General features: G+C 24.8%; 1 protein-coding gene across 1 annotated transcript; it reads left to right on the top strand.

Annotated features, from left to right (window-relative positions):
* Nucleotides 1–43,010: 43,010 nt before the first annotated feature.
* LOC145841126 (serine/threonine/tyrosine-interacting-like protein 1) lies at nt 43,011–49,515 on the top strand. The gene is made up of 7 exons (XM_082948497.1): nt 43,011–43,113; nt 45,441–45,605; nt 46,700–46,836; nt 47,443–47,591; nt 48,378–48,481; nt 48,916–49,028; nt 49,411–49,515. The coding sequence occupies exons 1-7, from the start codon at nt 43,011–43,013 to the stop codon at nt 49,513–49,515; spliced, it is 876 nt and encodes a 291-aa protein (XP_082804623.1).
* Nucleotides 49,516–72,089: the final 22,574 nt, after the last annotated feature.

The following is a 72,089-nucleotide window of genomic DNA, read 5'->3' as shown; positions in this document are numbered from 1 at the left end:
TGCAATAAACATATACAACTACAACTATACTAGTTAACAAATAATCCAGTTATTTTTTTTAATTCAAAGTTCTTTATTCTGTTGATTCTCTTTACAACTGTACATAAAGTTCTTACAACCATCTTTATATAGATTTGTTACGCATGATTGCACATTAAATTTAAAGAGAAGCTCTTCGTTCTGGATGATTGACTCTGTTTTCTTACGTGTCCAAACAAACAAAATGGCAAGTAAAGCAGATAACCTATCACACTGCTAATTTTTTGAAAAAAGTTTTATAAAATTATTTTTATAATAGTTTTACCTGTTTTTTAATAAAGATCTATATGTATCAAAAAACTGTTGTCTGATTAATGTAGACGTATGCGTATTTTTTTCAATATTTATTTTTAGTTTTTTTAGTTAGTAGACATACATAAAAAGTAGATTTTATAAAGATATTAATTTGTTCAAGTGAATTGATATAAATTTACTAGTATTTAAAATAAAATAAAAGTAAACCTTACTTATGTTGATTTTTTGTCTTCGTCAAACTAAAAAACTTTTTTTGAGAAACATCATAAAATATTCAGACAATAAAAAAATTTCAAAACATTTTTAACTTCATATCTGTGTTGACAACCCTGATATTTAGTATTCAAAACCAATAAAAGTAAAAGCCATTTTTGTATATTTCATACACTCCAATGTAAAGTTTTTCCATTTGCGACCCTGATATAAAATGCAATTTTCTATTCACGATAACTTTGTCATTTTTTGTCTCAAGAAGCTGAAAAATATCTTAAAATGATTGCCAGAGTCTAAGCTTTCCGACGATGTCTTCAGATTGACCGAGCAAAGTCGCATTCTTGAGATATTGTTGCAAACACAAAGTCATCTCGTTAATTTATTTGTGTTTTAAGTTTTTGATTTTATTTTTCAACCTCAGCAAAACTTACAGGATACTCTAGCATTTTACCCGCGTCTGGTTGAATTTCTAAAGTTAAAACTTCAAAGCAAAGTTTAGTTCATGGTAGGCTGCAATTGCTTTAGCTTATTCTTTAAAAACAAATCGGCTAACAGCACCTTTAGATCAATATTACTAAAGTTACGTTTAAATTTAAGCAAAATTAAATTTTTTATTAAATAAAAATAAGTTTAAGTAAAAGTATTTAAAAAAAATGAACATAAAAATGTAAACATTTATGCTTTGAATCAAATATACTTAAAAAAAAATTGTTTAAACATTAATTTTACACTAACGGATAACTTGCAATAAACATATACAACTACAACTATACTAATTAACAAATAATCCAGTTATTTTTTTTAATTCAAAGTTCTTTATTCTGTTGATTCTCTTTACAACTGTACATAAAGTTCTTACAACCATCTTTATATAGATTTGTTACGCATGATTGCACATTAAATTTAAAGAGAAGCTCTTCGTTCTGGATGATTGACTCTGTTTTCTTACGTGTCCAAACAAACAAAATGGCAAGTAAAGCAGATAACCTATCACACTGCTAATTTTTTGAAAAAAGTTTTATAAAATTTTTTTATAATAGTTTTACCTGTTTTTAAATAAAGATCTATATGTATCAAAAAACTGTTGTCTGATTAATGTAGACGTATGCGTATTTTTTTCAATATTTATTTTTAGTTTTTTTAGTTAGTAGACATACATAAAAAGTAGATTTTATAAAGATATTAATTTGTTCAAAGTAAATTGATATAAATTTAATAGTGTTGAAAATAAAATTAAATTAAACTTTACTTATGTTGTTTTTTTGTCTTCGTCAAACTAAGAAACTTTTTTTGAGAAACATCATAAAATATTCAGACAATAAAAAAATTTCAAAACATTTTTAACTTCATATCTGTGTTGACAACCCTGATATATAGTATTCAAAACCAATAAAAGTAAAAGCCATTTTTGTATATTTCATACACTCCAATTTAAAGTTTTTCAATATGCGACCCTGATATAAAATGCAATTTTCTATTCACAATAACTTTGTTATTTTTTGTCTCAAGAAGCTGAAAAATATCTTAAAATGATCCTTAGAGTTTAAGCTTTCCGACGATGTCTTCAGATTGACCGAGCAAAGTCGCTTTATTCTTATATTGGTGCAAACATAAAGTAAACTCGTTAAACAGCTATCCTTTTTTTAGTTTTTGATTTTATTTTTCACCCTCAGCAGAACTTAAAGGATACTTCCGCAGTTTACACTCGTCTGGTTGAGTTTCTAAAGTAAAATTTTTAATGCAGTGTTTGGTTCATATTAGGCTGCAATTGCTTTGGCTTGTTGTTAGAAAACAAATCGGCTAACAGCACGCTGAAGTCGATGGACAGTAATGAAATAATAATAATGGAATTACTTTCTTGTATATGATACCAACCTTTCTTTAATTGAGAATGTTAATATTAAAAGTTCATTTTAATATGTACTTTATTTTGTTCGCATTATTTCATGGTATTTATTTGTGACGTCAACATTTGAGTATCACTAGTTGGCATCTTACATAAACGAGAGTACAGACAGCTTTTAACTTTTATTATCATATAAATATATATTTTTAGTTAGTAGATTTACAGAAAAAAAAACTTTTTTAAGATATTAATCTATTCAAAGTAAATTGATATAAGTTTTATTGTGTTTAAATTAAAATTAAATCTAACCGTACTTATGTTGTCTTTTTTCTCTGTGCAACTAATCAACTTTTCTTGATGTACATCATAAAAGGTTTTGACCATAACAACCTTTAAAAAGATTTTTAACTTTATATTAGTGTTGACAACCCTTATATTTATTATTAGAAACCTGTAAAAGAAAAGGCTGTTTTTTTCATCTTACATACTCGATTGACAAGTTACCCCATTGGCAACCCTTATATAAAGTAAAATTTTCTAAATGCCATAACTTCGTCATTTCGTGTCTCAAGAAGCTAAAAACTATCTTAAAATGTTTCTGAAAGTCTTAGCTTTTTGACAGTGTGTTCAGATTGACCGAGCAAAGTCGCTTTCTCGAGATATTGGTGCAAACATAAAGTCAACTCGTTAAACAGCTATCCTTTTTTTAGTTTTTGATTTTATTTTTTACCCTCAGCAGAACTTAAAGCATACTCCCGCAGTTTACACGCGTCTGGTTGAGTTTCTAAAGTAAAATTTTTAATGCAGTGTTTGGTTCATATTAGGCTGCAATTGCTTTGGCTTGTTGTTAGAAATTAAATCGGCTAACAGCACGCTGAAGTCGACGGACAGTAATGAAAAAATAATAAAGGAATTACTTCCTCGTATATGATACTAACCTTTCTTTAATTGAGAATGTTAATATTAAAAATTCATTTTAATATGTACTTTATTTTGTTCGCAATATTTCATAGTATTTATTTGTGATGTCAACATTTGAGTATCACTAGTTGGCATCTTGCATAACAAGATAACAGACAGCTTTTAACTTTTATTATCATATAAATATATATTTTTAATAATAGATTTACATTAAAAAAAAACTTTTTAAAGATATTAATCTATTCAAAGTAAATTGATATAAGTTTTATTGTGTTTAAATTAAAATTAAATCTAACCTTACTTATGTTGTCGTTTGTCTTTGTGCAACTAATCAACTTTTCTTGATGTACATCATAAAAGGTTGTGACCATAACAACCTTTAAAAAGATTTTTAACTTTATATTAGTGTTGACATCCTTGATATTTATTATTAGAAACCTGTAATAGAAAAGGCTGTTTTTGTTCATCTTACATACTCGATTGTCAAGTTACCCCGTTGGCCACCCTTATATATAGTAAAATTTTCTAAATGCCATAACTTCGTTATTTCTTGTATCAAGAAGCTAAAAACTGTCTTAAAATGTTTCTGAAAGTCTCAGCTTTCCGACAGTGTCTTCAGATTGACCGAGCAAAGTCGCTTTCTCGAGATATTGGTGCAAACATAAAGTCAACTCGTTAAACAGCTATCCTTTTTTAGTTTTTGATTTTATTTTTTACCCTCAGCAGAACTTAAAGGATACTTCCGCAGTTTACACTCGTCTGGTTGAGTTTCTAAAGTTAAATTTTTAATGCAGTGTTTGGTTCAAAATAGGCTGCAATTGCTTTGGCTTGTTGTTAGAAAACAAATCGGCTAACAGCACGCTGAAGTCGACGGACAGTAATGAAATAATAATAATAAAGGAATTACTTCCTTGTATATGATACCAACCTTTCTTTAATTAAGAATGTTAATATTAAAAGTTCATTTTAATATGTACTTTATTTTGTTCGCATTATTTCATGGTATTTATTTGTGACGTCAACATTTGAGTATCACTAGTTGGCATCTTGCATAAACGAGAGTACAGACAGCTTTTAACTTTTATTATCATATAAATATATATTTTTAGTTAGTAGATTTACATAAAAAAAAACTTTTTAAAGATATTAATCTATTCAAAGTATATTGATATAAGTTTTATTGTGTTTAAATTAAAATTAAATCTAACCGTACTTATGTTGTCTTTTTTCTCTGTGCAACTAATCAACTTTTCTTGATGTACATCATAAAAGGTTTTGACCATAACAACCTTTAAAAAGATTTTTAACTTTATATTAGTGTTGACAACCCTTATATTTATTATTAGAAACCTGTAATAGAAAAGGCTGTTTTTGTTCATCTTACATACTCGATTGTCAAGTTACCCAATTGGCAACCCTTATATATAGTAAAGTTTAATAAATGCCACAACTTCGTCATTTCTTGTCTCAAGAAGCTAAAAACTATCTTAAAATGTTTCTGAAAGTCTTAGCTTTCCGACAGTGTCTTCAGATTGACCGAGCAAAGTCGCTTTCTTGAGATATTGGTGCAAACATAAAGTCAACTCGTTAAACAGCTATCCTTTTTTTAGTTTTTGATTTTATTTTTCACCCTCAGCAGAACTCAAAGGATACTTCCGCAGTTTACACGCGTCTGGTTGAGTTTCTAAAGTAAAATTTTTAATGCAGTGTTTGGTTCATATTAGGCTGCAATTGCTTTGGCTTGTTGTTAGAAAACAAATCGGCTAACAGCACGCTGAAGTCGATGGACAGTAATGAAATAATAATAATGGAATTACTTTCTTGTATATGATACCAACCTTTCTTTAATTGAGAATGTTAATATTAAAAGTTCATTTTAATATGTACTTTATTTTGTTCGCATTATTTCATGGTATTTATTTGTGACGTCAACATTTGAGTATCACTAGTTGGCATCTTACATAAACGAGAGTACAGACAGCTTTTAACTTTTATTATCATATAAATATATATTTTTAGTTAGTAGATTTACATAAAAAAAAACTTTTTTAAGATATTAATCTATTCAAAGTAAATTGATATAAGTTTTATTGTGTTTAAATTAAAATTAAATCTAACCGTACTTATGTTGTCTTTTGTCTTTGTGCAACTAATAAACTTTTCTTGATGTACATCATAAAAGGTTTTGATCATAACAACCTTTAAAAAGATTTTTAACTTTATATTAGTGTTGCCAACCCTTATATTTATTATTAGAAACCTGTAAAAGAAAAGGCTGTTTTTTTCATCTTACATACTCGATTGACAAGTTACCCCATTGGCAACCCTTATATAAAGTAAAATTTTCTAAATGCCATAACTTCGTCATTTCGTGTATCAAGAAGCTAAAAACTATCTTAAAATGTTTCTGAAAGTCTTAGCTTTTTGACAGTGTGTTCAGATTGACCGAGCAAAGTCGCTTTCTCGAGATATTGGTGCAAACATAAAGTCAACTCGTTAAACAGCTATCCTTTTTTAGTTTTTGATTTTATTTTTTACCCTCAGCAGAACTTAAAGGATACTTCCGCAGTTTACACTCGTCTGGTTGAGTTTCTAAAGTTAAATTTTTAATGCAGTAGTAGTTCAAAGTAGGCTGCAATTGCTTTGGCTTGTTGTTAGAAAACAAATCGGCTAACAGCACGCTGAAGTCGACGGACAGTAATGAAATAAAAATAATAAAGGAATTACTTCCTTGTATATGATACCAACCTTTCTTTAATTAAGAATGTTAATATTAAAAGTTCATTTTAATATGTACTTTATTTTGTTCGCATTATTTCATGGTATTTATTTGTGACGTCAACATTTGAGTATCACTAGTTGGCATCTTGCATAAACGAGAGTACAGACAGCTTTTAACTTTTATTATCATATAAATATATATTTTTAGTTAGTAGATTTACATAAAAAAAAACTTTTTAAAGATATTAATCTATTCAAAGTATATTGATATAAGTTTTATTGTGTTTAAATTAAAATTAAATCTAACCGTACTTATGTTGTCTTTTTTCTCTGTGCAACTAATCAACTTTTCTTGATGTACATCATAAAAGGTTTTGACCATAACAACCTTTAAAAAGATTTTTAACTTTATATTAGTGTTGACAACCCTTATATTTATTATTAGAAACCTGTAATAGAAAAGGCTGTTTTTGTTCATCTTACATACTCGATTGTCAAGTTACCCCGTTGGCCACCCTTATATATAGTAAAATTTTCTAAATGCCATAACTTCGTCATTTCTTGTCTCAAGAAGCTAAAAACTATCTTAAAATGTTTCTGAAAGTCTTAGCTTTCCGACAGTGTCTTCAGATTGACCGAGCAAAGTCGCTTTCTTGAGATATTGGTGCAAACATAAAGTCAACTCGTTAAACAGTTATCCTTTTTTTAGTTTTTGATTTTATTTTTCACCCTCAGCAGAACTCAAAGGATACTTCCGCAGTTTACACGCGTCTGGTTGAGTTTCTAAAGTAAAATTTTTAATGCAGTGTTTGGTTCATATTAGGCTGCAATTGCTTTGGCTTGTTGTTAGAAAACAAATCGGCTAACAGCACGCTGAAGTCGATGGACAGTAATGAAATAATAATAATGGAATTACTTTCTTGTATATGATACCAACCTTTCTTTAATTGAGAATGTTAATATTAAAAGTTCATTTTAATATGTACTTTATTTTGTTCGCATTATTTCATGGTATTTATTTGTGACGTCAACATTTGAGTATCACTAGTTGGCATCTTACATAAACGAGAGTACAGACAGCTTTTAACTTTTATTATCATATAAATATATATTTTTAGTTAGTAGATTTACATAAAAAAAAACTTTTTTAAGATATTAATCTATTCAAAGTAAATTGATATAAGTTTTATTGTGTTTAAATTAAAATTAAATCTAACCGTACTTATGTTGTCTTTTGTCTTTGTGCAACTAATCAACTTTTCTTGATGTACATCATAAAAGGTTTTGATCATAACAACCTTTAAAAAGATTTTTAACTTTATATTAGTGTTGCCAACCCTTATATTTATTATTAGAAACCTGTAAAAGAAAAGGCTGTTTTTTTCATCTTACATACTCGATTGACAAGTTACCCCATTGGCAACCCTTATATAAAGTAAAATTTTCTAAATGCCATAACTTCGTCATTTCGTGTCTCAAGAAGCTAAAAACTATCTTAAAATGTTTCTGAAAGTCTTAGCTTTTTGACAGTGTGTTCAGATTGACCGAGCAAAGTCGCTTTCTCGAGATATTGGTGCAAACATAAAGTCAACTCGTTAAACAGCTATCCTTTTTTTAGTTTTTGATTTTATTTTTTAACCTCAGCAGAACTTAAAGCATACTCCCGCAGTTTACACGCGTCTGGTTGAGTTTCTAAAGTAAAATTTTTAATGCAGTGTTTGGTTCATATTAGGCTGCAATTGCTTTGGCTTGTTGATAGAAATTAAATCGGCTAACAGCACGCTGAAGTCGACGGACAGTAATGAAAAAATAATAAAGGAATTACTTCCTCGTATATGATACTAACCTTTCTTTAATTGAGAATGTTAATATTAAAAATTCATTTTAATATGTACTTTATTTTGTTCGCAATATTTCATAGTATTTATTTGTGATGTCAACATTTAAGTATCACTAGTTGGCATCTTGCATAACAAGATAACAGACAGCTTTTAACTTTTATTATCATATAAATATATATTTTTAATTAGTAGATTTACATTAAAAAAAAACTTTTTAAAGATATTAATCTATTCAAAGTAAATTGATATAAGTTTTATTGTGTTGAAATTAAAATTAAATCTAACCTTACTTATGTTGTCTTTTGTCTTTGTGCAACTAATCAACTTTTCTTGATGTACATCATAAAAGGTTGTGACCATAACAACCTTTAAAAAGATTTTTAACTTTATATTAGTGTTGACAACCCTTATATTTATTATTAGAAACCTGTAATAGAAAAGGCTGTTTTTGTTCATCTTACATACTCGATTGTCAAGTTACCCCGTTGGCCACCCTTATATATAGTAAAATTTTCTAAATGCCATAACTTCGTTATTTCTTGTATCAAGAAGCTAAAAACTGTCTTAAAATGTTTCTGAAAGTCTCAGCTTTCCGACAGTGTCTTCAGATTGACCGAGCAAAGTCGCTTTATCGAGATATTGGTGCAAACATAAAGTCAACTCGTTAAACAGCTATCCTTTTTTAGTTTTTGATTTTATTTTTTACCCTCAGCAGAACTTAAAGGATACTCCCGCAGTTTACACGCGTCTGGTTGATTTTCTAAAGTTAAATTCTTAATGCAGTGTTTGGTTCAAAATAGGCTGCAATTGCTTTGGCTTGTTGTTAGAAAACAAATCGGCTAACAGCACGCTGAAGTCGACGGACAGTAATGAAATAATAATAAAAGAATTACTTCCTTGTATATGATACCAACCTTTCTTTAATTGAGAAGGTTAATATTAAAAATTCATTTTAATATGTACTTTATTTTGTTTGCATTATTTTATGGTATTTATTTGTGACGTCAACAATTGAGTATCACTAGTTGGCATCTTGCATAACAAGATAACAGACAGCTTTTAACTTTTCTTATCATATAAATATATATTTTTAGTTAGTAGATTTACATAAAAAAAACTTTTTAAAGATATTAATCTATTCAAAGTAAATTAATATAAGTTTTATTGTGTTTAAATTAAAATTAAATCTAACCGTACTTATGTTGTCTTTTGTCATTGTGCAACTAATAAATTTTTCTTGATGTACATCATAAAAGGTTGTGACCATAAAAACCTTTAAAAAGATTTTTAACTTTATATTAGTGTTGACAACCTTGATATTTATTATTAGAAACCTGTAATAGAAAAGGCTTTTTTGTTCATCTTACATACTCAATTGACAAGTTACCCATTGGTAACCCTTATATATAGTAAAATTTTCTAAATGCTATAACTTCGTTATTTCTTGTCTTAAGAAGCTAAAAAATATCTTAAAATGTTTCTGAAAGTCTCAGCTTTCCGACTTTGTCTCCAGATTGACCAAGCAAAGTCGCTTTATCGAGATATTGGTGCAAAAATAAAGTCAACTCGTTAAAGAGCTATCCTTTTTTTAGTTTTTGATTTTATTTTTCACCCTCATCAGAACTCGTTAAGTTTATAAGGTTAAAATTTTAATGCAGTGTTTGATTCAAAGTAGGCTGCAATTGCTTTGGCTTGTTGTTAGAAAACAAATCAGCTAACAGCATGCTGAAGTCGACGGACAGTAATGAAATAATAATAAAGGAATTACTTCCTTGTATATAATACCAACCTTTCTTTAATTGAGAATGTTAATTTTAAAAATTCATTTTAATATGTACTTTATTCTGTTCGCTTTATTTCATGGTATTTATTTGTGATGTCAACATTTGAGTATCACTAGTTGGCATCTTGTATAAACGAGAGTACAGACAGCTTTTAACTTTTATTATCATATAAATATATATTTTTAGTTAGTAGATTTACATAAAAAAAAACTTTTTAAAGATATTAATATATTCAAAGTAAATTGATATAAGTTTTATTGTATATAATATGTTTTGGTTTTAAGAAAACAAATAGAGAGATCTCAACTGCTGGAGGAGAAGTAATATATTTATTCTTTCAAAAATTTATTTTACAAACTAAGTTTCGGTCAAAGACCTCTTCAGTGCTTAAATAAATCTAAAAAAAGATATGTGACAGTCATGGAAAATAGCAATTGAACAATTAAATTAAGATAAAAACAAAATATTACTGAAAATTTTTACTTAAGAAACTAAACAAATCTAATTTTAATATTAAGACTGATTTTTAGTAGAAGTTTAAATTTTTAGCTAAGTTTTAAAATCAATATAACAATAATACTAACAATAATCAAAGCTGTATGTAGCTTTCTTTTTTCTTCTAGATAATTTACAGACTAAACATTGCTTAAGTAAAAGTGTAATTAATGAAATGAGCTTAAAATTTAATTGAAATTGGTGTAGCTTATTTTAATTGTGACGTAATTATTGAAAATTTGAACAATTTTGTGCTTTTAATCGTTATTAAAATTTAAATTTCCGCTCAAATGCTTTATATGAAAGCTTACAGTTAAAACAAATTTTTACCTTTAAATTTCCGCTAAAATAGCTGCATGAGCAATATTAAGAAACTAATCCAAAAACACAATCGAAAATATTTAAAAACAAGAAACGATGATCCAAACGAAACACTTTGCAACTGCCGAACAAAAAACAAATGTCCCCTTAAGAATAAATGCTTAGTTGAAAATGTGATATATAAAGCGACAATCAAATCGGAAAACGAAACAAAAAACTATTTAGGCTCAACGGGTGGAACTTTTAAAAAAAGATGGTACAACCATATTAATGACTTTAAAAACTATAAAGAGAACGGAACAGAGTTATCGAAGTATATATGGAAGCTTAAAAATAAGAACATCGAATACAAAATAGATTGGGAAATTATCCACCACATTGGCAAAGCAAAAAACCCACAAAGCATTTGCAGTACTTGCATATTAGAAAAGGTCGCGATCGCTAAAGCAGACAGAAGGGATAATCTAAACAAACGGTACGAACTCTTTTATTCCAGCCCGCAATTCCGAAAACTCCACTTCAAAACTTAAATTAATCGTAATACAGGTTTTATGCATGCTTTTTAATTTTTGTAACTATAATTTTCTTAAAGTTAATTTTCTTTTTTTTTCTAAATTATTCAAGCAAAATTTTAAAATTTTGGTAACTATTAAAAGCACAAAACTACTTAAATTTACAATATTCAAGTCACAATAAAATTCAGCTTGATTAAAATGCATCTTAACTTAAGCCTACTTATTATTATTAACATTATTCTTATTTATTTGTGTTGTTCTTTGATTTTTAAATTTAACTAGATTTTAAACTTTGCCAAAAATTCAAACTTAGTACCATAATTTAACTTGTTTTGTTTTAAGGTAAAAATTTGTTTTAACTGTAAGCTTTCATATAAAGCATTTGAGCGGAAATTTAAATTTTAATAACGATTAAAAGCACAAAATTGTTCAAATTTTCAATAATTACGTCGCAATTAAAATAAGCTACACCAATTTCAATTAAATTTTAAGCTCATTTCATTAATTACACTTTTACTAAGCAATGTTTAGTCTGTAAATTATCTAGAAGAAAAAAGAAAGCTACATACAGCTTTGATTATTGTTAGTATTATTGTTATATTGATTTTAAAACTTAGCTAAAAATTTAAACTTCTACTAAAACTCAGTCTTAATATTAAAATTTGAATTGTTTAGTTTCTTAAGTAAAAATTTTCAGTAATATTTTGTTTTTATCTTAATTTAATTGTTCAATTGCTATTTTCCATGACTGTCACATATCTTTTTTTAGATTTATTTAAGCACTGAAGAGGTCTTTGACCGAAACTTAGTTTGTAAAATAAATTTTTGAAAGAATAAATATAAGTTTTATTGTGTTTAAATTAAAATTAAATCTAACCGTACTTATGTTGTCTTTTGGCTTTGTGCAACTAATAAACTTTTCTTGATGTACATCATAAAAGGTTGTGACCATAACAACCTTTAAAAAGATTTTTAACTTTATTTTAGTGTTGACAACCCTGATATCTATTATAAAAAACCTGTAAAATGAAAGGCTGTTATGGTTCATCTTACATACTCGATTGTCAAGTTACCCCGTTGGCCACCCTTATAAATAGTAAAATTTTCTAAATGCCATAACTTCGTCATTTCTTGTCTCAAGAAACTAAAAACTACCTTAAAATGTTTCTGAAAGTCTCAGCTTTCCGACAGTGTCTTCAGAATGACCAAGCAAAGTCGCTTTATCGAGATATTGGTGCAAACATAAAGTCAACTCGTTAAACAGCTATCCTTTTTTTAGTTTTTGATTTTATTTTTCACCCTCAGCAGAACTTAAAGGATACTTCTGCAGTTTACACGCGTCTGGTTAAGTTTCTAAAGTTAAAATTTTAATGCAGTGTTTGGTTCAAAGTAGGCTGCAATTGCTTTGGCTTTTTGTTAGAAAACAAATCGGCTAACAGCACGCTGAAGTCGACGGACAGTAATGAAATAAAAATAATAAAGGAATTACTTCCTTGTATATGATACCAACCTTTCTTTAATTAAGAATGTTAATATTAAAAGTTCATTTTAATATGTACTTTATTTTGTTCGCATTATTTCATGGTATTTATTTGTGACGTCAACATTTGAGTATCACTAGTTGGCATCTTGCATAAACGAGAGTACAGACAGCTTTTAACTTTTATTATCATATAAATATATATTTTTAGTTAGTAGATTTACATAAAAAAAAACTTTTTAAAGATATTAATCTATTCAAAGTATATTGATATAAGTTTTATTGTGTTTAAATTAAAATTAAATCTAACCGTACTTATGTTGTCTTTTTTCTCTGTGCAACTAATCAACTTTTCTTGATGTACATCATAAAAGGTTTTGACCATAACAACCTTTAAAAAGATTTTTAACTTTATATTAGTGTTGACAACCCTTATATTTATTATTAGAAACCTGTAATAGAAAAGGCTGTTTTTGTTCATCTTACATACTCGATTGTCAAGTTACCCAATTGGCAACCCTTATATATAGTAAAGTTTAATAAATGCCACAACTTCGTCATTTCTTGTCTCAAGAAGCTAAAAACTATCTTAAAATGTTTCTGAAAGTCTTAGCTTTCCGACAGTGTCTTCAGATTGACCGAGCAAAGTCGCTTTCTTGAGATATTGGTGCAAACATAAAGTCAACTCGTTAAACAGTTATCCTTTTTTTAGTTTTTGATTTTATTTTTCACCCTCAGCAGAACTCAAAGGATACTTCCGCAGTTTACACGCGTCTGGTTGAGTTTCTAAAGTAAAATTTTTAATGCAGTGTTTGGTTCATATTAGGCTGCAATTGCTTTGGCTTGTTGTTAGAAAACAAATCGGCTAACAGCACGCTGAAGTCGATGGACAGTAATGAAATAATAATAATGGAATTACTTTCTTGTATATGATACCAACCTTTCTTTAATTGAGAATGTTAATATTAAAAGTTCATTTTAATATGTACTTTATTTTGTTCGCATTATTTCATGGTATTTATTTGTGACGTCAACATTTGAGTATCACTAGTTGGCATCTTACATAAACGAGAGTACAGACAGCTTTTAACTTTTATTATCATATAAACATATATTTTTAGTTAGTAGATTTACATGAAAATAAACTTTTTTAAGATATTAATCTATTCAAAGTAAATTAATATAAGTTTTATTGTGTTTAAATTAAAATTAAATCTAACCGTACTTATGTTGTCTTTTGTCTTTGTGCAACTAATAAACTTTTCTTGATGTACATCATAAAAAGTTATGACCATAACAACCTTTAAAAAGATTTTTAACTTTATATTAGTGTTGACAACCCTGATATTTATTATTAGAAACCTTTAATAGAAAAGGCTGTTATGGTTAATCTTACCTACTCGATTGTCAAGTTACCCTATTGGCAATCCTTATATACAGTAAAATTTTCTAAATTTCATAACTTCGTTATTTCTTGTATCAAGAAGCTAAAAACGGTCTTAAAATGTTTCTGAAAGTCTCAGCTTTCCGACAGTGTCTTCAGATTGACCGAGCAAAGTCGCTTTCTCGAGATATTGCTGCAAACATAAAGTCAACTCGTTAAACAGCTATCTTTTTTTTAGTTTTTGATTTTGATTTCAACCCTCAGCAGAACTTAAAGGATACTCCCGCAGTTTACACGCGTCTGGTTGAGTTTCTAAAGTTAAAATTTTAATGCAGTGTTTGGTTCAAAGTAGGCTGCAATTGCTTTGGCTAGTTGTTAGAAAACAAATCAACTAACAGCACGCTGAAGTCGACGGACAGTAATGAAATAATAATAAAGGAATTAATTCCTTGTATATGATACCAACCTTTCTTTAATTGAGAATGTTAATATTAAAAATTCATTTTAATATGTACTTTATTTTGTTCGCTTTATTTCATGGTATTTATTTTTGATGTCAACATTTGAGTATCACTAGTTGGCATCTTTTGTCTTTGTGCAACTAATAAAATTTTCTTGATGTACATCATAAAAGGTTGTTACCATAACAACCTTTAAAACGATTTTTAACTTTATATTAGTTATTAATCTTTTTAAATTAAATATTTACAGGAAAAAGTCCGAAAAGCAGGTTTTCGGAGTAAGCTTTGTTGATTTTATATGCAAAACATATATATCTTGTGTTTTATATGGTAAAAAATATTTGTCAGTTTAATGTAAATTAAGTAAAACGATATTAAAAAAGCTTTGTAGTAATATTCGCTAACAATAATTTAATTGAAAGAAGGTTGTTTAAGAAGTATTAGAATGACGTAACGTGCTGAAGAAAAAAAGTGAATATGAATCAAATTAATAAATAAAATATAAAAACAATATCAAAATAAAATAAAACGTTATCTAAAAAAGTTGTGTATTTGTTCATTAGTTAACTATAACTTTTTACATGAAAAGAAGTGCTAATTAAAAAATAATTAGATTAAATGTTTTTACTTAATTTTTAATATCAAACTATTTATTAAATATTTTTAAATTTAATTTTTTGTTAAACTCTTATTAAATATATATAATTAAGCATTATCCAGCAATCAGCTTGCATTTATATTAACGGATCAGATTTGTTATTAATAATCTTCTGCAAGTCGAGTTGTTGAAATTAAATTTTTGATGGACACCTTAGTTTCTAAAAGCAAAGAAATATACAAAAGTTTAAAAAAAACTTTCTAAAAGCAAAAGTATAATAAAATTACTACTTTTATGAGTTACTACTTACTTAGTATTAAACTCTTATTAATAAATAACTTAAACATGCTCGTCTTGTGAAATTTTTTAAAGCTTAACTAAACGGTGCCATATCGTAATTTTCATCTTGGAGATTCTGACCCGTGGACCGTAGTTTTCAGAAAATTTTATTAAATTTACTAAGAAAGCGGATCCACGTTTTCTGTTTTATTTAATGAATTCAAATTCATAAAACTTATTTGAATAACAAATTTAAAACAAAACCGTTTATAACAAAGTATAAATAGTTTTACAATGCTGTTTCACTTTGAAATAAATCAATTTTTTCAGTTGTAATAATAAAACTTCACTATCGCTAAAAAAATTCTGTAAACTTTCTGTTTCTGGTTTTGCAACCTTGTTTATTTCAATGAATCTTTTGCTTTTGATTATTAGTAACCATAATATTGTTCTTTATACTGTTTTTTTCGTCGTTGAAAACAATTAAAATTTGAACAAAACATTATTCAGCAACTCATAAAAACTATCCAGTAGATTGTTGAAAGCAGCTATTTTGACTGTTGACGCTTTGAAAATTTTTGTACTAAATTAACTTGTGACTTTTTAACTTTTATTAGTTTTATACGTTTATTTTATTTAGTTTTTAACAATTAAAACAAACAAAGTAAAGGAAGTTACTAGTAGTTTATACCTAAAATATTTGAGTATTAACCAGAAATAAAAACGCCAAACATTTTCTCAAAAGTCTACCATATCAGATAATTTTGATTCTATAATTCCTTTTTCTCCAGTAACAATATCCATACAATTTTTTAAAAAGTTTATTTCTTCATCTTGTTTATTTGTTTTTGAAAATTATTCTTCTAAACTATAATTGAGGATGCTAACTTGTGTCAGATACAATTTTTAAATTTATGTGAAATGTTTTGTATGTTCTTTAGTAAAGCGAAAAAATAAAAAGGAGTTCTATTAAGATTAAACATAATACTTTGTTTTAAAAACAGTATTTAAGTTTAAATTTAAGATTTTAGTGTTTTTTTTTAATTATTAAATGCTAATCCAAGCTTTATTTTTTGCTAAAAAGTTTTAGAATATGTATTGAGTATGTATTACAAAATCATTTTTAACTATAAGATAAAATTTGAACGCCAAATAATTTTTTTCTCTAGAACCTTACAACTAGAAATGTTTTTTTTTTGCTGCAAAACAATCATTTTATTTTGATCAATCTTATTATTATCAATTTATTTCAGGTTATTATGTCAACAACCAGTACATTTATATTTAAGCAGTCTACTTCATCTTAATAAAAAAATCCTAATATAAGTTTGATTAATGAGTCATAATAAGGACGAAAGCTTGTGGTCTGATATTTCGAAATGTTATGACAATCCTTTTGATAAACTTCATATTTGAAAAAAAAGAAAAGAAGAAAAACTATGGTAAGTTTTGTTTACTAGCAACCACAATACTGTTATTACGCTAGTCTACTTTATTTTGAGAGAAAATTTTATTCCTAAATTTCATTTTCATGTTATTTAAAATTTTTGTTATTACAAAAAGACTTGTAGAGGAATTTTAAAAAGTAGTTAATAACAAGAAAATAGAAAATTAATTTGTTACCTTTAAAATAAAAAACATTCAAGTATATGAAATTTAGGCTAAACTAATATATAAATACATAAAATATAAACTAGTTATAAATTGATATTATTTATATATGTATTAACTTAACTTGTGACGTCACAGTTTGTATATCTTCATCAAAATCCTTCAGATTTTAAAAATTATTCTCAAACACATAGTTAATCAGTTTTTTATTCTCAGTGGAAAATTTCTTTTTTGGATAGCTAAACATTTTTTCAGCCTTTTCTTAGTTTCACTTTAAATGTTTTTTTTTTGCCTTTAATACTTTAAACAACTGTTTTGGTGTTTACATTTATTCTTAAAGTTTTTATGGATAAGTATAATCTTTACTTTCAAAGAACTTTATAGTACTAATTTATTCAGTTTATGTATACCGTCAATGAATTTTAGTTTTTAGAATAGTTTAAAGTTGTTAAAGATCCTTTATATACTCTTTACGATTTATATGTATATTGAATGAAAATAACTAGTGCTCAAAAAGCATAGTCTAAGGATCTGATGCAGTCATGTTAAAATCAAGATGGCAATTAATTATAGCTGTTTATCTATCAGCTGTTTATATAGCTATCGCTATAGTAACAACATAGCTAAAGTAACAATTTGTAGCTAATTTTTTCTCATATTTTAGCTTATATTAAAATTTCATTACTTAATTTTTTATTACCTTTTTTTTAACAAATTTACTTAAATACTAAGTTTTAAAATTTTTAATTTACAGTGTACTTAATTATTTTACACCATGTTTGTAAAATTAAAACAGTACATCATATTAATTTAATAAATAAGCTTTTTTTTATAACAAAAATTAAGTTCTTTTAAAGTGATTCTTGGTTTATAAAAAGAAGAACAACTAATTAAGTATAATTTTTTTTTTGTGATTTAAAGTTTTATTTAACATTTTTGTTTATTGGTTATAATTTTTTGTATCATCTGATAAAAAAAATATATAATTTTTTTAAGGTACTACAAATTTAAATGTTTGACATCTTAAAATAATAAATAAATTATAAATAATAAAAAAATAATCAATTAAAAAAAAAATTATAAATTTAAAAAAGTTTAATAATATTTACAAAAATAAAGTAATAAATAAATTAATAAAAAATAGAAAAAAATATTATTTGAGATACATCTTAATGTTTTTTATATATAATATATATATGGTTTGTTTTGTATATCTATTGTCCCCAATTGAGAGTTTTAAATTAGTTGGATAAATTTTTCTTAAGAAATAACTACATAGTATAATCTTGTGGCTATAATATACATTAAAGATTTCAAAGATTAAATTAAGAAAAAAATCTATAAGAAGTATGATATTTTAAAAATTAAAAAAACCAATCTTAAGGTAAAAAACACAATCATATAATTATATTGCACAAGTTTATTTATCTTTCAGAAGAAATTTTAATTCTATTGCCGGGGATTTTATTTTTTTTTTCTACTGCGGGGATTTTGTGCTTTGCGATTTAACATCTCTGATCTGATGTACAAAAAACCTTTTGGTTATCGATTCATACACCACAGATACATATGTCTTATCCACGACATTTTATACTATATAATTCTCTTTACGTGTAATTCTTTTTCTTTGGTTTTAAGAAGTTATCTTTTAAAACACTATTTAGTTTTCTATTATGTCTCGTAGAATTTAAACTTTAATGTCATAATTTCTGAAAATAAAACTTATCATTAAGTATAATTAAATTTAATTTATTAAAGTATAAAAACTTAAGTCTGAAAACCAAGTGGTTGGCTGATAAAAAAATATTAATCGAAATTAAATTCTACTATTCATTTTTCAGCATTTTAGAGCAACATTTTGTGTAAATGTTTTTAAAATTTTATTTTAAGGACCTACGTTGTTCAAATATGTTTTAGTTTATTAAATTGATAATATAATACAGCAAGGCCCCTAATACAGCAAGGCCCCTAATAATAGTTGAGCCACCTTCAATTGACACAAAGTGACAATGGCAGCATATGAAAAGCTGAATTTTAATTATTCAACTAAGAACATTCCTTTATGCAATAAGATAGAATACAAAATAAAGTTAATGGAAAAAATTAGAAGTTTCTGTAGACGAATTAGAATCAAACTTTACTTCTGCACCAATGATGAAGATAGCACAGACATGATAGAAAATAAAGAGACATATGGTTTCAAATCAAAATTCACACCTAAGCAACCTGAAGAACTCAAGAATTTTGAAAATGAAATGTTCGATCTAATTAATCAAGTTAAATTTAGAAAATCTAAAGACAAATTCCAACAAGAGCTTCAAAAAGACTTAAGACAAATAGGCAAAACCAAAAGCCTAATAGTACCAGCCGACAAGACAAACAACTACTACAAGATTCCTAAATTAGAATACGACAGCCTATTACTAAAATCGATCCGAAAATCATATAAAAAAAGTGACAAAACAATTATAAATGAGATAAATAAAGAAGCCAAAGAAATAGTAACAAATCTAAAACTTGAAAAGAAATTAGTAAACCACTTACCTAAGCAACAATGCTATATAACGCTAAAAGACCACAAAAAGGATTTCGCCAGCAATCCCAAAACAAGATTAATAAATCCTAGCTATTCAGACATAGGTCAAATTAGCAAATGTATAATTGACAGAATCAACAATGTATTAAGAAAATCAACCAAATACCTCCAGTGGCGAAGTTCCCAAGAAGTCTTAAACTGGTACAAAAAACTAAAAAAACACAAATACAAGTTCATGAAGTTTGACATTGTGGAGTTTTACCCATCTATATCAGAAAAACTATTAAGTAAAGCCTTAGCTTTTGCAAAAGAAAGTACAAAAGTAAGCGAACAAGAAATTAAGATCATCTTAAACGCATCTAAATCTGTATTACATAATAAAGAAGAAGTATGGGTAAAAAGAAAGAGTAACACAGAAGAGAATGAACTTTTCGACATCACCATGGGAGGTAAGCATGGAGCGGAAATATGCGAACTAGTAGGTCTCTATATACTACATAAACTCAGGAATGCGCTCCCAAACCTAACAACAGGATTGTACCGCGACGATGGCTTAATGGTCATAGAAAAAAACAAAAGTAATGTTGATATAGAGAAAATTAAAAAATCCATGCACAACATATCAAAAGAAATGGGAATAAAGTTAGATATTGAAAATCCTTCACGTAAAATTAACTATCTAGACTTAAGCTTCAATCTATACAACCACACATTCCAACCATATAGAAAAGAAAACAGCAAAATTATATATATTAATTCAAAGTCCAACCACCCTCCAGCTATACTGAAACAAATCCCAAAAATGATAGAAGAAAGACTTTCCAAAAATTCTAGCAATGAAAATCTATTCAATGAAAAAAGTAAAGATTACAATGACGCAATAAAGTTAAGTGGCTATAATTACAAAATAAAGTTCAAAGATGAAGATGATGAAAAGAAACAGCCTAGAAAAAGAAAAAGAAAAATAATATGGTTTAATCCACCATACTGCAAATCAATAAAAACAAACATTGGCAAGAAATTTCTCCAAATAATAAACAAATACTTCGGAGTAGACAGTAAATTCAAAAAATACTTGAATAAGAACAACATCAAATTAAGTTACAGCTGTTTGCCAAACATTGAGACAATCATAAAGAATCATAACAAGAAGCTCACAAACTGCAACAAGAATGATGAAGATGAAACATGTAACTGTATAACAAAGAGAAATGTCCTTTCAAAGGCGGTAACTGTAGGGCAAAAAATGTCATATACCAGGCCACAGTAAAAACTGACAATGCAACTAAATCATATATTGGTCTAAGCGCCAACCAATTTAAAAAAAGAGTGGCAACCCACAGAACGACAATAAATAGCAACCCAGAAGATAGAAATTATATTCAATACAAACAAGCAACTGAGCTATCAAAATACATCCACACATTGAAGAACGAAAATAAGAATTATGAATTGACTTGGACAATACTGGAAAAAGAATATGAATCAAGACCGAGAATCGAGACGTGCAGGTTGTGCTTGAAAGAAGCATTAAAGATCCTACAAGCAGATAAGAACTGTATTAATAAAAGATCAGAAGTAATGAGCTCTTGCAGGCACAGAAACAAACTTTTATTATTCTATTGGAATGAGTCTAAAACCTAATAATTTAAATACTTTTAGCATTTTAATCATCCGTTAGTTTTTTCAGAATTTTGTTAAGAATTTGTTGTGTTTTCGTTTATATTACTGCATTTAGTTTTTTAATTTCTTTTATTTTTATTTATTAATTAATACCAATATTTAGTCCACCTAATTATGCATTTTTCATTAAAATTTGAATAGTTAATGTTTATTTATTTTTTACGCATCAATGAGTTCAGATTCACATTACTGCCAATGTCTAAATGTTATTTACTGTTTTGAAATTATTTGAAAAGGTCGGCTAAGGCTCACCGAAACCGGTAATAAACCAAAGCAGTGCTTAAACATTTGTTTTATTATATTGATAATATTTAAAAAATAATTTAGATATTACCTGTTCAAGTTAGCAATATTCTCAGAATTTTTTAAGTTTTGATCTCTAGCTAGAGTTTAAAAGTTATTTTTACACTGTGGACTTATTATACTTATTAAAGTACTTTTTAATATTTGAAACACTTGCTTACTTCATTAAGTTTAAAGTAATATTTTTATAAAGACCTGTTTAGATTTTGTATAATATCAAACAGTTTTCAATGAGCTTTAATTTGTCAGTACTGTTGGTATATATATATTAACAGCCTGACAAAAATTTTTCAAAATTACCAAAGTCGACTTACAATATAATTTTTTGTAAAAATTATTCTTCTAATAACTTTGCTGATACCTAAACTTGATAAAAAAGTTTTAAAATTTGAAGGAACAGATTTTTGTAAAACGCAATTAGTTGACTTTAAATGATTTATAGACAAGAAAAGAGTTATGAGCACAAGCAGTCTTTCAAAAACATATATAAAAAATGTAAAAAATTAGGCATATGTGTTTATAAAACCATAATTAACGAAATGGACTGAAAATAATTAATAAAACCTGTGTTATTCTATAAGATAATTAGATAAAAACGGTAAATATGCTCTTTTAAATTTTAGATCGATTAGAGATGGCTTTTTAGGAAAATATAACAGCACTAAATTAATATTTAGATTTGTTTTTTAATGCAAACACTTTGCAAAATTCAACTAAAAAACTTAAGTTTTACTAGTATATGATATACGCATTGGTTCTTTTGTTTATTTGTTTTTTTAGCGTTTTAACTTTTTCATAATTGTACCCTGTCTTTGTTTAATTAAATCAAACATTTTAACTTATTTTTGTTTAGTAATTATATATTGTATCTTAATATTCAATTTAATATTGTAATTTGTGAATACTAAAACATACAACAACAGCTTATGAAACTTAAATATTATATTTATCTAATTTGATATTTTACGATTACAATTTTACTTTTTTTACAGTAAAAGTATTTTTTAAACTTATTTTTGTAATTGTCGCATAGTGTGAAACAGTATTTATAGAAATTTATGTTAATTTCGACAAGTAATCAGTAGACTAAGACCCGGGTTTTCAGTCTACCGCCGGCTTGTTGCCTAATAAACAAATTAAAACTTTATGTTAACTTGAGCTTGTCTTAGCTTAGTCTCTGTAGAAGTTCGCCAAAGTTTTTTTCAGAGTTTCAAATAGAGTTTAATTTTTTTAAGAAGTCGCTGAATGAATACACGTTTATAAAATGTTAGCAAACATTAGAAGTGGTTAATTTTAATTATATCATAAAGTATAAACTATTACTGAAATTGTTACTAAATTAACATCAACTCAATTAAAACTGAATTAAAACAATAAAAGTAACTTTATTTATAACAAAACCTAAGGAAAAAATCTTTTTAAATTCTATGAGTAAATATAATTACTTATTTAGTTTTGTTATTTTTGAATTTTTTTTTTATAATGTTAATTTTACCAATATTTGAGTCAAACCTGTTTATAAACAGCTAAAAATTTGTAAGTTGTACCGCTTACGCGGTAATTGTCTCTTTTTTTACTTTCTTCTTTTTTCTCAAGCGAGTATAAATTCAATAATCGCGAATAATTTACAGTTCAGTTCTTTTAGTTTCTACTGCATTGAAGCGGTCTGAACTCAGTGCAGCTTTTCGCTGCACTTAAGTTTTAATGGTTTCAATCTTGTTGTAGAATTGATTTCCATTTTAAAATACTTTTTGAGTTTGGTTCAAACATTTAGTGTTTAGTTTCTTTTGTTCGAGATTGTCGTCTTTTAAAAGAATTGATAATTTGGTTTATTAGTGTAATGTTGTGCAGTATTTTATCATTTTTTCGTTTCGCAAATTCATTGTAAATATAATCATGATCACAGATTCGAACTCAGTTTAAATTAGTATAAGTAGCTGATTCATTAAACCTTTAGTAAATAGTAAGTAATTCATATTAGTTTACTTAAGTCGACTATAATTTAAGCTTTATGTTGGGGGCATCTACTTTATAAGTTAGAGCGCACGTTGCGTTATAAACCAGGCCAATAATAGTGTATAAGTAGAAACCTTTTGTTGATAGCGACATGGTGACCCGGACGTCCAGTTATTTATAGCTGGAATTGAACACAGATACCTTCATTAAAATTTCTACGTTTTTTAGATAGGGACAGAGTGGAATTAACCTGATTTAATAATAGTATAAATTTGAGAAACTTTATGGCATTTATTTAACCTAGTCAACAGGTTGGTAAAATTTATAAAAATGAGTTTAAAATTTCTAGTTGGAAAAATAACTAAGTAGTTCGAGTTTGTGATAGATTTGAGTTGTTTTTTCTAATGGTAATTAGTTTTATTGTGTTTAATTTTATGTTAAAGTGGTTTGGGAAAGGCTAACCGACATGAGTTAGAACTAAAATGTATTTGTGGTGTATGATTTTATCGCAATTCATTGTTGAAGAGTTTTTTAAAGTGAATTTTAAAACTTGTACGAGCAAGTTGAAACAAAAGTTAGTCTTGTTTTCAAGTTGTTCCGCCGTCTCGTCAAATTAATTAAATATAGTTTATTCGTTTTATATATTTTGTTAAAAGAGAAATGCTCGCTAAAAATTAAAATGAAATTAAAGCCTTCTAATAATAAAACTTTCGTATAACATAAAAAGTTTTAAACTTCTATAAAAGTTAGCAACTGTAAAGTTTAATTGTTTTGTTTTCAGACAATCGTTTTAATTTGAATTATAATGGATAATAAACTTATTAAACTGCATTTAAAAACATTGTTGTTTTTCGTTCGTCCTGGTAAAAATACCTGTATGAGGTTATTAAAACTTGTTTTCGAGTGTATAATCGGTTATTAAAGTGAAATGACTTAGATTTATTAAACTTAATTTAATTTTATATTTAGCAACAACGATGTTTCAAACCAGTACCTTAAAAAAGTTCTTTTCGCCTAAGTACTGTACTAATTACAATATACTCGAACTTTTACTGTTTAATGAGTTTTCGTTAATGTCAAAGGAAGTTTAAACTTTATAACCAGAAATTTTACAACCTCAAACTCAATGTTTTACTGCTGAAAAAGTGTTTGTATTGTTAAAGGAAGTTCATGCTTAAATGACAATTCTTTACAACTTCAAGTTTGAATACTAGTAACAAACTTTATTGGCATGTTTTTTGTTGTTTTAAGTCTAACCGTATTTATAAAAAAAACTTTTTTAACGAGGTCATTCGAGTTTTAAATGTCTTACTCGGTATTTAAATTCTGAAAATAAAAAAACGATTTTGTTTAAAATTAGAATAAAAATTAGAATATTAAAGTTTTTAAAATCAGTACAAGTTCACAGGCTTTATACTTTTACAAAAGGAAGTTTAAACTTTTGAGACGCATGTAATTGCATGTTTTGTCAACTAACTCGTGTAAAATGTGAAATGTTTTTTATGTTAAATCTTGTAGAGAATTACTTCGTATTAATTGAAGCCACAAATGTTTCTCAATTACTTTGAAACTTAACAAACTTTAAAGTTAAAATATAAATAGACTAATTGATCAATGTAATGTTGTTGCTAACTAGTAGCATATAAGTTTGTAAATTGAATTTTTTTATCTTTTAATGTTTTAACTTGTTTTTAAAATTGATATCAAGTAGTGACGTACATTCTAATTGCACTTTCGCACGAACGGCTCGAGAAACGAATCGGCGAGGAGCGGTAGAGGAGACTTATGTACGAGGTGAGGAACGAGGAGATGAAAGAGGAGATGTATTGAGAGACGGATCAGAGGATTCCGTAGCGCCAACAGACCGCTGGGTGAGGCAAGGAGACGGATTCCGTGGCGCCAACAGACCGCTGGGTGAGGCAAGGAGACGGTTCCGTAGCGCCAACAGACCGCTGGGTGAGGCAAGGAGACGGATTCCGTGGCGCCAACAGACCGCTGGGTGAGGCAAGGAGACGGTTCCGTAGCGCCAACAGACCGCTGGGTGAGGCAAGGAGACGGATTCCGTAGCGCCAACAGACCGCTGAGTGAGGCAAGGAGACGGATTCCGTAGCGCCAACAGACCGTTTAGGTGAGGCCAGGAGATGGAATCCGTAGCGCCAACAGACCGTTAGGTGAGGCGAGGAGACGGAATCCGTAGCGCCAACAGACCGTTAGGTGAGGCGAGGAGACGGAACAGCATAAACCGATCAAACGACGTGGAGATGTACAAGGGCGGAGCGAGTTCCAGCAGCGAAGAATTTTTTTAAACTTTCTACATTTGTCTGTCATTTTGAAAACTGTATCATACTTTTATTAATTTTGTGTATTTTAATTTAATGCATTTTAAACTAAGGAGATAAAATTCGGCGGTCGTTTTTCGTTAATTTTTCTATATAGGGAGTTTTAAGCATTCTTGCAAGTGTTAATGAATAAAAATTAATGTTTTTTTTTGGAAAACCAAGAATAAATTCTTAAAGTACGAAGGTAAGAGGAGAAAATGTACCGCTTACGCGGTAATTGTCTCTTTTTTACTTTCTTCTTTTTTCTCAAGCGAGTATAAATTCAATAATCGCGAATAATTTACAGTTCAGTTCTTTTAGTTTCTACTGCATTGAAGCGGTCTGAACTCAGTGCAGCTTTTCGCTGCACTTAAGTTTTAATGGTTTCAATCTTGTTGTAGAATTGATTTCCATTTTAAAATACTTTTTGAGTTTGGTTCAAACATTTAGTGTTTAGTTTCTTTTGTTCGAGATTGTCGTCTTTTAAAAGAATTGATAATTTGGTTTATTAGTGTAATGTTGTGCAGTATTTTATCATCTTTTCGTTTCGCAAATTCATTGTAAATATAATCATGATCACAGATTCGAACTCAGTTTAAATTAGTATAAGTAGCTGATTCATTAAACCTTTAGTAAATAGTAAGTAATTCATATTAGTTTACTTAAGTCGACTATAATTTAAGCTTCATGTTGGGGGAATCTACTTTATAAGTTAGAGCGCACGTTGCGTTATAAACCAGGCCAATAATAGTGTATAAGTAGAAGCTTCGGTTAGCGACAAAGTATAATTTAAAGCCAATGTAAGATCATACGTTTATTTTAACCAAAGAATCTTTAGTTTTAAAGAAAGAAGTATTTTACGAGTAAATGCAAGACGTAATAATAAAAGCATATTACTGGGCAAAATTTAATAGAAATAATTTTATAAAATAAAATTATCAAGAGCAAAAGAATCTTAAATCGAACTTTGGTGTATGATTTGATAACCAAAAAGTTCTTTTGTACACTAAGTTCTTCGACCAAACCTTTTGAACGCTAAACAGTATAAATTTTGTGAAACTTTTAGAAGTTTAAAGCTGTTTGCTAAAAAGAATACCATCTACAGTTGTTAGTCAACTAATGTTTACTTAAAATATTACCTAAACTTTAAATAACGAAACTATAAAATACTTATTAGCAGATATAGTTGTTAACAGCACAAGCATAAAAAATTGATTTAGATACAGGTAAATCAACACCAACACTCTAAGTGTTTGTGTCTAGGTTGTAGATTTCCATAGATTTTGGGAAGTCATTTGATCCACCAATAACATAAACGAGGTTTCCAACCCTGCAACAAGCGAAATTGCTTCTAGCATTTTTCATTGGAGTCATCATTTTAAATTCGTTTGTTTTAGAAGAGTACATTTCTACAGTGTTTAGATCAGGGGTCGGCAAACTGCGGCCCGCGGGCCAATTGCGGCCCGCGAAGGGTATATCTGCGGCCCGCGAGCATGTTATTTTTTTGAATGGAATGCGGCCCGCGAAAGAAAATTTTGTGGCCCGCGAGCATGTAAATGTGGCCCGCTGAGCAAAATTATATTTCTAGTTAAATTTTCTCGGTAATTCGACTTAATTTGATTAGTTTGATTTTAAGTCTCTCTATAACATTTTAAAATATTTTCAAGTAATTACTGCTTTAGTTTAAAAATGTGAAAAAGACAGATTAGCGTTCTAACAGGATATGTTTCTCAGTTTCATAATTACTTCTTTTTTACAACAGTAAGTAATTATCTGAAAAAAGAGTGACAACTCAAGAGTGCTTGGATTTAATAAGTTTGTTATAGAATACCTATTTATTAAATAAACAAAATGCAAATATTTTCCATTTTGTACAAAAGTAATGCACAGTAATTAACTTAAATGTCATTTCTTTATAGCTTATATATTCTTTTTCAATATTTTTTATACCTCAGTTTCTTTTATAATTTTTTATTTGTAAAAGTTATATTTTAGTGTTAATACATTTAAAATAACATAGTAATAAGAAATAAGATTCATTTGATTTTTGTTTTGACACATTTTAATTTTTATAAGTTTTCTATGCACACCAACTTAAAAAAATGCTCATATTTTAAACCACTTTTTATTTAATACTTTAGTTAGTTTAAGTTTAGTTTATGCACACTTTTCTAACATTGTTATTTATATATGTCATATCTAAATGTGTACAGACAGACTTAAAGCAATATATATGACATAAGTTAATATAGTTTTTGTTAGGTGTACATTCAATTTTTCAAACATTTTTTTTTTCAAGCTAAGTTAATTTTTATGCCTTGCATACCAATACACATAAATGCTGTTTTTTCGAGCTACCTATTTAATACAAACTAGATATAGGGATGGTAAATTTATAAAGTTTGTACATTGTTAATCAAAATAGTTCAAATTCAAGCAAATAAACAACTAAACATTGCCACACACTCAGACTATCACTATTTGAAGACTTCAAATCTCAGGCCAACTAAGCCATTTTTAAAGTTTTTGGCTAGAATTGCTTTTTGTATACAAAAATATCAGGAATGTTTTTATTGACTCAGGCTGGCTTTTTTGCTTGAAAGAGTGGCAAATTAAACTTATGATGTATGTTTTTCTCAATCCACAGTGTTAGTTTGAGTTTTAATATGTGTTAAATTTTGAGTCTTGCAGCTGATATAATTCAAAATGTTATTTATATTATTGTGTACATTAAAGAATGAACAATCAGTGTTGCCAAAAAAGTTGAATTCCGGAGTTTGAATTTGTTTGAGTTTGAAAAAAGCTTTGAACTTGTGAATTTAAGGTTAAAAATTCTAGAAAAAAAACTTGAATTTGAGAATTTTTGAAAAAACCTGGAATTTAAACAATTTTTACATTTGAAGTAATGAAATTTCGATTTGACTCAAAAAAAATTACCAAACAAATGTTTTTTATTAAAAAATATATTATAGTAGCTTAACAGTATTTTTTAATATTGATAAATGTTTTAAGACATTTTTTTAAACTTTAATTAAACTTTATACTAAAAATAAAAGAAGGAATTCTACTTCAAAAAACTCCGTATTGGTACATTGCACCTTTACTTAAAAAATTTCACCGATTGTTGTGCTTCGCGTTGGAAATAAACCAAGAAATTCTACTAAAATGTCAAAGTTAGTAAAAAACATCTCAAATAAAAATTCTCAGATGAGCAATAGTTTTTCTATCAGTGCTCTTATGTTAACAGCTTGATTAAAGTCCTAATTTGATTTATGCGACTTTATAACCTTAATGCATTTCCTAAACACGACTTCATGTTGTCATTGAAGAAATAAACAAAAGTTTTTCATTACCGCCAACATCAATTCTTTATAAAAGCTTCAATTATAAACGATAACTCATTTTAGGTAACAAATTCTGCTACTTTATTACTTGCCTTAAAAAATTTTTTCTGATTATTCTGTAGTTACTGAAGATAAAAATGTGCTTTGTCGGAAATGACTTTGGTGATTTTTTTCATTGTTTCTCGCAATAACTCCTAACTAACGCTTTTTTTGTTCTTGTAGCTCGTCTTATATTTTACAATTAATATTTTAAAATGCAATATTCTTTTTGCAAATAAAGAATTGCTATCATTCTTAATAAAAAAAAAAATTCTACTTCGCTAATGACTCAATAAAATTTTATACTTTTGTTAAACTTGTTTAAGAAACTCAATTGTCCATTCCAGCTGACTTATACATTTTTGGCATGTAATTTATTTACTGTTAATAACCTTTGTTATTTCTTTATGTAGTGAACTTTATATTAACTGGATTGCTACACAAACAGGCTATTTTAAAAGCTTGAAAAATCAGGTGTGTGTGAAGCTTTTATTTCAAACACTTTAAAGAAATCTTCAAATTCTCAGAATAGTTTTTATGACTGTTGTGTAGTTTACTAATTGCATTTTTTTCTTGTTTTCTCACACTTTGTGTACGTTTTGATAATGATTATATTTTAACTAGGTATTTAAGCTTGATTAACAACTTTTTATTACCTTTTTCAAATTTTAATAATTTTAAGCTGGTTTGATAAATCTCAGACATTTTTGCTTTTTAGTGGCAACCATGTAAAAGTCTAATTACTAATAAATTCTTTATTAAAGTATTTAAGAATTAATTATGTTAAATCATTTGTTTTGGCTTTCTGGAATACAAACAGGTATCAATTTTATTATGTAAACTAATTACTAAATTTTTAATGAGTGTAAATTATTTAACTCGCAAAAACTTTTTTCGAAGTAAATGTTCTTAGAAATATGAAAAAGTGTTGATGATTTAACAAATGTATAAAAGTAACCCATAATTTGTCTTTTAAGTTAGGTTTTTATAGAGAGTTAGGTTGTAAGTAAAATTAAAAAAGTATTAAGTTTAACTTATTAAGTGCTTATGAAAGTACATATTTTATTAACAATATTAGAACATATTTATTAAAGTATATAAGTCAATGTAAATTATAATCTAATGAATATTAATTTGAATAGGCATTCTATGTACAGCTAAAAATCATTTTAAATATTGAGGTGAATAAAAGTAAAACTTTTCTCTAGTGTGACTAAAACTAAAACCATAAGATAATTCAAATGTCACTAAAACTAAAACTGCGGCCCGCGAAGACTTTGGAAACTTTAAATTTGGCCCGCGACCACCAACTGCCTGCCGATCCCTGGTTTAGATTACTTTTTTTATCATGTCCTCCAAACACAAACAACTTTTCTTTATAAACAATAACTCTGTGGTCTCTTCTTGCTTGAAGCATTTTTAATGGCGATAAAGACGTAGTTTTTGAAACTGGATCGTATACTTGTACTGTGTTGACTGGTTCAAAGTATCCATTATTATCATAATTTTTTTCCGATCCCCCGACAATCCAAAACAGATTAAAGTATTGAACAATAGTAAAATACAATTTGTCTGTCTCAAGATTGCAGTCAACCAGTTTTTTGTTTTTAGTATCTAACAACTTGCAAAAGGGATCAAGATAATTTCGAAAAACCAATAAATTGTTTGCAGCTAGGCATGATGCACAAAAGCTATTCCTTCGATCTGGATCAGATGTAACTTGTGGTAACTTGTAAAACTCGTTGTCCAGTGTTGAAATTCCTTTCATGTCAATAACGTAGACTTTGTCATTTATTTCATAAATACCACATATGTCACCTACTAACTGTGGATATTTGTTTATTCTAACCCACTTTTTATCATCTATCAAATACTGTTAACTGTATTCTTGTTTAGCACTCACAACCAAAATGGATTTTGGTCCTGTTAGATCATCTTCGGTAACTTTAACGTTTTCACCTAAAGTTTTTATATTAAACTTTAAACAAGTTAATACAAAATTAAACTTTTATGAGTATAAATAAACTTAATTGTACCAAGTGTGTATTTCGTTTTTGTTTAAAAAAAAATCGTTGAATTTGAGAAATGTTTTTTCTGAGTTGTTAAATTAAAAACTGTAAAGCTTTTAAATATTTTATAATACTAATTACATAGTAACAACAATTTAATTTTTAAAAGTGTTTCTCATCTAAGTAGTGGCATTAAACAAATATATTATTTTTAATGACATTGAAGATAAAGTAAGTTTATAGGTAATGATACTCTTCAAATAAGAATAAAAAACAGGACTAATTACTTATAAAATTTAATTTAGTTGGAACATTGAAATTAGTGTTTATAAAAAAACAATTTAAAGAATAAGTTATTATGATTCATTTATATGATGTTCAATGTGTCATTGTACTTATTACTTCATGTGACTTATTAAAACATATTTGCCATACGAGCTAGCTTTCGGAATTGAGCTGTTTTTCTTATCAATGTAAATTGTATGCTAACAGGATGATCTATTTAATCGTGTGTTAAGCAGAACTAAAATAAATAATTCAAATTATAGCAGAAAAAATTATTTAAAATATGGATATTGTAAAAATTGGGTTACTTAAATGATTATTATTTTTACTTTTAATATTTGTTATAAGTTCAAGTTTTAGTTTAACTAGCACCACTTCTACAGATCAGAGAAGTAATTTAACTAGCTCTGTAAAGCAAACTAATAAACTAATTAGTTTTTTACAAACCTCAAATAACTCTGTAGAGCAGTGTTAAATTAGCTGAAAAATACCATAAATTTTACAACATACATAACTAACTTGTACTTATGATATCTACATCCAAACTATTCGTTGAAGACAATTTTTTTCTCTAGTTTCGTTATTTCGGATTTTAAAACGTTGGTTTTCAGTTCTTTATTTTATAGTTTTGAGCGCAAGTTTTCTTTTTCATCTGTAACTTTTTGTAGTTTATCTGCCAACTCTAGGTCCTTATTTTCTAGGTTTACAATTCTTTCAAAGAACAACTTCTGCAGGTTTTTTTGTGGATTCTTCGTAAACTTTCAAGATGCTTTTAGTTTGATCAGATGATCCATTGTACACAGGAATTGCATCTTCTTTTTTAGAAGGGTAAAGTTTTTGCACAAAATTGTTTCTTGTAACTGCAGATCTACAGTCAGGACAGGTTAAATTGGTATCCAACCATTGCTGAAGACATCCATTGTGATACAGATGACCGCAGTTCAAGACTGAAATTTTTTCAGTACAAAAATCTATATCTTCTTGACAAATTGCACAACTTACTGACATTTTTAAGCTGTAACAAAATGATATCACTTTTAGTTTTTTTAATCAAAATCCATGATGTGGTTGTTTAAGTATAATAAACAATTAAAGTTTTAGTTTATTATTTGTCAAATGATTATGATAAAAGTATAAGTTATAAATGATTTAAACATAAATAGTTTAGTTTTCCATGATAACTTTATAATTTTTATAAATCTATTACAAAATATGGATTCTGTTTCACTCACTTTATTAGTACTACTCACCACAAGTAATTTCTATTTATTTATTATTTATCTATTTATAAGATTTAATATTTTATAACTAATAGGTTCTACTTGAGACTAATTCATATAAATCAGACAAGACAAAAGAAGTAGCAATTACTATTGAACAGTATGATTTGGGACTAATTGAGAAGTATTTTAAGAAACAACGACAAAACAATATTCGAAATTTCTATTTTTCAAACGTGAGTTACTTTAAAAACTTTTATAAATCACTTGGTTAAAATAAAACTTAATAAAAAACCAAGTTTTAGTTCAGTAATTTGTAAAACGATTATAGAATCTTCGACTATTTAAATCTATTTAAAAAAATTAAAATAATTAACTTAAGGTAAAAGAAATTAGCTATAAATTATAAAAGGCTTAACCAGGATTGCAACAGATCAAGCTCAGAAAAATTTCCTGACTTTTTCTAACTTTTTACTCAAATTTTCCCGACTTATCTAAAACAAACTCCTAATTTAAACTTAATCTAAAATACATAATCAAACACTTAAACCTATCTTAAGCTTTTAATTTTATTCATTTACTGGTTAAAACAAATTTTTTGGGCTGAATTCATTCATCTAACTTCCATTACATCACTTGAACCATCTGTGTATGATTGATGTATTTTAAATAAACAACTCTATTAGCAAAATATAGTCAGACATAGCAAAAAATTTGTAAAACAATCTAAAGGTATTAATATCTAATAACATAAAATATTTATCTAAACCATGTAATACTTATATAAACTGTTCATTTAGCTTAGTATAATAAGTACCTAAACTATGTAATAAAAAATCATTAAATAAAATATCATTTATAAAAGAATATACTTAAGTAACTGTAAAATTACAAAAAAAAGTAAAATTTATATCTGTTATATAATATATTTCCTCTTATCATTTATTTTTTAATTTAAAATAAATTATAAATAAGTTAAATTACAGTGGAACATACCTCATTTATAACTTATTATTCAAGTTTAAACAACTTTGAAAAATTATCATGAGGTATAGTATACACATAAACTTGTTACATAAAATACTAAACTTGTACTTACTTATAAAGAACTTGATTATTTATTTAAACAAAAAACATTTTAGTTCTTAAATTCTGCAATATAAACTTTTGTGTATATATCACAGTTTCACTATGGAAGTTTCCTTGCCACAGACATGGTTGCCAAATATTTATTTAAAATTTTCTCCGGGTTTTTAAAATTACACGTTTTAGGGTCTATTTTTAGTTTAAAATTAAGTTTAAGCAAAAAACTGTGTCAAATAGTGTAACGACATGGAAAAGATATCTTAAAGATCCATTAAAGGTGTTTTTTAATAAAAATATTTTAATGATGACAAAAAAATGTTATATATATAATATTTTTTTTGAGTCAATTGAAAACTTTTTTACTTAAAACATGTTAAAGTTGTAAAAAACTACAGGTTTTCTAAAAATTAACGTATTTTTTTGGCGACTCTGCACAGATAATCAATACCAAAAGCGTACAATAACTGCTTGTTCAAGTATTTCAATACACTTAGAAAATAAGGAATTTCGTAAATTTGAACTGCTAAAATTTAACTCTTCTTAAAATTTGTTAAATATCCTGACTTTTCCTGACCTTTTTTGAAAACCTGCATTTTTTCTTGACTTTTGTCTTTTTTTAAGTGTTTCTTGATTAAATGATTTTACCTGACCTTGTGGCAACCCTACTTATAATTCATTAAACATTTAAATGTAACTCAAATAATTTAACCAATTATAAACAATTAATTGTTTAACTCTATATTTAAATATTATATACAACAAACACACACAAAGAAGTTAAGATAAGAATTCTTTTAGTAGATCTTTTACACAGCTAAGCAAAACACAACCCTAACCCTAACCCTAACTTTATTGAACAAGAAAATCACCTATTTTTACGTGCAAAGCAAGAAAGTCAGCTTGATAGCCAAAAACAAGTTTAATTTATATCAGACTACCTTAAGTTTTTGATAAAACTAAAAACTTGTAGTATGAGCAAGATTTGAAAAATATAATTGTTATACAATCTTAAGCACTTAAAAGTCATTATGATAAAAAAAATCCCAGAATAAAATAGTTCTGAAGTCAAAAATCCTAGCCTGCAACATTGGAAAAAAACAACTGCATTAACTTTAATAAGTAAAATCTTGCAAACAAACTGATTTAGGATGATTGGATTTTTAGTTCTATAACATCTATAACTACAATGATCATCAAATAAAGTACCATAGCTAGCTTAAATACCGCACATAAGTTAAAAAACCAACTACTTTAAAGCACCAAATCTGAAATAATAGTTTGTTAAATACTAAATATGTATAAAAAATTTCTTTGTTTTACTTGTAGTTTTTGTTCTTCTATTTTGATAAGGTTAACAAATAATGACTGATTAAAACATTATTGTTTCAATATTTCATGAAAAATTTTATAAATAAAAAATATTTTCACTAAAAAATAACTTGGCAACAGCAATGTGTTTAACTTTCTGATAACTTTTTTATTTTTTGTCTTCTAAAAGAATTGCCAGTATTAGACGGACAACAACTAATTTGTAGCAGGGTTTTCCTTATTTTCATAGACTCTACTTGTAAAAAAATAAATGCTACTTTTTATTAGGTATAGCTACATTACTAGCTGTTTGCTTTTTTTCATAGCCTACTCACTATTTACGCCCAAGGTAGCCAAAATTGCCATCTTTGGGAACTTTATAACTTCCTTAGCAAGAAAAACTCTCATTTCTTAGATCTTAATGAAAGAAAAATAATTTAAACAATCCTTTAAATCTTCAAGTTCCTTGTTAGGTGCCCAGAAAATCAAAAAAGGCCAGCCTAAAGTTTGATTTGAAAAAAAAAAAGATAATTGAAGTAATAAAAGAATTATAAAAAATGTTATAAATAAATATTCATTAACAATTTTTTTTTATCATAAAAATTAGCCTGGTATTTTGGAAAAAACTAATTTGACTTGAAACTTGTAAAAAACTATTAACAAGCCAAAGTCAGCTAATTTTCATTTAAATGTTCAAGTCTAAAATAGATCAATAAAAAACATAACTACCTTATCTAACATTACTATTAAAATAATAAGTTATTTTTCAATTATTTAAAACCACTTAAGTTGAAATACAGACTGTTATTTACTTTAGTAATTGTAGGAATACTATACATTGTTTAATATAAATTTTATATCTAGTAAATTTTATAAGTACCTAATCATATTCTTCAAGTGAAGAAATTTAATATAGTACTACTATATAACACTTAACATAGACGGCTAGTAAACTAAAAGTTCAGTCTGATTAAAATGAAAAACTTAAAAAAGCTGAGACAGCAAGAAAATCGTATTTTTAGTTTGAAGTGTTTGTTTTCTATTTTTTACTTAACTTTTAATATTTTTTGATAGGGTAGGTTAGGAACAAGGTTATAAAATAATTAAAATTTAAATAAACTCCTGAAAGTGCTGATTCAATTTTTTTTCTGCTCAGCTTAGACTGATATTTAAGTATACTTTCCCTAATATTTTACTACAAACATCAATATTTATGTATAACAGAATATATTAGAAAAAAATTAAAGGTTTATTTAAATATTATTTATTTATTTATTTGTATCCCAAACTGTTACTACTCAGCTCTTTTAGCTACATCTATCTCAGATCAATTTTTCTCCCTTATAATGTAGTTTTATTTTTGAAATTTTTTTCTTAAATATATTAATATTTTTTCTAATAATTTTTTTTTTAAAACCTTAATAATACTTTTAAGTTAAATATTTTTTATAAACTTTTATTCCTTAAAGGAAACATTTAACCTTATTTTTTTTTAATTTACTTAACAACAGCAGTAAGTGATACAAATTTGTTAGACAAGTTAAAAAGTAGAAATACTAAAATAAAATTAAGAAAAAATGAAACTACATATCAAAAAATAAGGTAAACTTGAAAAAAAATGAGGTGTTACTAACATGAGAATTTGAAACACCCAATTATAGCCTAAACTTTCAAAACAGTTTGAAACATACTTAATTTTTGTAAACAGATAAAATTTGAAAAATCAAGATTTAATCAGTAATAATTTATTGAGGTTTTTCAAGTTATAAAACAACTAAAGTGTTTAATTAAAAAAGTAAAAAATTTGACTTTTTTTTTTATAAAAGTTTACTACAAGTATAAACTTATATGTCTCTACAACTTTTTATTTGTTTAAATTTACAATTAAAACCATAAAATATGCTATATTTTATCAAAAAAAAATATTACGGAAACATTGAGAATAGCAAGCTTTGATATTTAATGTAACATTGTAGTTATGTTATGTTGAAGACTAAAACTATTAAAACAACAAGATCAGTTTTTATTTTAAATATAAGAATCAGAACTGAACCAGGAAATATCAGGCAAAAAGGTGTGTGAAAAATAACTTTAATACAACCCAATTTTCAAATGCAATTTTTACTAAAAAAAAATTGCACAAAATTTTATTTCCTGAATATAACTAAGTGTAATAAATTGTTAGTAAAATGTTCAAAAAAATGTGAAGCTTAAAGTTCAGGTTGAAAGGTAGTACTGCATTCTAAGGCTTTTCTCTTACTAAATGTTTGCATTCCACAAATCAGTTATTAAATTTAATGTTCAACATTAAAAAAACTGAAGAAAAGAACAAACAAGTATTCTAACATAGCTAAAATTTTAAATTTGAATATAAAATTTTGATTTTCTTTACCCAGTAGAGGTAATACCGGCTTTAAGTTTTTAGTCTAGAGTAGCTCGTGTACCACGGATTAAAAAATACAATAAAAAAATTATAAATAGTATTTAAAAAATATTTAAAATTTAGTAAATCCCAAATAAGTTACTCAACAAAACAACTTTTCTTTTCAATGTTATACAATACTAATTTCGAAATTAAACCTATCAATACTTGGTAAAATGGTGTTTGTGAAATATATGACAAAAAAAAATATTTTAACTTTATTAACTTGTGCAACAGAAAACGAAAATGCAAAGAAGTAAAAACCTTTAAATCGAATGAAAAAAGCCAACTTTATGTTGAATGAATTTAAAAAAGAACAATTTTGCAAGTTAATACAATATGAAATTGATATAAATAACTTCTAAGTATGTTATAATTGCTAAAAGATTTTCTATCTCAAAAGCTTGTCTGATAGGTCTCTTGGATTTAAATAGTTGCAGCATCTAAAAGTTTTGTTGAACTAGATAACAAATCTGTTATAAATTTGTTTTCGAGCACCATACTAGGTGTAGATTTAGATCTACTACTTTTCAATGCGGCTTACAGCTGGTTAAACTACAAAAAAGCCGAACGCAGCAAATACGCCAAGTTTATTTTGTCAAGGTACTGTCAACTTATAGCTCTATCTCCGACAATAACTTATATTTTAGATGAAAATTCCCACTTTATAGTCCGTGATGAAACTTATAGATTGATGAATGGATATTTAAATGACCAAAAAGTTTTCAGTACGAACGATGACAAAGCTGAAACACTATCAAATATTCCAAATCATATGAAACAAATGAAAGGCGGTAAACAGGCCTCAAAATCAGTTTGTATAAATAACGAAGTTTACGTATGCGATGAGGAGGGTGTCTCAAAATACTCAATTGCTGATAAAGCCTGGCAAAGAGTTTCTGTTCACGACGGTTTTTATTATAACATTGGTTCGAGTCAAAATTTTTGTGTATGTGCTTTCAACCAAAGCATTTATATCTTAGGAACCCAACGGGGAAGCGAATGTTTAAAATTCAATACAAAAAGCCAAGCGATGATCAAAATTTCCTCTACAAAAGAAAAAAGAATTTCAGCTGCTTGCCCGGTATTTGAAGGGAAAATAGTTGTTTCAGGTGGATATAAAAAAAAAACTTTAAGACGGGCTGAAGGCTCAGGTTGGTGGTGTGAACGGGAAAATCTAAAGACTGTGGAAACATATGATCATGCGGCAGACTCATGGTCAAGAATGCCAAACATGGTTAAATCAAGACATCATCACAAATCAGTAGCAATAAGGAACAAGCTGTTCGTGATTGGAGGCGTGGATTCACCAAATTGCGAAGTGCTTGATTCAGATTGTAAAAAATTTGTTTTGTTAAGAAAGGTTCCTAGATTATTTAAAATTTGTCTTTATTTTCCCGAAGAAGTCATTGTAATGGGAAGTAAGATTGTTGTGTTTAGTTGTAAGAACGGAGTTCTGCTTTACGACACTGTCAATGGAGAGTGGTCAAAGAAACTTAGCTATAAAAAAGAAGACAATTCACTGTTCCATTTTTCTACAATACCTTTAATAGTAAGATAAGAAACTTTCTAAGAAATTTTAGCAGAACTATTAACACTTATTAAATACAGTAACAGATTCTATGCCAACTAAATACTTAATATTTGATAAAAATTTGTTTCTTTTGGATTTAGATGACACGATTTAGTAGTTTGTAATTTTTTTTGGAGGACAGATAACTATCATGATTAATTTAGTAACTGTTATATTTTGTAGTATACGTAGTATTGAATATCTTTTTAACATCATAGCTCCATTGAAAAATAACAGAGAAAGAATACTGTTTAGTTTGTTGTTGTTATTTTTATATTTTCCAATCAACTTGTTTCGCTTGGATCTTTATTTGCTTAAATTTATATTTTTAAACAGTTACATTTTTGTATTAGTGTTATTAATACATTTTTTAAATATTTAAGCTTTAAGAATATTTTAGTATTTAGAATTAAACTACAAAACAGTAAAAACAAAAAATGTTTATAAATATTTATTTTTTATTATTGTTTACAGCCCTTAATTTTAATTACAGTCCTTGCATAGAGAAAGTTTCTATTTGTTTTATTTTGTAAAGAAATGTACCTAAAAAATAAAAACAATACTAAAATTTTTGTCTAAACTAGGCTTTTTTTATTCGCATATGATACATAAAGAAAACAATTATAGGTATAGCCTATATCATATGACGTTTATTTTAAACCAGAAAAAGCTTTAAAATATCTAATTTCACTTGGTTCTTGCTAAACTTCAATTAAAATATTAAACTTATTTTAATTTATATAATTATTTTATACTTTATACTTTGTAGTAACACTTTTTTGCTTGTAATATTTATCACCTAGAGCAGCAAACACATTGAAGTAGTGTGCAACAAGGCAAAAGTGCTTGACATGTAGTTTAAATAAAAGTTCATATTTGATCATTAAATAACTGTAGTACTTTTCTATAATTTTTAATGCAGTCTTTTCTATGCAGTTAGTAAACAAGTTTTTTAACTAATTATTCTATGTTAAAATTTATAAATTTAAATTGTTCAAAAAACTTCATACATTTTTCAATCTTACTCATACCGAGATTTAAAACGTACCTTTTAAATGTGAACTTTGTAAATGTCCCTTCGTATTGTTTTCACAACACAAGTTTGTTATTTTATCTTTAAATTTTCAACATTGAACCTACATATACATATGTGTATAATTAGGTATAATATATTTAAGTAATCTTAACTTATCCCGCTTGGAAAGGCTTTTGATTAAGTGACTTAAAATAAAAATAAAATATAGGGTAGAACAAATGTTTCGTGTAACTTAGTACTAAAATCATTAAATAATTTGAATATAAATAATTTTTTTTAACGTACAATACAGAAAATAACAAAATCCAAAAAATAATTTTGACATAATTTTAAATTTTGTTTACAAAAAACTAGTATAAAACTCTATTTACCTAAAAGTAAGAACTAAAAACTACAAAATCTTTATATAACTGACAATAAAAAGTAAGTTTCAACTTTTTTGAATTTTAAAAAATTACTAATAGTTGGGTAAGATACATATTCGCCGATTTTGTTTAAGCAACCCTTTTATGTCAAATGACTTTATGATTAGTTTTATTGAATATGTTAAAAATCTGTATTAAATAAACTTTTTGTACATGTTTATAAAACCACTTATCTTTGTTAGTAAACTTTATATTTAAAAGAAAGCTGTGTTTTTTAAACTAGTAGAAATCTTTCTTTTCGTACAGTGTTTTATTATTATCAATTTAAAATTATAAAAGATTTAATTAGAATTAACAGATTACTGTTTTTTAATCTAATAATCATGCTGATATTTAAATTATCTAAATAGTTTTATTAAAGTTTTAAAAATATAATTTTAAAATGGTTTATTTATTTTTGATGTCAATAACCTAATTTTAATATAAAATAGTCTTTTTATAATACACACCACATCACTTCCTTTTCCTAAAATATGTTGTCTTGATTTCTACAGTTTTCAATAATCTTCTGCCATGATATTCTGCAGCAAAACATATGAGTACATTTGTTCTGTCAAGCTGCTATAACAGTATGGAATGCTATTTTGCAAGACTAGATTTAAAAGTATGTTTTATAAAAAAAAAAACACTTTTTAAAAAATAAAAACAGCAAGTTAATAATAAGGAGTATTTAAGCTCTTGTTTTCATGTTAGATAAAAATAAAATCTTTTTAATATTTATCTTTGAAGATGGTATGTAAAATTTTTATATAATTTAAAGAAAAGTTTATTTAAATAAAGGTTTGATTGAAAAAATTATTTAACATGGTTTCTATGTGTCAGACTAAATCTTTTTTTTTTCAAAATACTGGTTAAATGTTTCTTTAATTGAAATACTCAATATTTGTAAAGTTCTTAGAAATTTTGGATAATACGCTTTGAAAGTTTTTAAGTAATTTATTAAACATTTGATTAATTAAAATAAACTTTTACTTGAAATTAGCCACAGTTTTTCAGTAATAATTCTTTAAAGTTTTTGACATCCTGAATTAATTTTTAGATTAGGTTTTTTATAGATAATAGAGCATGAACTTCTTTCAAATTAGTGTTTGTTTGTTTATTTGCAAAATATCAGTTACCAAAAGTTACTGTGCCTTTTGAAACAATAAATGCTTTCTTTCTTTTTATGTTTCAATTTTTTAAATCGAAATGTTGGGATTAGTTTGGTACAACTTCTAAGTGTTTAAAAAATGTCTGTAGCTGTTACATGACAATTTAACTTCTAAAAACTCAAATTCATATGATGATAGTTTGCAGTGAATAAAATTGACATCTTTTTTTAAAGGTTTATAAAAACTTAGAGCTACACTAGTAAAATAACTGTTTTTAAATTTTTCATTCAAAAATGCTCATTTGCAGATCCCAGAGATAATGTGTACAGTTAGATTTTGTTAAAGTAGTTTTTTGTGTTTGTGAAAGTATCAAGGCCATAAGGAAATTCTAACTGTTTTTGTTTTTTTTTCACATAACTTTTATTATGTAGATTAAGATCTCACTAATGTAGTTTCAAGCTATTGCATTTGTTAAAAAGCTGTAACATTTAAAATTTTTGACTATCATATTTAAGTGCATTCCTTTCCAAATTACAAAGATAATATTTAATTTTAGTATTAAGTCAAAGTTATTTTTAGATTTTTTTCAACATAGCTATAAGGAGCAGTTGATTTTTTTTTTTGTATAAATTTGTATTATTACTCATTTGATATCTCAAATTATATACTTAATTTTTTTTAAATATACACTTTTAATTAACTTATGTTGATAATTAGTTTTATAAAATTTTAAATCAGATTTTTCATTTAGAATTTACACAGTTTAAATTGACTTAATATATATTTCTTTATGTATTTCTTTATATATTTAATAAAATTTTATGGTAAAAGTTCCTTAATTTTAAGAAAAACCTTATTGTGAAAAACAAAAAAAAAAGTATGACCATTTACCATTAGAAAAAAACTAACTGTTTTTTATTGAACAAAAATTACAAAAAAAGAATTGTTTGTTATTAAGTTAAGAAAAGCTTAAAAAAGTTTAAGAACGATTTGTTGAAAAATATTAAAAAAAGGAATCAAAGATTTAATAAAGAGTGTCAATTATTACTACTTTTAGCTAGGTCCTTTAATAACAAACTTATTAGTCTCTCACCTTGTGTACTACAATTTCAAAACCTATTTTGAATTTTATAAAACAGTAAAAAAAGAAACTATTGCTAGCCTCACTAAAGATATTTAAATTAAGACTAACCTGAATAAAGAGTGTTTTAACCCCATATAGACTTTACTGTAATGAAAACTGTAACTTATAACTTATTAGCTACATAAGTTTAGCTTTTGCGTTAAGACTTATTATATAATTATAATAGCTAAATGTTAAAAAGGTTATTTATGGTTATCTTTAAACACTTATTAAATTTTGTAGCATTTAGGAACTAAGCATAAAATAGTTCATTTGTAAGTAAGCTTAATTAGTTTTACAGTTTTTTTTTAGTATACTTTTACTAAGACTCAATATGTTACAAAAAAAGAATATTTTAGTAAAAAGTGTTGTCTTTTTCTTTTGATATATATTTACACTGTACAATTCTTTTTACTACATTCATTTAAAGGTATATCTTATTGTTTTCTAGATATTTTTCATAAATAAAGTTAAACAAACAACAAAAGAATGTCAAACAGTGTAATGGTAGAACCGACAACTTTGTTTAATATAATCAACCAGGAAAATGTATACCCAAATATCAGTGACCCTAATTATTTGTTGTTAGTTGGTATGTTCTTGTTTATTTACAACATTAGTTAGACTGTACATACTTGTACATGATTTTTTTTTACAATATTCATTTAAAGAATCATATGCCAAAGTTATTTATTTATATTCAATCCATATAGTTTTTTAAAACTAAAAAAACAGTATTTTGCTTGCAAATATTCCTTCAGTAAACTATTTAAGCATAAATAAACACTTACGTTTTACAATGCTTTTTGAGTTATTTACACATAGAGGCCATTAACCATTTTACTTATTTATACATAAACCCTGATGGCAAAATTACTCTATAATTATCTCACACCGAGCCAGTATTGAATCATCTAGTGGTTTAATTTTTTTCCATAAAACTTTCTTATCATTTTGTTGCTTTTCTGTCACATGGATGAAAAAATTTTTACAACTGTTTATTATAAATGAACTATTATATAAATAAGTTTTACACTTAGCTTATAATTTTAGACACCTAAACAGATATAGTATATTTGTCATAATTAGATTTATATATTCTATATATTTTATGTTTTAACCTGAAATTACCTCACACAGTCATTTTATTTTATACATATATGAATTTAATCCATAAACCAAACAAATTCTCAACATACTTTAAACCGATTGCTTACATAGATTTGTTACAATAAATCATTTTTCCAAACATTTTCAATTTAAAGGGTTTTAAAACTTTTTAACATTATTAATTCTAAACAAAATTTTATTCTATATGTCAAGTTCATTTCAACTTTGTATTTACGTACACATATTTCTTATTATTTGATTTTAAACATCTTTATAATGATTTTTCAATTTCTTGTATATATCCACAGTGAAATAAAAACAAAAAGCAAATGAGTAACCAAAATTCATATGTTTTTAGGTGTAAATGGTATATGAATGTTTTTTAATGCTTTTACACCTAAGACCAATATACTTATATAATAAAAAGTTATAAGTGTAAATCATCAGATTCACAGACTAACTTGTCAACTACTTGCTACAAACTAACGATGAAAAATTGAGTTATAAGAGTTTTATCTTATTAACAGGTTAAAGTAGTATAATTAAAAATAAACTTGCCTTTCAATATTTTTGCTCTCTGTTTTTTTAGCAAAATAACTCCATGTGAAAAATAGTAAACAATAAATTATTCCAACAACTAACAGACACACTGAATTATGGTGATGTATATACATAGGGTTTTAACTAATACAATTGTTTATTTGTTTAGATCATGTATTCATATGTTGTATGATATATGAATATAGCAGGGTTGCCAAAAAACCTGTAAATCCTGGAAAAAAAACTTGAAATTTGATAATTTAGGCTTAAAGAACATATAAAAATCTGAAGTTTGAATTATTTTGAAAAAAAAACTGGAATTTTAAGAAAAATCGTAAAAAAAACCAGGAATTTCAAAAGACAAAACCTGAAAAAACTGGAATTTTAAATAAATTTTACATGTTAAATAGTAACATTTTAGTTTGACATTCAAATCTATGTTATAGATAAAAAATTTAGTCATCATCAATTTTATTTATATATTAAAAAAAACTTTAAAGAAGCTATACAGTATCTTTTAATCGTTTAATTTATCTTAACTTAGTTTTTACCTTTAACTTAATTTTAAACTAAAAATAGACCATAAAACGTGTAATTTTGAAAACTTAATATGAACTTTTTAAAACCTTGAGAAAAATTGCCAGAAACATTTGCCAACCCTGATATAGGGATTTTACAAATACAAATTGTTATTTTTTTAGTTTATATATTTTTATGTCATATTAATTTATTTTTTTAAGCAGTCTACTAACTAAATATTTAAAATTTGTTTATCACTTGAAAAACAACTTTATTAGTTTGGATAGCCTTTGTTAAATAAAAATAAAAATTGAATGAGTAACTTAAAATCATTCATCAAAATTGCAAATAATAATAAATGGATTATGTTGTATGTACATTGTTTAAATTAATACAACAGTTTATTTATTTAATTCTATGGTCATATGTCGTAAAACATTTAATTTATTTTTAAACTGTCTACTTTTTATATATTTTTCAAGTTCACTTATTACCTAAAAAAGAAACTATGTTAGTTCTGAAAATATTTGTGAAATAAAAATAAAAAGTCAATGAGTATCATAAGTTCATATATTTTTACTTGCAAATGGTGTATAAATATTTTTAATACTTTTATACACTTTATATATAACATGTCAAGTTCAATACAATTTTGGTGATTTGCTTACATACTGTGATTTACGTACATGTAATTATACTATCTAATTATAAACACTTATATACATATTTTTCAACTTCTTGTATTCACAGATGCGCGCATAGATGTTGAGTACGATGAAGGACACATTGTTTTTGCCAGGAGATCGAGAAGAACAGATCTCGGTCACTTCTTCATCCCTTACGATTCACAACTTGAATGCAAGACCCACGTTATTGTCTATGATGGTAACTGCAAATCAACACAATGTGAAACTGGTATGTTGGTTTCTTCTTCTTTTATTTTTTTTTTATGAATTTTTAAAAGTTCTCTGAATAACTCAGGCTTACACAAGCTAGTTTGAAATTAAAATTATACTCAGGTTGATTCAGGCCAGTATAATTTTGTAAAAAATTAAGGACATCAATCCAGTTTTTTACAAGATCTTTAATGTGAATTAGATATTCTGGTTTCAATATTTTGATATGTTATAGCCAATTTTCTTAAAAACTAGATTTTTATTGCAACTGAAAAATTTATTTGTTTACTTCAAACTTGTTATTAAAAGTTATTTTTACTTTGTCAATTTACTTGGGTGCTTCACCAGTGTGTAACTGGTTTGTTAATTATTTGTTTTTGTTTCCACTGAAAATTTCTAAAGTTTTTTTGAATTTAAAATGTTGTTTATTGTTATACTTGTAGTTTTTTACTGTAATATGTTTTTCTTTCATTCAAATATCAAAACTGCAAATTAAATCACTTTTAAACTGATCTCTTGATTAATTTAATCTTAATTTCTGTTTTAAAACAATGATCCAATTACTTACATGATGACTTCAAACATACTACAAACGGACTTTAAAACACACACTATTCAATTTGTGAATCGACTCAACTATAAACCATCAATTTATAGTTATTTAAGGAGCTTTCTTGATGTAAGTTATGATATAATCAAAAAATCAATTCAACTTGAGAATAATTGGTTGCATTGTTTTATTTTTAATAGTATTTCTCATTAGGTAATGTGAAGTTGATGATTTTAGTTATGTCTATTATTATGATATGGTAATGCGAGTCAAATATATATCTAGAATTTGTCTTGAAAATGAAATACATATTTTAATGACCTAGATTTCTTGGGTGCTTTTAATTTCATACCTTTTTAAAAGCGTTATTACAATATTTTACTTTCCATTGTTAAAAAAGAACCATCGCTTCTGATGGTAATTTAGAGTATTGTTTTCTATTTTAATGTAAAAATTAAAATAAAGCACAGTCAAAACATTTTTTTTCTGTAATGTATGTAATTAAAATTAAGCACAGTTAAAGCTTCTCTAAAACAAGTTTATATGCTGTATAGTGTCAACAGATCCAGCGTATGTGTTAGCAAATTTATTTGCTGAAGAGGGCAGTAAAAATCCAGTGAAAATATTAAGAGGGGGATATGAGCATTTCTCTGCACTCTACCCTTTTCTCAGAACGCAAAAAATTATCTACATGCCAAGAGTTTGTTGTTTGGTTTTTTATATCATTTTAGCAGTGCACAAAAAAGTTAATTTGTTCAAAATAAAAACAAGTATTATTCTATTTTAAAAAGTCTTAAGACTAATAAAAATAACACATAACTTTTTTTTTGCTTGCATTCTATCAGAGTATGTTATTTCTTTAGTTATAAAACTATATGTTGTTCTACTTGATCCAAATGTCTAATCTGGTCAAACTCAACTTAAAAAAAGTTTGGCCTGATCTGGATCTTGAATATAAACAGAGATCCGACTAGAACCAACTAGGTCATTTTTAAGTTTAAATCCTGCTGAATCAGTTTTGAATTATTTGAAAAATCAAAATTTAATTGGATCTGATTCCCAGTGGTCAAATCCTGTATTTACACCCCGTAGAACATTACAATAAGTCATATTGATTGTAATATACTTGACTTTTTATATTTTGCGTAATTTATATTAAACTTATAAATCTGGTTTTTGTGCATTTTGATAATTACCCATCTTTGATAGTATGATTATTTTTTGAGCTTATTAAGTATCAACAAGTTGTTTAAAAAATATACGCTGATTTGAAAATTTATAAATTAATATACATTTTCATACACAGGAATTAGACAAGTTTCAAACTTACCCGTGTGAAATAATACAAGGAATGATGTATGTGGGTTCAAATCAGCATGCTACAAATGAAACTATATTCAAACATCTAAACATTGATGCTAATCTACATCTTACTACTAATACTGAACTGTATGAGTTAGTTTGTTATTATAATGCTTCAAATGATACTATATTTAAACATCTGATTATTGATGCTAATCTACATCTTACAACTAGTACTGAACTGTATGAGTTAGTTTGTTGTTTCATAATAGTTTATTTTTTATGTGCTAATGACACTATATCCAATTATTTGAATTTCTATGCTAATTTACATCTTTTTACTCATAATAAACTTTACGAATCAGCTTGTTATTTATTTACAAATTATGATTTATTTAAGCATATGAATATTGATGCTAATCTACGTCTTACTACTAATACTCAACATTTTTGTTATAAATTACCATGTTGACTGATAAAATTTATAGTTGGTTCAATGACTTTAAAAAGTTTAAAACTAACTTTGTAATCCAAGCAAGTACATAGTTTGAAAACTTTACACCACAGATTCCTAAACTCAATTTCTAAATCACTACATTTACACATTTAATTTCTCATTTAGTTTTTTGCCACTTAACTATTTATTGCTCCCTTATAGCAAAATATATACATAAAAGAATGATTATATAGGATCCAATCTGCTTGTTGATTGTTGATGAAGAGCAAAAAATGGTCTTAAATGTTTTTAATGGTAGATTATTGAGTAGTCTTTTTGGAAGGGGCCATAACTTTTTTAACCCTTTAAAGGGGGCTTTTCGAAAAATAAGTTTGAGATACCATGGTTTAGAGAAAAGATAGAAAACGTACATGTGTGTTCTGGCCGGAAAAAAAAAATCTTAAAACCAATCTAGCTTTTAAAAAAAAAATTTATATTAACAGAAAAGAAATATCAAACAAATGTGAAAATAGCAAATTAATCAATATAGCAGACGATAAAGATGCAAATTTAATTGAACATTCTAAAGAAATCAACGACTTCATTTGTTAGTTGTTGGTTCTTGTAAACCACTTAATTAGTATTTTAAATTTATTTTTTTATATAAAGTTTTTACGTTTTTATAAGATTAAATATTAATACTTGTAAAAAATATTACAAGAAAATGTTTCATTGCAGAAAATATGATGAAAATATAAAAAATAAAAGTTTGTTAGAAGGCACATATTCTAAAGTTTTATAACATATTTTTTGTAAGTTTTTAATAAAATTTGGAGGTCTTTTTGTTATAAATTGTTGAGTTTATGAATATTATACTCATTAAAAAGAACTGTTGTATATCAAACACTGTTAATTTTATATATTGAGCTAGAAAATTTAATGAAACAAGTTCTAATGTTTTAAAATAATACTAAAAATCAACACCTTATATAAAAAATAATTTATAATTTAGTATTTAAACAATCAACTATTTATTTCCAGCCATCAATAGAAAACAAGGTAGAACAGTACTAATATCTTCAGATAATGGAAAAAGTAGAAATATAACAGCTTGCCTGTTATATATAATGAAGTACTACAGTTGGACTCTTATAGTTAGTTTTCTAACATAATTTGAAAAAGGATATAAAAAGTTGTTTGTGATAAGTGTAAATATATATCTTAAATTTAATAACAATTTTTATTTGTTTAATTATATTGACTTTTGAATCAATATTAAGTAAGGTCTAAAACACGACTTTGATAAAAATTTAATAAATTCAATAACTTTGTAAAAATTTGGCTTATAAGACCTTCAGGTATAAGTTTTTGAAGTCTTTGTTAAAACTAGCTTATTTTTTAGAAATAATTTAAGATTTTTGTTGTTTTAGTGATAACCATTAGTATTTTAAATTTAACATAATTAATCACAAGCTAAAAGCTGTTAACCTGAATTATCCCTTTAAAAATTTGTTACGATAAAATATTTTTTATTAGCAAGCATGGAGTCATATGAAGCAATGCAAGGAAACTTTCGACCAAACAGAAATTTTGTCGCTCAACTTTCAAACTATGAACAGGAAATTCTTGGTAAAAAAATAACTGATATTTCTGATCCTAACTATTAATTATGATGTAGTTTGAAAAATCAAAAACTATTAGTAAACAATATTCAAATTTTAATATGAAATTTTAAAGTTCCATATAATATATCTGGTTTATAATAAGTTATTTAACTGCAGTATCTGAACTTATTTACTTTCATACAAATATAACTATTTCAGCTTTGTACGTTTGCTTCAAGTAATATGGTGGTTTTTTATTGAAATGTTTGTATCTAAGTTTCGTAATTTTAAAATAAATACCGTTGAAATGAGATTTAAAAGGTACTACAATTTTTTGTTTAAATTCTAAGCATATTTTAAAATCTATTGTGTTTTTAAATTTAGCTGTAAGATCTCAATTACTAATGGTATTAACTGATTTTGAGCTATTTTATTCAAGTGTTTTTTTCGTAATTATCTTTAAAACGAAAAATTAATCATTTTAGTTTGATTTTAACAAAAAAACTTAAAAGAAAATAATTTCTTTTTAAAATAATTTTTCTTACGTTTTATTTATTAATGTGTTATTAATTTATTATGGTTGTGGTTGCTAAAGTAAAGCTAAATAAAAATTAGAACAACTTTTTTTAATTTGAATATCAACTGTTTTGTTTTTATTTTAAATTTTCCTATAATACATAAGTGCCAAAATACAATTTTTTGATTAAATAGTTTACACTGTGTTATTTTGTTACTGTGATTTATATGTTACTGTGTGTATTTTTAAAATTTTTTTACCACTGCTTATTTATTTTTTTTACTTTTTGTCGTTTTTATAAATTAAATTCCACTACAACCATTTCTTTTAACCATAAAACTTTTTACTGTCTTTTTTAATGAAAATATTAGCTTGTTTTATAAAAATAATTAGATTACATATATGTTAACTATCTTAAAATTAATTCACATTTTCTATTTTTATTTTAAGATTTAATTTTTAAAAATAAACTTCTCTGGTAGAAAGTTAAAATATATTTTTTTGGTGAATTTTAGACTAAGTACTTTAAGTAAAATAAAAAATAATTTTAATCAAAGTTAAATGTTTTGAATAGACATTCTTTTATTTTTATAGGCAATTAAAAATAACTGCCAACACAAAATAAACTTAAACATTTTCTTTTAAAAATACTTTTTTTCGCTCCCTTGACTTATAAATGTCACTAATTTTACGATTTTTCCACAAAAATAAAATTTTGTTATCGCTTCATAAACACATAAAAATACAGAGTTCTATCAGTTGTAACAAAATTGAATTCAGTTTTTGAAGTTAAAAATTGAAGCATTTATAAAGAAAAAATATTGAATAAGAACAGAATAAATTACCTAATTACTTTTATGTGTTAATTTTGTTTACATTTTTTCATTTATAATAAACAAATACTAACATAAAACTAATACTACCATTTTCATTCATTATTACGCGACAAAATGCTTCTGATCAAAATCAAAAATAAAAAAACTTCGTAGCATTTTATTCACATTTAAAGGCAAAACAAAGTCATGAACAATTAATTAGAACGTCTACTGATTTATTTTATTCAAAAAGTAAACTAAATTTATTAAACACTCTACTGGTAAATTTAACTTTACTGAAAAATTTATTTTAGGATATTTATACACAAGTTGACTATAATTATATAAGTATCTACACGTTATACTAAAAATCTAATCATTACATGAAATGTTTTAATAATTTTACATTAGAATTAGTCTTCATTTAACTGAAAAGTTGTAAATTATTTAGACCAATATCATTTCAAAATACGCTTTTATTCTTAAGCATATTTTTTCATTTAAAGTTTTTCCGTAGTTCATTTATTCAGAATAACATAAATAAACATATTGTTATAAATATCCAGTATAAAGTAGTTATTGTAAACTGTTTTTTATGGAAAAAATTGTTTTAAAATTTTTTTACGATCGTTTATAACGACTGTTGAATTAAAGATTGTTGAAATCATTTAGTTGAAAAATTTCGTTTTAATTAATTGCCTCTTCTATTTGCTAAGTATAGTTTGTTATAATTAAAAGTAAAAACTACCAAATTTCTGTTACCAAAGTTAATAACATTAATGGTTGTATAGTAAATATTTAGATCATAGTTTTGTTTTTTTGTAATTTAAAATTTATTAGTTTTTACAAAACTAAACTATTTGAATGATTAAAAAACCTCGTGAGTAATTGTAATTTAAAACAAAAAACAACAAGTTTTTTATTAAGCACTAAAATTAAAAGTGAAAATAAAGAAATATGTAACCTTGTTAAATAAGTTTATTTTTTTACTATCTGAAAAAGGTTTGAGAAAATTAAACTTATAATATACTCAAGTTATTACTAATTAACTATATTTAATTAATTCAAAAAGCACAGTAGTTTAATAAACAGTTATAAGTCATATATAAAAGTATTATACATAAAAACTGTGAATATAATTAGAACAACAAACATAAACTTTCCTATTGATAAATAATATCAAATTTCATTTAATATATTAATCAAAATTTATATGGTCATCTTTTTAAACATAATATGGTTTTTATTCAGTTAGTTCGATAATTAATATAAGGACAATAAAATAAACGCTTATTTTACTCGATCTTAGGATTTGGTACACAAAAATCCTATTGGTTATTAAGTTGCACACCACGGGTATCTTTTAAAGTTTTTTCCTGATCTGTTAACTTTTAAATAGTTTTAGTTTAATTTTCTTAGGTGTTTATTCAATCTAAAACAAAGAATTTGTACTCGTTTTATAATTAAAATACAGTATCTAGTACACTGGTATGTATACTATTAATACAAGTTTGAATGTGCTTTGAATAACAGATTTTTTTAGTATTTAAAAAGTATTTAGTTTTTGTAAATTATACTTTTTATTGAGCCTATTTGTTATAAATAAAAATATTTTCAGTAATAAAGTTATAATCAACTCCTTCAGTGACGAAAATATACGAGACAACGTTTATTAGAATTATTTTATTGATTATTTACAAGTTAAGCAAACTTTGCTGTTTGAAAATTGAAAATTTTATCTTCTGAAAATTTAAATCAGTTTTAGTAACTGAAACAACTGTACATTTAAAAAGCTAAAATATGATATGGTTTGATATAACTATTGTTTTTTTTTTTCTTTTTTAATTAAAATTTGTACCATTTATTTACTTTAATTTGTTTTTATTGCTATTTAAAGACAAAACTGATTTAAAAAAATTAGTTAAAAAAAAAGGTATGCGGTTATAAAGTAACGTATTTAAAACAAATGTTGAGCGAAGTTTATTAAGAAACGTTTTTGTTGATCTATATTTTGGTGTTTTATAGTTTACAAAATAACAAAAATACACGTAAAATTACAACTACTACTACTTTTACTTCTACTTTTGTTTATAAATCGTTGCTTTGTAAGTTTAGCCTATTTTAAACTAATTTATAAAAATCAGAAACTCAGCAACAGATTCTATGTGCAGTTTTATAAAAAGCAAAGTTATGAATAATTAATTACAATATCGACCGATGTGTAGCGAGTTGAAAAAAAAAATATTATATTTTTATACAGTCTAGTATTTGTTTAAAATTTACTTGATTTTTATTTTGTTGTTTTTAGACTCTAAAGTTTAATTGTCGTAAATTAAACAAATTTAATAAGCATTAATATACTGAATGTATTATATATTAATAAACAAGAATTCATTCTTTAATATAGTCTTTTGTTATTTTTTTATGGTAAACAAAACAAACTTTAAATGTATATAAATTTCTTCATTTAAATAAATCGTATTTTTTCATAGTTTTTCAACATTTGTTGTGTATTTAAAAAAACTTCTCAAGTGTCGCAAAATAAAAAGAAACTTTCAGCAAGTGATAAAACAAGATAGAATAAAAAATTGTGAAAAAATTAGTTTTCCTAAAGTATCTTGACTCGTAAGTTTTAATTTTTTTATGCAGTTATTAGTAGCTGTGAAATTATAAAAGTTTAAATTTTTCCGTTTTTATTGAAAAAATACTCTTATTAAATTTTTTCTCGTTAATAAGTGGTACCAGATAATATACGAGATTTACAATACTAAAAGCTACCATTTTCCTATATATAAAAGAAAATAATCGAGTAAAAATGCATACATGTTCAGAAAGTAGTTATGAATTATTATTTAGTTTGCTGTCTTGCTGATAGCTCCAAATATAATTAAACATTTAAACTGTTCACTGCTGAAGTAAGATTTATTGCAATGTTTATAAAGACAACCTTTTAAAATAATATTTAAAATCAACAGAGTTAAAACAAAAATTTTGAGAAAATTAATTGCTAACCATCAGTTTTTAAACCTCTTATGATCAAAAACTAAAACTTAATTTATTTGTAATAAATACTGCTTAAAAGCTGAAGTTATATCAAAATGTAGATACAAAAACAGAAAACAATACAATATTTATTATCAGTGCCAACTACCTAGAGTAAGTTTTAGGATAAAAAATAAGTTTTGTTTTATTTATTTTTAGATTTACTGTAGATCACTTATAACTTAAGTAAACTTATTTAATTTTAACTGTTACTAATTACTTTTGTCTAAACTTTCAGCTTTTGTTTAAACCTAACAGCTTTCATTTATAATAGTAAATTTGTATCAAGTGTTTCATAACTTACCCACTTTGTTATACGTTTAGTAATTTTTTTTTACTTAGTTATTGAATTTTTTAGGTTATAGAAATAATTCTAGGTCTTTCAATTTTTTTTCTAATATAAGAAATAGTACTTTTTTTGATCATTTTAAATATAAATTATTTAAAAGTTAATCAAGGTTTTTTAATAAGTTTAAAACACCAATAAGTTATAATAATTTTATTCTATTGCCACCTGTACCAACATTTAGAATTAGTTTTCAAAAGTTTTGTAGTTTGAAAGTTTAAAGGTATAAAATTTCATAATTCTTAAAACAGAGAAATAATAATTATAACAAATATTTTATAATAGATAACTGAGAATTTCTTTCTTTTTCTAAGAGTGTCCTATAATTTCCTTACTTTATAATCATTGACTATTAAATTTCGATGTGACTACCTTAAGGAACTACAAAAGTAAACGTTTAAAAGTCTTTTGGTATATATTTATTAATAAATTTAAGTAAAATAAATTTTATAGTCAAAAGAAATATAGCTCCAGGTTTTTTTATGATTTTTGTATAAAATTCCAGGTAATTTTCATATATTTTTAAATTTTATATTATTTTTGCTATCAACTTAAATTTCAGTTCTGTTTTGATTCCTAGTTTTATAATAAAATTGTTGAACTATAAGCAGGCCATTTCAATTTTAGATTACAATATGACAAGTTTTAAATATTCACTTGTCCTAACTAAATTGAGTTTAAATAAAAAACAATTTCAACTACACAAAAAAAAAATTTTGGCAAGTGTTTTAAGAAAAAAAAATGGGAAATAAAAACTGAATAAAAATTTTAAATTATATAAATTTGACCCTAAAACGAACATCCTGATTGAACCTTTACATGTATAATTTTGATAGTGGACATACTAAATTAAAATAAAATTAAATTGAAAATAAGAATATACTTTTTTCTAGTTATCATAGGAGAAAAGCCAGAATGTTATTAGAGCCACTATAGGTTCATGAACAAATGCATAAAATGGCAGTGATAAAGTAATTTTTTAAATTACAGTATCTAAATAATTACAAACATTTAAAAATAATTTATTTTTATATTTGCTTATTTAATAGTTTAACGTGATAACAACAGATTATAAAAAATTAAAAAAAAAGATTAGCGTATATAATACATACAATTTTATAAGTTTAAAAATATTTACATTAACAAACATAAAAGTTACATTATAAATAATGTTTTATTTTTATTGATAGTAAATCGAGTACTATAAACTAAGTTTTAAAATCAATCGTAATTTAAGATTGTTCTAACTCATAACTTTGAATTTAAAAGCAAAATACTTAAAGTTTATCTTTAAACAAACCAGTGTGATTAATATTAACAAAATAAAACAGCAATAGTAAGCATCGGTGACGTAGCGTGGAAAGAGACACTGACACACGCTTGCCATCTAAAAAAAAAGTTTATTATCTTTAACCTTTATTATTTAAATTCGCTGCTCAATTACTTCTTTTAAACTATCCTTATGTAGAACTAAAAACATTAAACGAATTTTGAATACAAGTTATACTGATTTGGTGCGTAACAATCATTTTGTACCGGCTTGGATAACAATTTTCATTTTTTTATTATTTGATAAACTTCATAAGAAATTTGGATTAAAATGAATATATCTACTGTAGTGCACTGCAATAGTATAACAGTTATGATAGATTTTTCTACAAGAAAAGATGCTAAAAATTTTTTAATAAAAATACCAAGCTAAACCTATCTCATGGTGATAACTATTCAAAAATAAACAATATGTACCTAAATAGCAATAAATAACTACTAATTAAAAAAAATAGTTTGTTAATAAAATTGAAAATAGTATTTATAAAAAAATAAATTAATTTAATAAAACTAAAACAAAAAATAAACAGTTCATTTTATTATAATTTCACTATACAAAAATTTTTATTAAGTTACAACAAACTTTAGTAAACTTTCTAATAAATTAGTTTATTTTTTACCTAGATAATGAACAAATCAAAGATTGTTGTTCTGTCAACAATAAAGTGATAAATATTATAAATTTTTGTAGCAAACTATTTTAAAGTTTGTTTTGTCAGATTATGCACAAATTTAAACGCCTGTAATGTACCATAAGTACTTGTTTAAATATTATATATATTTTAGTTACTATTTTCCAATTTTTTTTTATAACTGTTGTGATAATAACTATATACTTTTATAAAGAAACTTTGATTTTTTATGTTTTATTTTTGTTATTCATTTAAAATGCCAGAATATCATAGTTATCATTGTAAAAAAATAAAGTTCAGTATTTTGTTTACTAAATGTAATCTCAAAATATATTGAATAACAAACAGAATTATTAAAGTGAAATAACATCAATTATGTTAAATTTTTTTAGTTTTTAGTGTATAAGGTAAGACTGAAACTAATTCGACTAAATGTAATTATTGTAAAATTAATTATTTATATTTGAAATGATAAAAAAAAGTAAAATAATAAAACCTTAATGCATACCTTAAATCAGCTTTTTTTACTTATACTTATCTATGACATGTGTGTATCATTTAAAAATAATTTTTTTTAGTTTAATTTTTTTTTACTGAAGTTTGAACTGAAGATTTATTTTTATAACGATTTTTTATATAAGATATTTTATTAAAGTGTTTAAGAATTGTTTATGTTAAATCATTTGTTTTAGCTTTCTGGAATACAACAGGTATTAAATTTACTATGTTAACTAATTACTAAATTTTTTAATGAATTTAAATTATTTAACTTGCAAAAATTTATTTGAAGTAAATATTCATAGAAATATGAAAAAAAGTGTTGATGATATAACAAATGTATAAAAGTAACCCATAAATTGTCTTTCAAGTTAGGTTTTTATAGAGAGTTAGGTTGTAAGTAAAATTACAAAAGTATTAAGTTTAACTTAATAAGTGCTTATAAAAGTACACAGTTTATTAAGGATGAAGTATACTAGTCAATGTAAATTATAATCTAATAACTATTAATTAAATTAGGCATTATATGTACAGCTAAATGTCATTTAAAATTATAATGTTAATAAAAGTAAAACTTTTCTCTAACGTGACATAAACTAAAATCATAATATTTTTCAAATGTCACTAAAACAAAAATTGCGGCCCGCAGAAGACTTTGGAAATTTAAAATTTTGCCCGCGACCACCTACTGCCTGCCGACCCCTGATCTATAAACTAAATCTTATAATATTTAATGAAAAATTTTATCATATTTTTAATAAAAATAAAACCAATGTACAATTTTTTTTTCATCAAACATACCAAGGATGCTTTTCTTAAACGAAGATTAAGACTTAAACACGGTTTCAAATAAAATTACTTAAGTGATCTACATTGCAACTAAACAAATTTATGTTATATACTAGTTATACTTTTTTATTTTTATTTTTGAATTTACAAGGGAGGTTGTTAAAAATAAATTCCGATAAGAAAACATATCACTTGCGTCGGTGTTTGAGAGAATTTGAACATGATTAACCAAACTTTGTAACAACTGATAATATTTCTTTGTTTCCTATTCGAAAATCGAAAAAATCTGTTTGAAGTGATTTTAATAAATATAGGTACACTAAAAATTGCTTGTTTATAAATTATGTTTAACTTCGGTAAAACTTAAATTAACTTAGTTATAAAAGACACAGAGTATGATAAATTACTATTTTTATTTTATATAAGCTTGGACTGCAAGATGCTATATTAGTAAACTAACGAAGGTAGTTATAAATAAACTTAAAAGTACGTTCGTAGCATCATCAACAATAAAGTAAATCAACAAGTAGAACGCGTAAAAAGATAAATACGAGAAGAAATAATCTCTTATTTTGGTTGACAACAAATTCAGAGGAGTGTTGAATATTTTAGCTTTGAAACACGAGCTGAGACTCTTTATGGTTCTTTCTGTGTTTTCAGCAAACTTCTTGTAAGAAAACAATGTTCTTAGCTTCCTTGAACAAGGAAACTTTACAAATTTTCCTGTGCAACTACAAGCATAGTTAATCGCACAATAGAAAGGATTTGAGGAGACGGAATAATATAAGATGAACCCTATTACAGTTAAAGCTACTGTGATAACTATGAAGCACATTAGGTAGCTTTTAAATGTATATTTTAGTGGTTCATTTACTTCTGCAACTTGGTCTACATTTTCAAGTAAATTATTTAAGTTTGGCCTTTCTGTAATTTCTTCATTAGGCAAAATATCTTTCACTTTTGAACGTTCCATAGGCACGAAATATTTTTCAATTGGTTTTTCCGTGGCAGTTTTAAATTTGGCCTGGTAAACACTTTTATTGAATATGTTGTTAGTTTTGTATTCTGTTTTCATCTCTGACACAAAACAGTCACATCTTTTTGTAGATTCTGAATAACAGCAGTTTTCACAACTCTGCATCTAAAAAAAAAAGGTAAAGTTTTTCAGAATTTAATAACTGCACTAACAGTTAAAATGTCCTGTATTAAACTTATGTAATGTTAGTGTAACTAATATCTAACTCCTAATAGCACACAAACTACACAAGTTATATATAAATTATTACTTTTGTTATCAGAAATCTTTAAAACTTACATATTTGACATTTATTTTATTAGAAATGACATTTGTTTTAGTTTCACTAATTTTGTGTGAATTTCTTGTCTTTGCATTTGAAAAACATCTGTTTTTATAACTTAGCATCTGAAAGTAAAAGAAAAATAAGTTGAGACTAGGAAACTTCAAATTTTAACTAGCTTTAACGTGTATTTCTATACAAAAGTGTAAATTTATAGGGTTATTGCTTATCGGTTATTAATATAACCTACAAAACTTTTAATTTTTTTTTCAACTAGACATAATGATAATCTGGCTAACTGCCTGTGATTAAGTAACATAAACAAATATTTGAAAAAAAAGTTCTAACCTTAATTTTATCTTTCTTGTTTTCTTCCTGGTAGTTAGGAAAAATTTGTATTGCATTTTGATGTTTATACTTTTGCATGTTTTCTTTGCCTTTTTCGACAGATTGCTTTGAGGTTTTACACATTTTCGATTGTAAATAGTTGGCATTAATTTTGTTTAATTAAGTTTCTGAAATTTTAAAAACAGTTTAAAGCTTAAATATTTCTGTTGTGATAAAAATTACTAAACAAAGTTGTCTACAATCAGTAACGTAAAAATTTCGAGTTAAACTTTGAAACTTTTATCTCAGACTTATACAATCTGTTTAATTTACAAAATGCTTACGACAAGAATTTTAACTGTATATAACATAGTTTAAAAAACATTTAAAACAATATTTTTTAAAGATATAACTAAAATGTAAGCGAGTTATAAATAACGTAATGTATGTAAATAAACAGTTGTAACTGAAACGAATACTTAACATTTTTTAATAATAATGTTTATATCTGAGTATTAGAAGAAATAAGTGCAAACTTTCTTTAAAAACTAACTTTCAATTTAAAATTTATATAGAATTTACTTAAAATAACTTTTAAACTGCGAAATTAAACTGTAACTATATGTTTAATTTCAAAGAGATAGTAACTGAAACATTCGAAAAATCATTTTCAACTGCTGAATTTAAACATATTTAATTAACAATACAATATATTGTTTAGCTGATACTTTCAGCTATGATTCTTACAACTGATTATATAAAATTCATAACATAGAATACATTTTCAAGCTTAACTTCTATATTTGTTTATTACAACTGATTATGTAAAATGCTAACAAATAATAAGTACAACTTAATTTAAACAATATTTCTGATAAAATATTTCTACTTGATATCATTATGTCTGTTATCTCAATACAAAATAGAACTAAATAGTTATAAAAGTCTTTTAATTACTGGTAATTTAAAAGTGAATATTGTGTAAAATTACATAAGTAAAAAAAGCAAAGTGAGATAATTAAACTTAAAGGCAAATAATAAGTAGGTCAACGTAATTAGTTTTTCTTTTTATTCAGCCAAAAATATTTTTCAATTTTTATAAACATCTATAGTTAAAGTGACAGTACTGAAAATGTTCTATAATTGTATTAATAAGCACACGAAAACTACATCACAGACTAACTATGAGGAACTAAATTCAATAAATAAATTTCATTGTACCATAGTTTTACAACTAAAATTTATAAACAAAAAGTTTTCAGTCGTATTCTATCAATTATAAATAATAACTATAAATTAGTTTTCTGTAAGCTAAAAATATTAATCTAAATATAGACAAACTTAAAACTAATTAATAATTGTATAAATTATCATTTAGAAAGAATGTTTAATTTGTAAATATTGTAAAATCAATCAATAATGATTGAAATAGACTGACTTATATATTAGTTAAATTAAATGTGTTACTACTTCTTTAGCTCTCACTATTGGGACTGTTAATTACAAAAGAAATAATAAATTGCATAACCCATATTAAGTATACATTAAACGCTTCATTGGTTAAGCTCAACATTCAAAAATAAAAATTTAAAAAGAGTATGAGGATACATTTCGTTATATTTTAACTATAATAAGTGGCAAGTATTACTTTCATATTAAAAAATGGATAAAGTATCTTTTAAAATTATTTATATTAAAAACAAATATTCATATGGTTTAAAATCTTAATTTTAAGATATATTCAAATTTTAAAGTTCCAGTTTTTTCTTGTCTTAAAATTTAAATTTCAGTTTTTAAGAAATCTAAGTTCTATGGCGAGTCTTTTAAAGTTAAATAGGCCATATCAAATTAATATTGGAATATGACAAGTTTAAAATAGTCACAAAATATAAACTAATTCTGATTTGAATTCTATAAAAAACAAATATCATTTAGTTTTAATAAGTTTTCTAAAATCAGTAAATAACAACTAAATAAGAGTCTAATACAAAAATTATAAGATAAAATTATTTTATTGAAAAGTATTATAAACAATATAAAAAATATGAAACTTATTTTAAAAAGACATCCCCTGATTAAGCCTTCTCTTTCCAGGTAAAATTTCAAGCTAAACTGACAGTAGAATACTAAACTAAAATAAAAGTAAAAATTTGAATATAATTTTACTAGTTCTCATAAGAGAAAATTTACACTGTTAATAGATCTAAAATAGGTTCATGAGCAAAAACACAAATGTTAATTATAAACTTTTTTTTTATAATAAGAAGATCTCAAAATAATGTTACATGTTAAAAGATAATGTATGTTAAAATTTATAAACCTCATAGTTTAACGTGATAACAAAAAAATTTAATAAACAGTTTTAAGAAAGTTAGGACTGAAGTATTAAATAAACTTAGTTTTATAAGTTTTTAAATATCTTTTTTAAAAAATTAAAAATTTATTTTGAAAAAAAGTTATATACACTGTGTTACTACTTTTCTAGCTGTTACTACTAGGACTGTTAATTACAAATGATATAATAAATTGCATAACACAAATTAAATATAGTTTACACGCTTCATTGGTTAAGCTCAACATTCAAAAATAAATATTTAAAAAAAGAATATGAGGATACATTCCATTACATTTCAATTATAATAAGTGGCAATTATTACTGTTATATTAAATAATTGATTAAGTATCTTTCAAAATTATTTATACTAAAAACAAATATTCGAATGGTTTAAAACCTAAATTTTTAGGTATTTTCAAATTTTTAAAGTTCCATTTTTATTTTTGTTTTATAATTTAAATTTCAGTTTTTAAGAAATCTAAGTTTTATGGCAAGTCTTTTAAAGTTAAACAGGTAACATCAAATTAATATTGGAATATGAAAAGTTTAAAATAGTCACAAAGTATAAGCTTATTTGCATTTTAATGCTATAAAAACGAAAACACTTAGTTTTGTTAAGTTTTCTAAAAATCAGTAAATAACAACTAAATAAAAGTCTTATAATAAAAATTATAAGATATAAAAATATTTTATTAAAACTGTTATAAACAATAAAATAAATATGAAACTCATTTTGAAAAGACATTCCCTGATTAAGCCTTCTCTTTTCAGGTAAAATTTTAAGATAAATTGACAGTAGATTACTAAACTAAAATAAAAGTAAAAATTTGAATATATTTTTACTAGTTCTCATAGGAGAAAATTTGGACTGTTAATACATCCGAAATAGGTTCATGAGCAAAAACCCAAATGTAAGTGATAAACTGTTTTTTATAATTAGAAGATCTTTAATAATTTCACATGTTAAAAGATAATTTATGTTCAAACTTATAAACCTCATAGTTTAATGTGATAACAAAAAATTATAATAAACAATTTTAAGAAAGTTAAGACTAGCGTATCAAATACACTTAGTTTTATAAGTTTTTAAGTATCTATTTAAAAAAATTAAAAGTTTATATTGAAACAAAGTTAAATTGACTGTGTTACTACTTTTTTAGCTCTTACTATTGGCACTGTTAGTTACAAATGATATAATAAATTACATGACACGAATTAAGTATAGTTTACACGCTTCATTGGTTAAGCTCAACATTCAAAAATAAAAATTTAAAAAGAATATGAGGATACATTCCATTACATTTTAATTATACTAAGTGGAAAGTATTACTGTTATATTGAAAATTTGATAAAGTATCTTTTAAAATTATTAATATTAAAAAAAAATATTCAAATGGTTTAAAACCCTAATTTTAAGATATTTTCAAATTTTAAAGTTTGAGTTTTTTCTTGACTTAAAATTTAAATTTCAGTTTTTAAGAAATCTAAGTTCTATGGCAAGTCTTTTAAAGTTAAATAGGCTATATAAAATTAATATTGGAATATGACAAGTTTAAAATAGTCACAAAATATAAACTAATTCTGATTTGAATTCTATAAAAAACAAAAAGCATTTAGTTATAGTAAGTTTTCTAAAAACCAGTAAATAACAACTAAATTAGAGCCTTAATACAATAGTTATAAGATATAAAATCATATTATTGAAAAGTATTATAAACAATATAAATAATATGAAACTCATTTTGAAAAGACATCCCCTGGTTAAGCCTTTTCTTTCCAGGTAAATTGACAAGCTAAATTTAGAGTGGCCTAACGAAACTAAAATGATATTAACTTCAAAAATTGAATATCTTTTTACTAGTTCTCATAGGAGAAAATCTAGACTGTTAACAGATCCGAAATAGGTTCATGAGTAAAAATACAGATGTTAATTATAAACTTTTTTTTTATAATAAGAAGATCTTAAAATAATTTTACATGTTAAAAGATAATGTATGTTAAAATTTATAAACCTCATAGTTTAACGTGATAATAAAAAATTTTAATAAACAGTTTTAAGAAAGTTAGGACTAAAGTATTAAGTAAATTTAGTTTTATAAGTTTTTAAATGTCTATTTTCAAAAATTAAAAATTTATTTTGAAAAAAAGTTATATACACTGTCTTACTACTTTTCTAGCTGTTACTACTAGGACTGTTAATCACAAATGATATAATAAATTGCATAACACAAATTAAATATAGTTTACACGCTTCATTGGTTAAGCTCAACATTCAAAAATAAATATTTAAAAAAAGAATATGAGGATACATTCCATTACATTTCAACTATAATAAGTGGCAATTATTACTGTTATATTAAATAATTGATTAAGTATCTTTCAAAATTATTTATACTAAAAACAAATATTCGAATGGTTTAAAACCTAAATTTTTAGGTATTTTCAAATTTTTAAAGTTCCAGTTTTTTTTTTGTTTTATAATTTAAATTTCAGTTTTTAAGAAATCTAAGTTTTATGGCAAGTCTTTTAAAGTTAAACAGGTAACATCAAATTAATATTGGAATATGAAAAGTTTAAAATAGTCACAAAGTATAAGCTTATTTGCATTTTAATGCTATTAAAACGAAAACACTTAGTTTTAATAAGTTTTCTAAAAACCAGTAAATAACAACTAAATAAAAGTCTTATAATAAAAATTATAAGATACAAAAATATTTTATTAAAACTATTATAAACAATAAAATAAATATGAAACTCATTTTGAAAAGACATCCCCTGATTAAGCCTTCTCTTTTCAGGTAAAATTTTAAGCTAAATTGACAGTAGATTACTAAACTAAAATAAAAGTAAAAATTTGAATATATTTACTAGTTCTCATAGGAAAAAATTTGGACTGTTAATACATCCAAAATAGGTTCATGAGCAAAAACCCAAATGTATAAAAACACAAATTAAGTATAGTTTACACGCTAACATTCGAAAAAAAATATTAAAAGAATATGAAGTACATTCTACACAATTTAACTATAATAATTCGAAGGTATTACTGTCATATTAAATATTTAATTAAGTGTCTTTTATAATTATTTATACTTAAAATAAATATTCGAATAGTTTAAAACCTAAATTTCAAGATATTTGCTAATACTTAAATTAAATTTTTTTTTGTCTTATAATTTAAATTTCAGTTTTTAAGAAATCTAATTTCTATGGCGAGTCTTTTAAAGTTAAATAGGCCGTATCAAATTAATATTGGAATATGACAAGTTTAAAATAGTCACAAAGTATAAACTTATTTGGATTTTAATTCTATAAAAAACAAATATCATTTAGTTTTAATAAGTTTTCTAAAATCAGTAAATAACAACTAAATAAGAGTCTAATACAATAATTATAAGATAAAATTATTTTATAAAAGTTTTATAAACAATATAAATAATATAAAACTTATTTTGAAAAGACATCCCCTGATTAAGCCTTCTCTTTCCAGGTAAAATGACAAGCTAAATCTAGAGTGGCCTAACGAAACTAAAATGATATTAACTTCAAATTTGAATATCTTTTTACTAGTTCTCATAGGAGAAAATCTAGACTGTTAACAGATCCGAAATAGGTTCATGAGTAAAAATACAAATGTTAATTATAAACTTTTTTTTATAATAAGAAGATATTTTTTTTATAAGTTTTTTTTATAATTAGAATATCTCGAAATAATTTCACTTGTTAAAAGATAATTTATGTTAAAATTTATAAACCTCATAGTTTAAAGTGATAAGAAAAAAAAAAGTTTTAAAAAAGTTAGAACTAGCGTATCAAATACACTAAGTTTTAAAAGTTTTTAAATATATATCTTAAAAATTATTTTTAAATAAAGTTAAGTTGTCTGTGTTACTATTTTCTTAGCTGTTACTATATGGACTGTTAATTACAAATGATATAATAAATTACATAACACATATTAAGTATACTTTACACGCTTCATTGGTTAAGTTTAACATTCAAAAATAAAAATTTAAAAAGAATATGAGGATACATTCCATTACAATTTCACTATAATAAGTGGCAAGTATAACAGGATATTAGATAATTGATAAAGTATCTTTTAAAATCACCTATACTAAAAACAAAATTTCGAATGGTTTAAAACCTAAATATTAAGGTATTTTCTTTTTTTTAAAGTTCGAGTTTTTTTTGTCTTATAATTCAAATTTCAGTTTTTAAGAAATCTTAGTTTTATGGCGAGACTTTTAAAGTTAAATAGGCTATATCAAATTACTATTGGAACATGACAATTTTAAACAGTCACAAAGTATACACTTATTTGGATTTGAGTTCTATAAAAAACAAAAAGCATTTATTAGTTTCAATAAGTTTTCTAAAGACCAGTAAATAACAACTAAATAAGACTTTTAATACAATACTTATAAGATATAACATCATATTTGTTAAAAATATTATAAACAATATAAATAATATGAAACTCATTTTGAAACGACATTCCCTGATTAAGCTTTCTTTTTCATGGTAATATTTTAAGCTAAATTGAGAGTGGCCTTACTAAATTAAAATGAAATTAAATTTAAAATTTGAATATATTTCTACTAGTTCTCATAGGAGAAAATCTAGATTGTTAATAAATCCAAAATAGGTTCATGAGCGAAAACAAAAATGTTAGTGATAAACTGTTTTTTTTATAATTTGAAGATCTTAAAATAATTTCTATTTTTAAAAGATAATTTATGTAAAATTTTTAAACCTCATAGTTTAACATGATAACAAAAAACTATAATAAACAGTTTTAAGTAAGTTAAGACTAGCGTTTTAAATACACTTAGTTTTATAAGTTTTTAAATATCTATTTAAAAAAATTTAAATTTTTTTTGAAATAAAGTTAAATTGAATGTGTTACTACTTTTTTAGCTCTTAATATTGGGACTGTTAATAACAAATGATATAATAAATTGCATAACACATATTAAGTATACTTTACATGCTTGATTGGTTAAGCTCAACATTCAAAGATAAAAATTTAAAAAGAATATGAGGATACATTCTATTACATTTTAACTATAATAAGTGGCAAGTATAACTGTTATATGGAAAGTTTGATAAAGTATCTTTTAAATTTATTTATACTAAAAACAAATATTCGAATGTTTTGAAACCTTAATTTTAAGGTGTTTTCAATTTTTCAAAGTTACTGTAGTTTTTTTAGTCTTACAATTTAACTTCAGTTTTTAAGAAATTTAAATTTTATGGCGAGTCTTTTAAAGTTAAATAGGCCATATCAAATTAATATTGGAAATTGACAAGTTTAAATAAGCACAAAGTATACACTTATTTGGATTTGAATTCTAGAAAAAACGAAAATCATTTAGTTTTAATTAGTTTTGTAAAAAACTAGTAAATAACATAGAAAATAAGAGTCTTAATACAGTAATTAAATGATATAAAATCATATTATTAAAAAATATTATTAACTATAAAGATAGTATGAAACTTATTTTAAAAAGACATCCCCTGATTAAGCCTTCTCTTTCCAGGTAAAATTTCAAGCTAAATTAAGAGTCCCCTAATTAAACTAAAATGAAATTAACTTTAAAGTTTGAATATATTTTTACTAGTTCTCGTAAAAGAAATTTAGACTGATAATAGATCCATAAAAGGTTCATGAGCAAAAACACAAATGTTAGTGATAAACTGTGTTTTATAGTTAGAAGATATCCAAATAATTTCACATGTTAAAAGATGATTTATGTTAAAATTTATAAACCTCATAGTTTAAGGTGATAAAAAAAAATTATAATAAACAGTTTTAATAAAGTTAGGAATATCGTATCAAATGCACTTAGTTTTATAAGTTTTTGAATATCTATATTATAATTTTTTTTTTTTTAGAAATAAGGTTAAATAGACTTTGTTACTACTTTTTTAGCTGTTACTACTAGGACTGTTAATTACAAATGATATAATAAATTGCATAACACAAATTAAGTATAGTTTACACGCTTGATTGATCAAGCTCAACATTCAAAAATAAAAATTGTTAAAAGAATATTAGAATACATTTTATTACATTTTAACTATAATAAGTGACAAGTATTACTGTTATATTAAAAGATTGATAAAGTATCTTTTAAAATTATTTATATTAAAAACAAACATTTGAATAGTTTAAAACCTAAATTTTAAGGTATTTTTATTTTTTTCAAAGTTCCAGGGTTTGTTTTTGTTTTACAATTTAAATTTCAGTTTTCCAAAAATCTAAAATCTATGGCGATTCTTATAAAGTTAGATAGGCCATATCAAGTTAATATTGGAATAGGACAAGTTTGAAATAGTCACAAAATATAAACTTAATTGGATTTGAATTCTATAAAAAACAAAAAAGCATTTAGTTCTAATAAGTTACTTAAAAACCAATAAACAATATATAAGTAAGAGTCTAATACAATAATTATATGATATAAATTCATATTTTTAAAAAATATTATAAAAAAATAAATAATATGAAACAAATATTAAAAAGATATCCCGTGATTAAGCCTTCTCTTTCCAGGTAAAATTTCAAACTAAATTGACAGTAGCCTTACTAAACTAAAATTAAATTAAATTTGAAATTTGAATATAATTTTTACTAGTTCTCATAGGAGAAAATCAAGATTGTTAATAGATCAAAAATAGGTTCATGAGCAAATCACAAATGTTAGTGATAAACTGTTTTTTTATAATTAGAAGATGTCTTAATAATTTCATATCTTAAAAGATAATTTATGTTAAAATTTATAAACCTCATAGTTTAAGGTGATAACAAAGAATTATAATAATCAGTTTTAAGAAAGTTAGGACAAGCGTATCAAATATACATAGTTTTATAAGTTTTTAAATATTAGTTTTATAAAACTAAAATTTTATTTTGAAATAAAGTTCAATTAACTGCGTTCTTAGCTGTTACTATTAGGATTGTTTATTACAAATGATATAATAAATTGCATAACACAAATTAGTATAGTTTACACGCTTCATTGATAAAGCTTAACATTCATGAACAAAAATTTAAAAAGAATATGAGGATACATTCCTTTACACTTTATCTAAAATAGGTCACAACGACTTCTATTATATTAAAAGGTTTATAAAGTATCTTTAAAACTTATTTATACTAAAAACAAATGTTCGAATGTTTTAAAACCTAAATTTCAAGGTATTTTAGAATTTTTAAAGTTCCAGTTTTTTTTGTCTTCTAATTTAAAATTCAGTCTTTAAGAAATCTAAGTTCTATGGCTAGTCTTTAAAAGTTTAATAGGCCATATCTAATTAATATTGGAATATGACAAGTTTAAAATAGTCACAAAGTATAAACTTAATTGGATTTAAAATCTATAAAAAACAATAAGCATTTAGTTTTAATAAGTTTTGTTAAACCTTTAAATAACAACTAAATAAAAGTCTTTATACAACAATTAGATGATATAATATCACATTATTAAAAAATATTATAAACAATATTAACAATATAAAACTCATTTTGAAAAGACATCCCCTGATTAAGCATTCTCTCTCCAAGTTAAATTTCAAGCTAACTTGAGAGTGGCCTTACTAAACTAAAAGTAAATTCAAAATTTGAACATACTTTCACTAGTTCTCATAGGAGAAAATCTAAATTGTTAATAGTCTCAAAATAGGTTCATTAGCAAACACGCAAATGTTAGTGATAAACTGTTTTTTATAATTAGGATATCTCTAATAATTTCTCATGTTAAAAGATAATTTATTTTTAAATTTATGAACCTCATAGTTTAAGATGAATTCTAAAAATTTTAATAAACAGATTCAAGAAAGTTAAGATTAGCGTATAAACTTCACAGAGTTTTAGAAGTTTTTAGATATAAGGTTAAATAGACTGTTTTACTACTTTTTTAGCTGTTACTACTAGAACTGTTAATCACAAATAATATAATAAATTGCATATCACAAATTAAGTATACTTTACACGCTTCATTGGTTACGCTAAATATTAAAATTTAAAAAAGAATATGAGGATACATTCCATTAAATTTCAACTATAATAAGCGGCAAGTATTACTGTTATATTGAAAGATTGATAAAGTATCTTTTAAAATAATTTGTCCTAAAAACAAATAATCGAATGGTTTAAAATCTACAAATTAAAGAATTTCAAATTTATTAACTTCCAGTTTTTTTGTCTTATAATTTAAATTTCAGTTTTTAAGAAATCTAAGTTTTATGGCGAGTCTTTTAAAGTTAATTAGGCCATATCAAATTAATATTGGAATATGACAAGTTTAAAATATTCAAAAAGTATAAAATAATTGGATTGGAATTCTATAAAAAACAAAAATTCTTTAGCTTTGATAAGTTTTCTAAAAACCAGTAAATAACAAAAAAAAACAAATGTTAGTAATAAACTATTTTTTTCTAGTTAGATAATCTCTAAATAGTTTCGCATGTTAAAAGATAATTTATGTTAAAATTTCGAAACCTTATAGTTTAATATGATAACAAAATGAATTTTTAAGTTTTTAAATTTTCTGATAATAATATTTTAAGCTAAATTTAGAGTGGCCTTACTAAACTTAAATGAAATTAAATTTTGAATTTAGATATATTTTTACTAGTTCTCATAGGAGAAAATCTAGATTGTTAATAGATCCAAAATAGGTTTATGAGCGAAAACAAAAAAGTTAGTGATAAACTGTTTTTTATAATAAGATAATCTCCAAGTAATTTCAATTTTTAAAAGATAATTTATGTAAAATTTAAAAACCTCTTAGTTTAACGTGTTAACAAAAATCTATAATAACAGTTTTAAGAAAGTTAGGACTAGCGTATTAAATACACTTAGTTTTATAAGTTTTCAAATATCTATTTTGAAGAATTAAAAATTTGTTTTGAAATAAAGTTAATTTGACTGTGTTACTACTTTTTTAGCTCTTACTATGAGAACTGTTAATTACAAATGATATAATAAATTGCATAACACAAATTAAGTATACTTTACACGCTTGATTGGTTAAGCTGAACATTCAAAAATATGAATTTTAAAAGAATATGGGGATACATTCTATTACATTTTAACTATATTAAGTGGCAAGTATTACTGTTATATTGAAAGAATGATAAAATATCTTTTAAATTTATTTATACTAAAAACAAATATTCGAATGGTTTAAAACCTAAATTTAAGTATTTTCAAATTTTAAAAGTTACAGTAGTTTTTTTGCTTATAATTATACTCAGTTTTTAAGAACCCTAACTTCTATGGCGAGTCTTTTAAAGTTTAATAGGCCATATCGAATTAAAATTGGTATATGACAAATTTAAAAATTCACAAAGTGTAAACTTAATTAGATTTGAATTCTTCAAAAAACAATAAGCATTTAGTTTTAATAAGTTTTAAAAAACCAGTATATAACAACTAAATAAGAATCTTAATACAATAATTATAAGATATAAAACCATATTATTAACAAATATCATAAACAGTATAAATAATATAAAACTCATTTTGAAAAGACAATCCCTGATTAAGTCTTCTTTTTCCAGGTAATATTTCAAGCTAAATTGAGAATGGCCTTACTAAACTAAAATGAAATTAATTTTAGAATTTTTATATATTTTTACTAGTTCTCATAGGAGAAAATCTAGATTGTTAATAGATCTAAAATAGGTTCATGAGCCTAAATACAAATGTTAGTGATAAACTGTTTTTTATAATTAGAAGATTTCTAAATAATTACACATGTTAAAAGATAATTTTTGTTAAAATTTTTAAACCTCATAGTCTAAGGTGATAATAAAAAATTATAACTAAAAGTTTCAAGAAAGTTAAGACTAGCGTATCAAATATCACAGTTTTATAGTTTTTAAAATATCTATTTTGAAAAATTAAAAATTTGTTTTGAAATAAAGTTAATTTGACTGTGTTACTACGTTTTTAGCTCTTACTATGAGAACTGTTAATTACAAATGATATAATAAATTGCATAACACAAATTAAGTATACTTTACACGCTTCATTGGTTAAGCTTAACATTCAAAAATATAAATTTTAAAAGAATATGAGGATACATCTATTACATTTTAACTATAATAAGTGGCAAGTATTACTGTTATATTGAAAGACTGATAAATTATCTTTAAAATTCATTTATTATAAAAACAAATATTAGAATGGCTTAAAACCGAAATTTTAAGGTATTTTCAAATTTTTAAAGTTACAGTTTTTTTTTGTATTATAATTCAAACTTCAGTTTTTAAAATCTAAGTTCTATGGCGAATTCTTAAAAGTTAAATAGGCCATTTCAAATTATTATTGAAATATGACAAGTTTAAAAAAGTCAAAAAGTATAAACTTAATTGGATTTGAATTTTATAAAAAAAACAAAAAGCGTTTCATTTTAATGGTTTTCTTAAAAATAGTAAATAACAACTAAAAAAGAGTCTGAATTACAGTAATTTTAAGATATAAAATCATATTATTAAAAAATTTTATAAACAATTTAAATAATATAAAACTCATTTTGAAAAGACATTCCCTGATTAATCCTTCTCTTTCTATGTAATATTTCAAGCTAAATTGAGAGTGGCCTTACTAAACTAAAATGAATTTAATTTAAAATTTGAATTTTCTTTACTAGTTCTCATAGGAGAAAATCTAGA

Source organism: Thalia democratica, chromosome 7 (genome assembly GCF_965202585.1).
Source record: "Thalia democratica chromosome 7, ktThaDemo2.hap1.1, whole genome shotgun sequence".
NCBI classification, from domain to species: domain Eukaryota; kingdom Metazoa; phylum Chordata; class Thaliacea; order Salpida; family Salpidae; genus Thalia; species Thalia democratica.
Note: the sequence above shows the minus strand (reverse complement) of the source record. Positions and strands in the feature narration are given on the sequence as shown.

What these genes read in the sequence shown, in the direction of transcription:
- LOC145841126 (XM_082948497.1), top strand. Translation starts at nt 43,011, where the DNA reads ATGTCAAACAGTGTAATGGTAGAACCGACAACTTTGTTTAATATAATC. An exon ending in TAATTATTTGTTGTTAGTTG is followed by an intron (nt 43,114 to 45,440) that starts GTATGTTCTTGT and finishes TTGTATTCACAG; the next exon opens with ATGCGCGCATAGATGTTGAG. An exon ending in ACTACAGTTGGACTCTTATA is followed by an intron (nt 49,029 to 49,410) that starts GTTAGTTTTCTA and finishes ATTTTTTATTAG; the next exon opens with CAAGCATGGAGTCATATGAA.